The 72,089-nt window shown below is 39.7% G+C and overlaps 6 protein-coding genes and 1 pseudogene across 8 annotated transcripts; 5 read left to right on the forward strand and 2 right to left on the reverse strand.

The window, feature by feature from the left end:
• Positions 1 to 303: 303 nt before the first annotated feature.
• Positions 304 to 1,632, reverse strand: Eef1a1-ps4 (eukaryotic translation elongation factor 1 alpha 1, pseudogene 4; annotated as a pseudogene).
• Positions 1,633 to 6,297: 4,665 nt separating this feature from the next.
• On the forward strand, positions 6,298 to 39,736 carry Or52u1 (olfactory receptor family 52 subfamily U member 1). 3 transcript variants are annotated; one of them, XM_087658775.1, is made up of 5 exons: positions 6,298 to 6,501; positions 11,261 to 11,361; positions 26,001 to 26,060; positions 27,234 to 27,362; positions 37,314 to 39,736. In XM_087658775.1, the coding sequence occupies exons 4-5, from the start codon at positions 27,354 to 27,356 to the stop codon at positions 38,307 to 38,309; spliced, it is 1,005 nt and encodes a 334-aa protein (XP_087514901.1). In that variant the 5' UTR covers positions 6,298 to 6,501; positions 11,261 to 11,361; positions 26,001 to 26,060; positions 27,234 to 27,353; the 3' UTR covers positions 38,310 to 39,736. The 3 variants fall into 3 exon arrangements, with proteins under 3 accessions (XP_087514901.1, XP_087514899.1, NP_001000168.1); XM_087658773.1 differs by lacking the exons at positions 6,298 to 6,501; positions 11,261 to 11,361; positions 26,001 to 26,060 and having other exon boundaries at positions 27,162 to 27,362; positions 37,314 to 38,406; NM_001000168.1 differs by lacking the exons at positions 6,298 to 6,501; positions 11,261 to 11,361; positions 26,001 to 26,060; positions 27,234 to 27,362 and having other exon boundaries at positions 37,338 to 38,309.
• Or52h9 (olfactory receptor family 52 subfamily H member 9) lies at positions 7,419 to 8,360 on the forward strand. The gene has a single exon (NM_001000546.1). It carries the CDS (start codon positions 7,419 to 7,421, stop codon positions 8,358 to 8,360), a length of 942 nt encoding a protein of 313 aa, NP_001000546.1.
• Positions 17,185 to 18,159, forward strand: Or52h7 (olfactory receptor family 52 subfamily H member 7). The gene is given in 1 exon segment (NM_001000167.1): positions 17,185 to 18,159. A coding segment is annotated over 1 exon segment (975 nt).
• Or52d3 (olfactory receptor family 52 subfamily D member 3) lies at positions 29,686 to 30,639 on the forward strand. Its single transcript, NM_001000547.1, has one exon. The coding sequence runs from the start codon at positions 29,686 to 29,688 to the stop codon at positions 30,637 to 30,639; it is 954 nt and encodes a 317-aa protein (NP_001000547.1).
• A 5,236-nt stretch (positions 39,737 to 44,972) lies between the features above and the next one.
• Or52ac1 (olfactory receptor family 52 subfamily AC member 1) lies at positions 44,973 to 45,872 on the reverse strand. Its single transcript, NM_001006595.1, is given in 1 exon segment — positions 44,973 to 45,872. A coding segment is annotated over 1 exon segment (900 nt).
• Positions 45,873 to 63,223: 17,351 nt separating this feature from the next.
• Or52p1 (olfactory receptor family 52 subfamily P member 1) lies at positions 63,224 to 64,213 on the forward strand. The gene is given in 1 exon segment (NM_001000169.1): positions 63,224 to 64,213. A coding segment is annotated over 1 exon segment (990 nt).
• The last annotated feature ends 7,876 nt before the right edge of the window (positions 64,214 to 72,089 follow it).

Raw genomic sequence — 72,089 nt, forward strand, 5'->3', positions numbered from 1 at the left:
TCTCACTGTCATCAACACCTTTTCTCTCATTAAACTTGTTTTAATGGGTCAAAAATTCTGTAACAGATTTTTGGCCAAGTTATTTCCATTAAAAAGTCCTGATTTTGAAAATTAATAACTTAAAGCTGCCACATACCAAAAATGGTTCACAAAACTTTCTTTTCTTTTGTAGGTTTTACTATGCATTGTTATCATTAACCAGTCTTTTACTCTTAAACATAAATGGCCAATTGAGACAAACACGTGTGAGACTATTCTTCCACTGCTGATTAAGACTGGGGTGGCAGGTGTTCGAGATAATATTCATTTAGCTTTCTGAGCTTTCTGGGAAGACTTAGTGATGTTGCCAGCTCCTACAGCCTTCTTGTTCAGAGCTTTGATGACACCCACAGCAACTGTCTGCCTCATGTCACAAACAGCAAAATGACCAAGTGGAGGATAGTCAGAGAAGCTCTCAACACACATGGGCTCGCCAGGGACCATATGAACAATAGCAGCATCGCCAGACTTTAGGAATTTGGGGCCATCTTCCAGCTTCTTACTTGAATGATGATCTATCTACCTTTTCTTTAAGCTTGGCAACCTTGCATGTGATGTGGGCTGCGTGACAATCCAGAACAGGGGCACAGCCAGCACTAATTTGGCCTGGATGGTTCAGGATAATCACCTGAGCAGTGAAGCCAGCTGCTTCCATCGGTGTGTCATTTTAGCTGACACCAGCAACATTTCCACCTCTAACATTGTTGATAGGCACGTTCTTTACACCGAGGCCCACATAGTCCCCAGGAAGAGCTTCAGTCAAAACTTCCCGGTGCATTTTTACAGACTTGACTTCATTGTTACATTGACTGGAGCAAAGGTAACCACCATGCCAGGTTTGAGAATACCAGTTTCCACTCGGCCCATGGGGACAGTGACAATGCCCCCAATTTTATAGACATCCTGGAGGGACTTGTCACTTGGATGAGTTGGCAGCAGGATATAGTCCAATGCTTCCAGCAGCGTGGTGCCACTGGCACTGCCATCTTTGGGGGTGACTTTCCATCCCTTGAACCATATTATCACTTGACTCCAGCATGTTGTCACCATTCCAACCAGAAATGGGCACAAATGCTACTGAGTCAGGGATGCAGCCAATCTTCTTAATGTAGGTGCTGACTTCCTTAACAATTTCCTCATATCTCATCTGACTCAGTGGAATCCATTTTGTTGACACCAACAATTAGCTGTTTAATATCCATGGCGTAAGCCAGAAGAGCACACTCACAGGTCTGCCCGTTCTTGTAGATACCAGCTTCAAATTCATCAACACCGGCAGCGACAACCAGGACAGCGCAGTCATGAGACAAGCCCGTTATCATGTTTTTGACGAAGTCTTTGTGTCCTGGGGCATCAATGATAGTCACATAGTATTTGCTGGTCTCAAACATCCACAGGGAGATGTCAATAGTGATACCACGCTCATGCCCACCTTTCAGTTTGTCCAAGACCTAGGCACACTTGACAGAGCGTTTTCTCACCTTGGCAGCCTTCTTTTCAAACTTTGTAGATCAGGTGGCCGGTTGTGGTGGACTTGCCGGAATCTACGTGTCCAATTACAATGATATGGATGTGAGTCTTTTCCTTTCCCATCTTTGCTTTGAATTAGCCGTGACTTTCACTACACCTGTGCTCTGACAGCAAACCCATGGCGAAAAAGGTCATCAACACTTTTAAATGTGATATAGCGTGTGTTGCTGAGGATATGTTCATTACACTGCATTGTTTCACACTGCAATCTTGATCAGAAGGTAGTCAGGAGAAGACTCCTTTCTTCAGGCAGCTAGGAGGAGGGTCTCCTCTGCAATGAGTTAAGCCTGAGTATAGTAGGATACCTTCAAAGCCAACTCCCACATGTGCCACATTTCCTCCCACAGGCCAAGAGTACTGAAACCACCACAACCTTATAGACAACATTCCTTAACATTCCACCCCTTCCTCCAGCTCTTACTTCCCACCTCCTCTTCTGTCGTGTTTCCTGCTCTTGACATTCTTGACAAGGCTTGAGTTTTCAGTCATGGCAGTTTTGCATTTTAGAAGTGTACATGGATTTTAAATTAAGACTTTTATTTACATAAGGTTGAATTTGTGATAGGAGCCTTAACATGTACATATTGACTATTTTATAGTGTTTTCCTCATGAAAAGTTGTTCAAGATATTTATTTTTCTCTAGCCTACCTTATGTAACTTATATTATTGAATTGAGGATTTCTTTATCGATTTTGCACATGCATCCTCCATCACATACATATTTAAAGAAGAATGTAACTCTATTTTCGTTTTTCTAGCACTTTTAGTAGTCTGAACATCAAATGTAATTAAATAAACCAATTTAATATACTGTAATGGGGGTAACTATTTTGTTTTATCCAAACTTCTTGAATGCAATCACAAGTAAAAAGAAAGGCAGAAGATGAGAATTAAAAGACAATTTGACTTTGATATAAAGACAGGAGTAACATATAAGAGTCACAGTTTCACTATGCCTGCTCCTAAATGTTTTCCCCTAGACATGACAGGGAAAACACAGTCTTTAAATTTCAACAATGCATTTTCTAAACAAATTTGCGCAATGACAACACTAGTTGATGAGCCAATGTGGACAGGGAAATGTGACAGTAATAACATGAACAAAGGAGCGAGAGGGGACATGGGAGGGGTTGAAGGCGAGAGATACAGAAAACACTAATAAAGATGCAGTTATACATATGAAGCTATACACAAAATAATTTTTTAAATGCCAAGAAGAAAGAGCAATGTTTATGATTTTGAGGATACAGTGGGAACACTTGGAACAAACAAGAGAATTATTTTTTTTTTACAGGTTTCACAAAGAAAATTAGCTTGTTCAACATTTTGCCTTTGCACTAAAACTCTGAACTTTTGAATAGCAAAGTCATACAATGCATTCCTGTTGTTTTATACCATGGAGTATGCTGAGGTTTATTTAATTATTTGATTTTATATGTACATATTTATCCTGAATGTGTACACCACATGTTTGTGGAGAAGGCAAATGCCAGAAGACATCAGACCCATTTGAGTTGGAGGAATTGGTGCTTGTGTGTCCCCATGTGTGCACTGTGATTTGAACACAGCTCCTCTGAAAGAGCACCTCTCCAGCCCCATGCTGTGTTTTTAGTAGTGGCTATAGAATACTTATATAATCCTCATGCAATAAAGGGTATTTTTATTTTAAGTACATATAGAGATTATAATCTGTTACTGGGTAAATCAGTAGGAAAAGAATCCCACTGATGATGAAATACATTTTTAATATTTATAGTTTAAGTAATATTCTGTAAGATAAAGTTATCAAACATTTCCTTATTGGTATATTGTTCCCATGCAATCACTATCTCAATTGTATTTGTGATTTGTGTATATTTGAAAACTGAGAAACTGTCAGTAAAAGGGACTGGAAAAAGCAAAAGAAAAACTGAAAACCAAATTAGAAAGTTTCTTCTTCAGTATCAAAACTCTAGAACATGGTAATGTTATTTACATAGGATTGGTACAAGTTCATGTAAACTGACTAAAGGATCCTAAAACTTCAGGAACACTCTTAGATTTTAAGAATTCTGTCTCAACCATCTGCCTGACTTGTCTCTGGATGAACCTTCCAGGGACACAATGTCTATAGGCTATTAAAATAGGCAAGATACATCCCTCCTCAAGGGAAATGACACATAGTTAATCATATCCCTTGTGTGAGAATGGGAAGGGGAGAGATCACTCCACCCTATTTACCTCTTGAGAATTTAGTTGTGCATAAATGTTTTAATTTACCTCCCAGTAGCATCTTTCCCTTCTGAAAGTGTAACCAAATTCTTTCAAATTCTTTCCATCACACCCGTGAACCAAGAGAGTCCAGACTGGTGAGTTAACACTGCGATCAGTTAGTGAGGAGAAATCCTTTCCCCACATCTGTGATATTATTACACAATTTCTAGCTCATTTGGTGTCTAAGGGATTGTGATCAGAACACTTGTCTGTGGGAGACCTAGATCTTTTTGACATCAGTGATTTGACATCTTTCTAAAAAAATTTAAAATCACATTTATTTCATTTATGTGTGTGGTGTGTATGCACACATGTACCTGGGTGTGTGCACATGCATATACTCACATGTTTGCATTTGCATTTGTGCCATAATGTACATTTGGAAGTCAAAGAACAGCTTATGTGAGTCAGTTTTCTTCTTTCATTGTGTGGATTCTAGGGATCTAATTTATATCAAAAGGCGTAGCAACAAGTGCCTTTACCTGCTGAGCCATCTCTCTGGTCCAACACCAATGATTCTATGATAAGATAGTGGGCTCTTTATAGGAAGCTATTGATTCCAAGTTCAGAGAAACTAATGTACTCAGAAAAATGTCCAGGATTTCAGTAGAGGCTTTCTGGTGAAAGAAATAAGTTTAGAATAAGTTTTGACTAAAGCAAGAACCCATGGTTCTGATTCTTTGAACCCCCACCCCTACCCTCCTTCATAGTTTCAGTGATGAGTAGTTATTTTGCTTCCTCTCAGATGTATTCCCTGCGACTCTTCTTTTGGACTGTGGTGGAGTTAACAGCAAATCTGTGCTATAATAGACTGAACTTAAACTTCATCATTAATGAGATATTTTGACATCACGGGTCTTCCAGGTCTTGCTTGCTCATCAGTCAAAGACATAGATGTCATTTTAGGGAGGACATCATGGACATCTGCTGCCATGCATTATTTATAAAAGTTCTGTGCTTTTGGTAGTTTATTCTGTACCAGACTATGTGATGGGACTCAGAACACACATTCACAAGAACACACATCTGCTGATGGCCATTTGCATTTTTCTCAGGTGGATGTGATGTGCTCGCTTTGACTGGTTAAGGCAAGTACTAGTGACAAATTAAGAAAGAGCAGTTCACTCATGTAAATCCCTGACTGGTGGCTTAGAAGACGTGTCACAAAGCCTAGGTGGCCCTAGGTTTTGTTTTATTTTTTCCCTGGGCATGCAACAACAGATACCCATCACAGGTCCTAGTGTAGAACTGTTATGAACTGCATGTTAACTCACTTTCCTGCCTTTTGAACGACTTTGTAACTTTATTATGGTTAATTGTTTTTGGATGAGCACCAACTCTAACATTTACCTATGGATGGCTCTTAATCTGTGGTACTAACAACAGGGAACTTCCTGGCCTCAATGTCCTAATTATCTTTCCCTCCCTGAAAAGAACTGTCTAAAATAGATCACAAAAACTGAGTTAGAATACAAAGGGTGTTTTCCAATGTCAGTGTCATCCCTAAATGTGGGCCCTATTTAGTACAAAGCTAGAGATTCTCAAAGGTAGGGTCTAGTCACCAGCAGACCAGAAAAGAAAACTTGGAGGCAAAAGTTCCTTGATTCTTTAATTTTGCACTAGGAGGCACTCAGCAGGCACTTTACCTGTAGAAACTTCTCTGACTGGCTGTTTTTTGTTTATGGAAACTTCCTCCATACTAGAAGTCAGAATGTCTCCTCTGCTAACAATGAAGAGGAGAGAGCATTTAATGTTTAGGACAATGGCCTTGAGGCCCCAAACTTTAGCATTTCCTGAAAAAAGCATTCCTTGGGTTTATGACTTTCTCCTATAGTTGAGTTAATATTGCTTGTCCCCTCCCACGTCTCTCAGGAAAACACACTTTTATGTTTGCAACCTCGAAGCCTATAAACTAAATAAAGCACATTTTCATCCCTGAAGCAGAAGCTCCCACACCGCCCAGAATGAGAACCTGCTATTTCATCGTTCTTCTTCCATCATCTTTCCCCTGTGGGCACTCAAGTGCTTCAGCTTACTTTATCAAATGTATTGTCTTGAACACAGAATTTACCTTAAGCAAGTGACTTCTCTTTCCTTCGTCCAGTTCAGCTCAGCTTCATTCAGTACAGCACAAAGCAAGCAAGGAAACAAAACAAAACAAAACTCCTGAACTTAAGGTTTATTTTCAATTCTGAGTTTATGTGCGGGGTCTGAATGTGGGTGCATACACATAAGTGCGGGTGCCTGTGGAGGCCAGGAGGAGTCAGAGTCCCTGGAAGTGGAGTTACAGGCTGTAGTGATCCATGCCTCAAGGGTACTGAGAAAAGAATTCAGGTCATCTGGAAGAGCAGTACTCTGTCTTAACAGCATAGTATTTTTTTTTTCGACTTTAACCGTTTCATTGCCACGCGATAGGCTCTGCCAAAATTTCCTGTGGGCTGGTGGGCGGGGGCACTGGGTTCCCGGAGCCAAGCCGGGGAAGGATCTCTTAATTTAAGGATGGGGGAAGCGTCCCCGATGACTTTCGCAATGTTCAACGAAAGGGGATGCCGGCCCGGCCTCCTGTCTCCAGAGTTGTAACTCCTCACTCGAGGTCTCCAGAACTCCTGGATGCCCGGAGCGGGGGTCCCAAAGTCCCCTCCTCAGGGGCCTGAGTCATATACAAGGAAAGCCGCGAGGTATGAGTCATCCTGGCAGAGCAGGGGAATGAGGCCGAGTGCGGTCTGGGGACCCCAGGGCTGGCCTGAGTCACGCACGCCCTGGCCCTACTGACCCCCCAGCCCTGCGGTACCGAGAACAGGAGTGGGAAGCACGTGGTCGGCAGGAGGAAGGGCAGTGCGGGAGGGAGGAAGCAAGCGCCTGCCGAGCCAGGAAGCCGTTTCCATGGCAACGGGGGGGGGTCTCAGCTCATTAGAGGAAGATCTTCCCAGCAGGGACTGCCCCGCCCAGAGAACTGGGGAAGCCCCCCGTTCGTTCGGTCCTGGGGCCCGGAGTTTCGGGTCGGGCAGGAAGGGGTTAACGGCAGTCCCCCTTCGAATTTCACCTGCGCTCCAAAGTCTTTGGTTCCGCAGTGCTACCCCCCCCCCCGCACCCCTCCACCCCTCCAGCGGCTGCTCACGTACGCTTACAGCCACCCCACCCCCAGCTTGTACTCGCATGCACGACCGCGTCGGACTCCACGCACGCAGCGAATTCCTTCCCAGCATAGTATTTTTAATACTTGTATTTTTAGCTTTTCCCTTTCATTTCTCTCTCCATTTCTATTCCCTCTTACATTTGGCACTTTCTCCCCTTTAAAAATGTGCTCCTTTTAGGGTCTTAATCATATGCAGTTCCTGACTTATACAAATTATTTTTTAATATTGATTATTAATCAATATGAATACAGAGAAATGAAGAGAAGCCAGTGGAATGTAGAAGGGGCAATGGGAAAGCAATCTATGGTATTTATTCATCTTGGAAATAGGGGGTGCTTCTAAGCAGGAACGCTGACTTGTCACTAGTCCTCTACCAGAGTCGAACATTTACCTTTCATATATGATTTTGAAAGAATCTCTACCCACAGGCTCCAGAACCAGCAGTTACCACAGAGGCCATGTATAACCTAAGCTGCTACAACCCATATTCCTTCATTCTTGTTGGCATACCTGGCTTGGAAAAGTTCCACATCTGGATCGGGATTCCCTTTTGTGTCATCTATGTTGTGGCTATTGTAGGCAACTGCATTCTCCTCTACCTGATCGCAGTGGAGCAGAGCCTCCACGAGCCCATGTTTATATTCCTGTCCATGCTGGCCAGCACAGACATCATCTTGTCCACTGCCACAGTGCCCAAACTGCTCAGTAACCTTTGGTTTGGGTCCCAAGAAATAACTTTCTCTGGTTGTCTCAGTCAGATGTTTTTCCTCCATTTCAGCTTTGTGGTGGACTCGGCTATCCTGTTAGCCATGGCGTTTGATCGCTACGTGGCTATCTGCTTGCCCTTGAGGTACAGCACCATTCTGACTCCGCAGGTGATTGTCAAGATTATGGTGAGCATCATTGTGAGGAGCTTCTCAGTCATCCTGCCAGATGTTTTCCTGCTCAGACGGTTGCCATTTTGCAAGACTCGTGTCATTCCTCACACATACTGTGAGCATATAGGTGTTGCAAGGCTTTCCTCTGCAGACATCTCTATCAACATCTGGTATGGGTTTTCTGTTCCCCTCATGACTGTAATCTCAGATGTCATCCTGATTGCAGTATCCTACATCTTCATCCTCCGGGCAGTTTTTCTTCTCTCTTCCCAGGGTGCCCGCCAGAAGGCCTTGAGCACATGTGGCTCCCATGTCTGTGTCATCCTCATGTTCTACACACCTGCCTTCTTCTCCATCCTCGCCCATCGTTTTGGGCACAGTGTTCCTCGTAATGTTCTCATCTTATTTGCTAACTTCTATGTGGCTATCCCTCCTGCTCTAAATCCAGTTGTATATGGAGTAAAGACCAAGCAGATCCAGGACAAATTCCTTCTTTTCTTCTCTTTGAGAAAGACACAATGAGTATGCACTGAAAGCTAAAGTCAGGCAACGTCTATTTGGTGAAACTTTTAATTTCCGTTTATTTGAAACATGGTCATTCTACCCATGCATAAAGTACAGATGAAGAGAAAAGTGGGAGAGACCTCCAAAACCTCTGGGAAAATCAAGGCTTCTTCTGCTAAACTGTCATATACTTTGGTGACTAGAGCTGGTCAGTCTCAGTGCTGGTGAGCAACACCACAACTGAGGCTCGCATCACTTCCTGATAGCTATTTGAATAATGGCATTTCCCAACATCCTGTGTTTCACAGCTTCTTTATTAGAAGTAATGTACTGTACTTTTCCTTGCTAAGTACTGACCAATCCTAATGCTTTCTGCTGTAATTACTAAAATTTTTGCTTACACTTCTTCAAACCATGGTTCTTCCTTTACTTGTTTAAAGAAAATGAGTAAAAAAAAAAAAAAACCAACCCAAACATCTCTCTTTATTCCCCCCTTACCCTGCACTTGCTGGATTAAGTAGAGCTATCCCTTTTTTCTTTCTGTCTTTCTTAATTACATGCTCAAAGAAAAAGTAAATTTCTATGGCCTAATTTGTTTTATTTTGGAGTACCATATTTAATTAAAAATGATTTTTGAAAGAGTAATAACAGTTAATTTAGTTACAGATGAGAAGAAAGAGTTGTAAGGATTACAGCATGTATTAATAGACATAGTATGCATACAGGGGTCTGTGAAATTCTGAACTCTGAAAACTTTGTCTAATATAATTATGGAATCACATACACAAATGAAGCATAAATCCCTCAAATTAAGTTTTTCAAAAACCAGTTTAGAAACTCAGAACCAGCCTTTATGTAATTACTACACACTAAACAGTTCAAGCCACCAGAGATCTAGAACCTCCTTTTATAGCAAGAGTACCCGCAATGTTTTCCTTTATGGTAAATGGCATCACCAAGAATATGGATCTAAAAGCAGAAACTGATCAGATGTATTCTGTTCTCTGAGGCTATTCTATAGCAAAATTAGCACAGCATTTTAATTGAATATTTGAGTTTGAAAATCTTGTGAGCCATTCTGGTAGAGTGTGTGTGTGTGTGTGTGTGTGTGTGTGTGTGTGTGTGTGTGTGTGTGTTGCACTTTCACCTTTGATTTGACATCAAGTTTGACTATGCTCCAACCTCCTGTCTGTCTATAAGTGACTGTTAGTTAATGAGAAAAATCTGTATTTTTCAAGAAATAGTTTGCTTGGGCTCATTAGTCAGTCTGCACAGTCAGAAAACTTGGAAACTGATATGGAAAGTATTTTCTACCAGAGATTGGTGATAATTGTTACCACACATAATCCTTGGAACTTCTCCTTATTTATTTGCTTATTTATATGTGCATTCTTCGAGACAGAGTCTGGTTATGTAGCACAGACTATCCTTGAACTATTTAAGTGGTTCAGGCTAGTCTTGCACTCACAATCTTCCTGTCTCAGGTTCTTCTGCTGGGATTACAGGTGTGTGCCACCATGTTTGACTCTGGAACTTGTCTTTAAATATTTCCAAATTACCTTTATGCGTTCACGTGTATGAAAACTTATTACTGTAGCACTTACACCTTGCCATGCAGCACTAAGGGCAGGTAGAACAGAGCAAGAACTGACTTCCAGCTCTGGACGTCAAATGTAGATTTCCTTGTTGGATTGCTGAGAGGTTATGTTAAAGATTTTCCTGCTGGGAGGGCTAAACTGAACACTGTCTCTGGGCACCTATAGCTTTCGAGCCTGAATTATCTGTGCTAGAGATTTACTCCACAGAAATAGGTTACTACCCTATTATCTGACAAATAGGCTCAACCAAAGTTAGTGTTGATTTACCACAGAGGGGGAAGATGGGAGAGCCATCTGGTGCTGAAGTTTGGAAACACAGACTGTTTTGAACTTGCAAAGATGGCAGGTAATGCCAGAAATGCCCCCGAGATTTTGTTTCCTAAATGTCCAAAAAGGTTTATTTCAGTTCAGTGGTACTAATTGATCATGCATGATAAAGTTGCTTACATCCATGGATACAGAAGATAACAAAAACAAGAAGTTGAAGGAATTTTGTATGGGGATGGGGGATTACTAGTCCTTGCTCTATGGACCTTCTAGATCAATGGCTCAGCAATGCCTCTCTTGGTGTTTGGGCATGTTCCCCAAAGTGCAGCTCCTTAGCCTGGAGCTTCTTTGAACAAATGAAGTAAGAAAGGCTTCAGGGAGCAAAATGTTTCTTTAGAGTTCTTCCCTTTCTCTTTTGTCGCCCATATATCCCCCAGGAGCATGTTGTGAGAGACAGAATTTTTCTTTAAAGAAGATTTTGGAATTCTAGAATTCTATCCTAAGGCAAGAAATAAAACTTAGAGAGGTCCTGCTGTACCTTGCCTGTAAGTATATTAGAAGAGCCACATTTTAGAAGTGGGGTATCTCTTATCTGAGGAAAAATAATACTATACAGAGAAAACAAGAGTCTGCATCCAGCAGGTTTGTTAAGACACCTAATTTAGTACCAGTAATGGCTGACAATATCGCAAACAAACAAACAAACAAACAAACAAACAAACAAACCAAAAAATGAAACAAAACAAAAAACCCAACCTTAAAAACACACAATTCCTGGCTCTTTGAGTCTTGCTTTTTGAATTTTCCTTCATCATGTAAACATTAAAAATGTATATTTTGATTTTCTTTGTTTAATTCAACTCTTATAGGAGTGCTATCCATGGAAAGGAAAAAGAAGATCTATTCTATCTTTTCACTGCACACTCCCTTCCCTTCTAAGATCCCCAAACTTCCATGAAGGAGATAGGCTCTTAGGGAATCAAGGCATTAATTCGACTTGATGTTTGCTCATGTCCTAGGCTAACTTAAAAGTTTGGTATCCAATTCTCCCAGGCTTCAAGGTTCTCCGTTCCAACTGGTTTAGGATCCCTGGAGAAGACTAGGATGTTTATCAACACTCCACCTTCTAGGCTCTGCATTGGCTCCTCCTTGCTGTGAGTATATGCCCTGTATGCTAATTTTGTTCTTTTGTCTGTCTGTCTTGGCATTGAAACTGCTTTTCCCTTTCTTTCATCAGCCTTTTTCTTGCTGCATTTTTGCGCTCTTCAGTCTTAACTCTGCTTTCTCAAAAGAACCAGACCTCCAAGGTATAAACTGGTGGGAAGCAGGATAGACCTCCTAGAGGAAGTCAAACTGCTAGATCTGGAGAGAAATAGAGCTGGTGGAGTGAAGGGGAGCTGTGGCGAAGGTGGGCTTTATGAAATAGAATAAGAACCCTGCCTATATTTCTATAGCATATCATCACATAAAACAATGGTGTAAAAGAAAAGTGTCTATCAATTCAAATCTTAGTGCATCCCAATACTCCCCTCAAAGCATTTCCATGATTTTGGGGAAGGCAAAAGTTCTAACCCTAAGAACATGAGAACCTTTAATGAAAGTGTGTATTCATAATAGGTTTTTTGTTTTGTTTTGTTTTGTTTTGTTTTGTTTTGTTTTTGGTGTGGATATACCAAACTGCAGCCATCCATCTTAAGATTGGAGACTGGAAGATAACCATGGAGACTTACATGTTATTTCCTATAAGCAAGCAGAGGTTTGTACTTGTGAACACATTCTTTTGGTGGTGATGGGGGCAAGTACCAGGGTAGAGCTTTCTCTGCACACCATGGGGTAACATACATGCTTAATACAAATTGAATTTCTGGAATGGGCCTTAGGACCTTAGGACTTTAAAGGTAATTGGAGGTACTAATTTCCCATATCTAGGTGAGTCTCTTCAGAGAGTATCCTTTCATGAAAAGGACTGGCGCTGGTGGATTCCATGGTGGGACCCTTTCTCCTGTCCAGGAGTATGTAAATGTGTGGAGCTAATGTTCATGCCCCTTCAGACCTTACAATTCTCTGAGGTAAAAATTCAGGAGCCTGTCTTTTCTATTATGGTGGGATGCTGTGATAGAAGGTTGACAGGGAGAGATGGCTGGGAACAATAATAAACTTTATGCATAACATAATTGATAGTTATTGACTGATCAAATTAGTTGCCAACCAGACCCTACCAGAGCTCCCAGGAACTAAACCACCAATCAATGAGTACACATGGATGGACCCATGACACATGTGTAGCAGAGTATGGCATTGTCCAGTATCAATAGGAGGAAAAGCCCTTGGTCCTGTTAAGACTCATTTTCCCAATGTAGGGTAATGCCAGGACATTGAAGTTGGAGTGGGTGGGTGGGAATGGGAGTATCCTCATAGAAGCAGGGGGAGGGGGAGGGAACACGGGATTGGGGGAAAGGGGATAACATTTGAAATGTAAATACATAAAATATCGAAGAAAAAATCTACTTCTTACAGATTATAATTATGGTCTAGCTCATATAGAGACATATTGATTCAAGAAAATTAAAAAAAAAGCCCTAGGCATTAAACTCAGCAACTTGTGTGTATTAGGCAAGCAAGCATTCTACCACCAAGCTATGTCCCCAGCCAACAGAAAATCCTTCTTTGAGTGACTGAGTGAATGTCTAGGTTCTTACACAATGCTTATAATAGCTTTCCTTTTTCTTTTCTTTTTTCTTGGACAGTTTATGTACTTACATTTCAAATGTTATCCCCTTTCCTGGTTCCCCCCCTCTCATCCCTTCTCTTCCTGCTTCTATGAGGATGCACCCCCTCCCACCTATCCACTCCCACCTCAACACACTGGTGTTTCCCTACACTGGGGAAAAGAGCCTTCACAGGACCAAGGGCCTCTCCTTCTATTGATGCCAGACAATGCCATCCTCTACTACATATGGGGTTGGAGCCATAGGTCCCCCACGTGTACTCTTTGGTTGGTGGTTTAGTCCCTGGGAGCTCTGGGGTGTCTGGTTAGTTGATACTTTTGTTCTTCCTATGGGGTTGCAAACCCCTTCAGCTCCTTCAGTCCTTTCTATAACTCCTCCATTGGGGTTCCCCATACTCAGTCTGATGGTTAGCTGCAAGCATCTTAATCTGTATCAGTAAGGCTCTGGCAGAGCCTCTCAGGAGACATCCTTATCAGGCTCCTGTCAACTTTTAAGGTAAGCATGGACTACTTTTAAGCTTCTGTAGGCCTATTAATTACTTGGAAATTCTTTGACTTGTTTCTTCTTTAAGCATAAGAAGATAGACTTGGGAATATAATTAGATAAGGTGCTTGCAGATTACAAGTGAAGCCCTGGGTTCAGTTCCTAGCACCATGAAAACCAAACCAACAGAACAAAAATAGTCTTAAACTGTCTAAATAAGGCCTTACTTAGAAAAAGATAACTTTTGAGAATCTTTTTTACTTATTTTACATAAGTTAACCTATTCCCACTTCTGAGAACTCATGAATAATATTTGTCAACATTTTTTTCTGAGTTTCATCTGTTTGGCTTCAGTTGTCAAAACATTTGGTTCTATTACATATTATTTAGTATAAAATTTTTCATTCCTCCATTTTTAATATTTTTATTTGTGATTTTCTTCACATTATGTCGTGTGTGTGTGTGTGTGTGTGTGTGTGTGTGTGTACATGTGACATAGGACATGCATAGGAGTGAGAAGACAATGTGCAGAGTCAGTTCTCTCTGATAACTAAGTGGGTCCTGGGAATGGAATTCAGGGAGTCAGGCTTGGTAGCAAGCAAGCGAGCACATCACAACCATTCCAGTGGGTCTTAATTTTCATTCTGACTTAAGTGTATCATTTTCATCATCATTCATACAGAAAATTTCTTTTGCTTATTATGTAGACTAGCCTGACCTGGAATTCATATGCCTGTCCTTCCTTCCCAGGGGCTGGGATTAAAAGCATGGGACACCATGCCCAGAAAAAAGTTTCATTTTAAAACAAAGTATATGACACTAGATATATTCATACATATATGTAATAAAAGCTAAAAATTAAAAATATCTTCTCCACTTAATTTTCAAAAATAATGTACCCATTAATATACCCTTTTGACAGCTGACTTATATTGATGCAAATGCTGAGACTTTCAATCAGTGCTAACATATAGTAGCTGTGTGTTCCAGTTGGTCTTCATTTAACAAAAGTACTCCTATGATTTTTGACTTTCATGTGCATAGCTTTACCTCATTCTTCTTAAAGCCTGCATACTCTTCTCTTACACTGTGTACGGACACACTATATTTCTCAGTGGAAGTGTAGATGTGCGTCACTCTGACAATGTTCATTTTCTACATTATAATTTTATTTGCATTCAAAATGTAATTGAATTATTGCCACCATATATAACCTTATGTATTTCTATAACCTCTTCTTCAGGAATATTTCTGTATTTGAAGCCACTAGGGGAATGTGTATGATCCTTTTATTTTTTTATTTTCTGGATACATACAGCTAAATTAATCTGTAGAGATGCTTGACAGTAAATTCTTTACAAAACTAGCTGTGCTACCTCCTTATTTCACCAGATATTTCACAGAACTGGGTATCATCAGCCGTTTGAAGTCCTTGTTAAGATGCTAAACTTATGCCATTCAACTCTTTTAAAGAAAATTTAATGAAAGGATAGAATTTTATTTTCATATTTCATATGACTTAATTATTTATATCCATCACCAAGTTTCTTTAGATCAATGGGCTTTAGCTTTGCAATCTTTATGAATACTAATATATTCTTAGTATTCTTATATTCTGAATATTAATAGAATCATATGGATTTATTAGAAGTCATCTTTAGTCATCATGAAATTTGTTATCTCCTTTTTTTCTTTTCTTTCCTCTCTGTGTAGCAAGGCTGTGTAGCAAGGAGCCTTCTGTTCCAGTCTCCCAAAGACTGGGATTGAAGGAATGGACTGCTACATCTAGGTTTTTAAGCCTTCTACTTTTTTCTACAGATAATCATCTAGGCGTATGTTTATAGATATGTGACATGTGGGGAAGGTAGTTTATATACAACTTTCGAATATCCAACAGAAATTCTTGTACCATTGACTGAACTCATGTTAAAGCATCTTTATACATCCAAATCTCCTGCAGTAGGATCTTCTTATAATGGAGATGTTGCTTAGCATTGAGCATAAGTGAGAACCCTTATTGACACCAGCCTTGTCAATAAGGGAGTGATTGGATTCCAACCTTATTTATTCTGTGGTTGGGACAGATAGATCTCAGCTCTCATCTATTCTCCAGGAACAATGAGGCCCAACTTCCAAGGTCAGCCTTGATAACGGGTAAACTACAAGAAGTTAATTGGGACATACTTTTAAAATATGTCTTGCATTTTTACATTTTCTGAAAATCCTTTCTGGATCTTTTCTAAACTTATAACTGCAAGTGAAAAACAGATGCATTTATGTTAGGAACAAGAGCAGATAGTATGTAGGTTAGAGCAATCTGTATAAGTTACATACATATTCAGAGTGAGCACTTGCATATGATAATCATTTAGAGATGAGGAGGCTTCCTTTGTGTGAGGTAGATATGACTAACACGATTTGAAGACACAGAAAAACTGATTGTGTTGAGCAATCTTTGACTTGGAAAATATAAAAGAAATGAGATTGAGACAGTAGAAAAACCAATACAGTAATCTTGATGAAGAACACAGGCAGAGGATACATAATTCCAAAGCCAAGGAATTTAACATCAGAACTGTAACATCATCTGTATTTAACATCAGAAACTTAAGAATGTTCACCACAGGGGCCCAGTTAATGTTACATTATTCATATAGAGCACTACTTAGTACAATTTGCATAGTAAGAAAACAATAAAGACATAGCACTGTAGAATTCCAATATTCACAAGAGAAAAAATAGAAATAATAAAATGAGGGGTATTGGCATTGGACTAAAAGAGCTGTATATCAGATCACAAAATTTGAGAGTTTTAAAAAGATAAACTGTCTGTTTCAGTGAAGTCAGACAAGCACGAATCATTAAAGAGACGGGGACAAGAATGACATTGTGTAGTGTTGCCAGGAGTCCGAGTGTCTATTTCTGGGATTTGCTTTCATCGTGGGTAGTAGGTAGCCTTTATTTTCCTGAGAAAAATCTGATATAGTCACTTATCAGGCCCTGTCTCCTCTTGAATAGATTTCAGCTTAGGAATGTGCGAAGAGTGGAATAAGTCGCTGACACCGGAAGTTTGATGAAAGAAGCTTAGCACATGACTCTGAGCTATACCTGAAACTTCTGCAGCCATGATGAGAACCAGGGCAGACACATGGGGTATTGTACAGTTGAGTGTGGAGAATCAGGGAAGAACAAGACACTGGATAGTCTGCTTAGGTGTCAGACACCCAGTCTGTCTTTGTGAAGCCCCACATAGCAACTAGATAATTACATGGATTTGACTAATATTTAACAGTTTAAAATATATATTTTTGCATTCGTGGGTATTGAGCATGCGACCATGTACATGCTAGACAAATGCTCCAGCTCTGAGCAACCCACCTAACTCATTCTTTGTGCAGTATTATTCAATGCACAAAATTTCCGAGGAAACGTCATTGGGTTGCTGTCAGAACTGATTCAGTCATATGACTTAAGTCTCTGGGAAAACACTTCAATGATGCATATGACTGAAAGTTTGGCAAACATTTATTCATAAAACGAAGAGAAGAGGGGTTGGGGATTTAGCTCAGTGGTAGAGCACTTGCCTACCAAGTGCAAGGCCCTGGGTTCGGTCCCCAGCTCCGAAAAAAAGAAAAAAAAAGAAGAGAAGAGGGACAGAATGATGATTTCTGAGAGGGAAAGGTATCAGGAAATTTTGCCTGTATCACTGTAACTATCATGATATTTTACTTTCAGTTTAGGTGAGTCCTTTAACGCATGCCCATAATGGAGATATTCAACCTTAGCAGCTTCAATCCAGGCTTTTTCATCCTCCTGGGAATCCCAGGGCTGGAGCAGCTCCACCTATGGATTGGTATCTCCTTCTTTATTATTTACCTCGTGGCGTTTGCAGGCAACAGCATCCTTCTCTACCTCATTCTTACGGAGCGCAGTCTGCATGAGCCCATGTTCTTTTTCCTCTCCATGTTGGCTGGTACAGATCTCATCCTGTGTAATACATGTGTTCCCAAAACCGTCAGCATCTTCTGGCTGGGTCCTCAGCACATCACGTTCCCTGGATGTCTTACTCAGATGTTTTTCCTCCATTTCAGCTTTGCCATGGATTCTGCTATCCTGCTGGCCATGGCCTTTGATCGCTATGTTGCTATCTGCTTCCCCCTAAGATACACTACCATCCTCACCCATCAGATTGTTATTAAGATTGTGGTGGTGATTATCAGCAGGAGCTTTTGTATCATATTCCCGTGTGTGTTCTTGCTAAAACGACTGCCTTTCTGCCGAGAGCTCGTCATTCCCCACACATACTGTGAGCACATAGGCATTGCTCGTCTGGCCTGTGCTGACATCTCCATCAATATCTGGTATGGCTTTGCAGTACCTATAATGACTGTCATGTCAGATCTGATCTTGATTGGCATCTCCTACACTGTTATTCTCCGTACTGTGTTTAACCTTCCCTCCCGGGATGCCCGCCAGAAAGCCCTCAGCACATGTGGTTCCCATGTCTGTGTCATTCTTATATTCTACACACCAGCGATATTCTCTGTCCTTGCCCATCGTTTTGGTCACAATATCCCCCACTCCTTCCATATACTATTTGCAAACCTCTATGTAGCCATTCCTCCTGCCATCAACCCAATCATCTATGGGGTAAAGACCAAGCAGATTCGGGACAAAATCAACCTCCTATTCTTCCCCAAGTCAACCATTGACATGACGCAAAGAGCTTGGGAAAGATAACAGTCAATGATATCAACTTAGGAGTATTTCATATTTCGTAAAGGTGGAATACCCAAAATACTGATTTAATTTCTGTAAAGTTGTAGAAAGTCTACTCTGGATGATAGATAATGTGGAAGATGAACCCATGATTATGAAGCCAAATAAGAACCGAAGAAGATACCTTGCATGACAAGATGGGTGGGGGCTTTAACTCTCATTTGTAAATAAGATATTTAATCACCTCTTGGTATTTGGGCTGACATCAAGTATAATATCAAATAATACTTTCAAGATCTATGAGACAGCATATTGAATACATAGCACGCAGACAGGTTATAACTATAAATAAGTTAGAGTAGATTAATAAAACTTCACAACATGGCATATTTCTGTAGGATACTTTTCAGATGAGAGCTAGAATCAACAACTGATTACTCTTTTAAAAGAGTATTCTGTGTAAATGAATCCTTTAGGACAGTGGTTTTCTGGATTATTCTGGATATTAGGAGTTGATAGAATTTAAACTTCAGATTTACTCTTATTTTAATGAACCTTTGTAATCTGTAATGATTTCATAGAAGATTCCTATACCCAACAAATCTCTGCCCCTTCCAGATCACAAAGACCCAGCTTTTAACAAATTCCAAAAAGTCAGTTCTTGTGATTTTCTGGGTTAAAGGTAGCAATGTTCTTTATTTCCCACATAACTGTTACTTGATTAACATTAACCATGTATCCAAAATTCTAACCCTTAAGCCTCATATTCAAATATATTATTAGTTACCTCTACTTACTTTAGCTTTCTCTTCGGTCTGAGACTTTTTCCCTTGAAGATTTTTTCTACTTTTTGTATGATATTATTTTCTACAAAATAAAGCAAGAACAACCATAAAATTAGACTGCTGTCATGATTATTGGAAATTTTAGTATCTGTATAAATGACCGTGTAATTATTCAGTGTGGGAGATTTTATTTTCCAATGAAGCTACCACAATACCTTAGAATGTCCATACTTACTTGTACTATGAACTTGTAACTTCCATAGCAATATTTGCAGTCTAATCACCTTGAATTGTCAGGAGCTATCTAGAAAAGGCTAAAGGCTACGTGATTTTCTGGAGATAACTCATCATTTTGAATGACTGCAATGGATAACTCTGAATTTCAAGACTTTCAGAAATCTCACCTCAGGGTTGATTCCTATTGCCGATATGTCTTTCCTGTCACTATTATAAAATGTTAAGATCCATGGGCATTAGTCCACCCTATTGGTCAGATTTTCCGCAGATCAACAAAGATGTTCTCTTTTGTGATGCTGTGTAGATTGATGATTTCATAATTCCTAATAATGATACTATGGAATTCCTAAATTTATACTAGTAATTTTGAACCCCCTACAGAAAAGGCTGCAATTAGGGATCTGTAAACCTTCATGTGTGACAGACTAATTGCACTAAAATAGAAGTCAGATTTGAAATAAAATAAGGATCAGGGCAAACATCCCTTCTAGGCTGGTCATGAAACCATTATCTGAGGTCTTAAACTAGGGATAGACAATTGTTGGTGCAAGGACAGAAGATAAAATATTGACTGGATTTATCTATATAAAACTTTAAAATTAATGAGACACAAGGAAGATGCTTTGCCTCTTGACAAAACTGAGCTAACTTATGACACAAAAAATTATTGTTTTAAACTCTCAATGACTGTGGAGCTAGTAGCCAATAATGGATGTTTAATTCTATAACTAGTCTTAATGAAAACATATGTAACCATTTCTGCTGTAACTTCTTCAATCTATGATTTAAACTTATTGGTGAACTTTTGAAAAAAGATGCTTGGAATACCATGTGATTATGTATCCTGAAAAAGTCTAAGAACTAAGAATGATAACAGTGAGCAGAGCAGAGCAGAGCAGAGAGAGCAGAGCAGAGCAGAGCAGAGCAGAGCAGAGAGAGCAGGCAGGCTTTTTATCCCTCAACAATAGGCTTCTTCTTTCTGAGAAGGACAGGACTGTTTTCTTATAGACTTAGGTTTCTTTCATTCAGCAATAAAGAGGTAGAAGCTTTTTCTTCCTCTGAGTAATAAAGGTTGGAGCTTACTTTTCATCCAGAATGAGTGAGTTCTTTCAGTGCAGGTACTTCTCAATGAAACCTACTCACAGGGGCTTTTGCTCCATCCACTGTGTGTGTGTGTGTGTGTGTGTGTGTGTGTGTGTGTGTGTGTGTGTGTAAATACTTGTGGAGTGGATGATTGGGCCGGGCATGATATGAGTATGTGTATGAATGTGTGTGTCTATGCATATTTGCTTATGTGAAAGATTTTCCTGAGAGACACAGCCAGAATATGGCAAATACATAGGCAAATGCCAGCAGCAAACCACTGAACTGAGAATGGGACTCCCATTGAAGGAATCAGAGAAAGAACTGGAAGAGCTTGAAGGGGCTTGAGACACCATATGAACAGAAATGCCAACCAACCAGAGCTTCCAGGGACTAAGCCACTACCCAAAGACTATACATAGCCTAGTAAGGGACCAGTGGAAGGGGAAGCCCTTGGTTTTGCCAAGGCTGGACACCCAGTGAACGTGATTGTTGCGGGGAGGGTGGTAATGGGGGGACGATGGGAGGGGAACACCCATATAGAAGGGGAGTGGTAGGGGTTAGGGGGATGTTGGCCTGGAAACTGGGGAAGGGAATAACATTTGAAATGTAAATAAGAAATACCCAACTTAATAAGGATGGAAAAAGAATATATTATATAAAACAATTTAAATTAAAATAATTACCTTAAAAAAGTTTTTGAGCATGAGTTTCTTTTCCTGGTTCACTAAGAGTTAATTGTTTCAGCCCTCCCTCACACTAGGAACAGAAAGAAAATCTAACAATTAATCCCTACTTAATTTCCTGCTGCTGCCAGCAGAAATGAATTACTAAATGTACATTTGTCTTTATATGCGCATGTACACTTAAGAGTTAAAAGAGTTCAGAGTTTCTCGCTGGGCATTCTTGCCAACCCCAGATAATTAAGTTTTGTTTTATCAGTAGCTTTCACCCCATAAATGGCCCATCACTGTCACCAGCTGTCTGATATCAGCATGACTCCTATCACAAATGCTTCCCCTCAGCTGCTGCTTGAGAAGAAGGGAGGGAGGAAGGGAGGGAGGGAGGAAGGGAGGGAGGGCGGGACTAAGGGGAAGGAAGGAGAGAGAGAGAGGAGGAAGGGAATTGGGCAGGCTCTTGGCATTGAATACAGGATGAAATGTGGCATTCGTTGACAATGTTCAGTAGAAATGACCTTTGAGGGCTTATATGATTATATTGTTAAAAGAAATCTTTGCAGTTTCCATTTCGGTCTCTTAATGAGCTTAATTTCACTAGATTCCATTTGGGCACTCAACTACTATGACATGTGCATCACAAGCAACGTATGAAGCCATTTCTAAATGTTCTAGTGAATGGCGTTAATGCTGAATCTGATAGCCAATAACAGCTACAATCTGTATTAGAGACTCGACTTGGACATCAGTCCAACTGAGACTCTAGATAGGTATAGTAGAAGTATGGAAGACAGAAATGTACTCAATTCACTGGTGCATTTGTCTAAAGAATATTGTTGTACCGAATGTATAATATTATTTTACCACATGTGATAAGATTAGGAGATAAGATAAAATGAAATTATTTGTTTCAAGCAGAATAAATGCAAAAATACCAGGGATGACTAGGTTCCAAGTATGGTCCCATCCCCAGTATTTCCAAATAATGAAAGACTCTACAAGCAAAATATGGCAGCAGGGTATAGCATCACATATAGCAAATGGCTCTAAGAATATTCTTTGTTAAAAACATAAATATTAAGAGTACAAGTAGTAAACCTTTACGTCAGGATACAGAGGTACTAAGAATCTTAAAAGATATTACCCTATAATGTTATAACTTTTTTGCCCAGATTACACCGTAGACAATGGATAAAGTGTTTAAGTATGATGTTTGTTTAATGAAGACAAACCCACAACAGAGAGAACTCAGTCTCTAGGAAAAGTGCTTATAACATCATCAGCAACTGCTTAAAGGAGAATAGATAGGCACTTTTCAATGAACAGAAACCTTTGAGCCTACAACATTCTCCAGCAGAGAACAGGCTCAAAAATAATTTCAGGTATAATTATAGGTCATTTATCATTTTAATAACATATATAACTATGCATCAGATAAATATAGTTATATACTTATTCGTATTACCCTCTTGAACCAAATTAATGCTGTCCATGTGTACATGAGTATGGATGGGGTCATCCACTGGAGCATAGACAACCTCCAAAGAAGCTACTCCAAAGAAGAATGACTCTTCTTCCCCCAGCGTCTGTCAACCACCTATACTCAGCCAATGGTAGCGTCTGGGTACCCTCTCATCCAACCGGAAGTTTTAGCTGCCTTGATCTTTGCAGGTTTTGTGAGTTCACATGTGCATCAGACATGGCAGATCAAGAAGATAGAAATATGATGTTTGATTTATTATTCTTAACTGTATTTGCTCCAGTAAACCGCAGAACCATGAACCTATTCTTCTGATAATGTACCCTTTTCCAACTACTCTCCCATCCCCTTCTCTTTGTGTTCCAGTCTCTGCAACTAGTCTACTTTCAACTTCGAGGAGTTCTGGGTTTTAACTAGTGCTATAGTGGAAATGGTTATAGGAGAAGATAGGTATAGTTGCAACTAGAAAATGAATTCATTTGTGCCTTGTGCCTTGTGCTTGTGGAGTCAGGGGTCCCTTCTCTAGGCATTTATGTTTGGCCTTAATGTCAGGGAATCTCTGGGATAAGTAGACCATGAAAAATTGTTTTCCATCAGAGTCTCAGAATCCACACAGTTCTATTGTAAGAGGACCTTTGTAAGGTAGCCTAGAAATTGACAGGAGTTTTTGTTTTTTGTTTTTTCCTGAATGACCCCTTGAATTACTTCATAATTTACCACTTTCAGGGCAGCCTTACAGAGAGTGGCCAAAGGCAAGTTGCAAATGAATCTCTAGTGAAAATGTCCCCTCCCCAGATATTGTAGTTTCATTTCAGTTCCTGATCAGATCCACATCAGCCCTGAATGAATGGTGGCATTAGTTTGGTGGATTTTATCTGCATGCATCCTAGCCTGTTCCCAAACTTCCCTGTGCTCCTTGGGGAGAAGGTTGTTGGTGAGAATAGTATAAATGTCATCGGAAGTGAGTTTGTAAGATAGGGTGACATACTGAAATTCTTCACAAAAGGTGGAGGAATTAGCAGCAGGGGACCCCAATCTTTTTTTCTATCTGAGAGAGTTCACTTAGTGAGGAGGGGGGCGTGAATTCTGACCAAGCCATCTACCCTGGAAACTTCCCACAGAGGGAGACTATGGCTGGGTTAGGTAGGGGAGGGAGAAGTAATGGGGGAGGGATTCCATGCTGGAGTAGGAATGAGTACCTAGAGGACTATGGGCTACTACTAGGCTGGAAGTGGGTACCAGAGAAGTTTGATTAGGTTGCTTTATTTCTGGGTAGGGAAAAGGAGAGACCAGAGGGTATAAAAGAGGACAAGGAGCTGCGGGTTGAGGCTATAGAGTGGGGGTCTCATTGGCTGGTTGGAAAGTTGTTGGAAGGAATCATCTGGGTTTGAGCTTCATGCTAGAAAGAGTTGATCAGGAAAACAGGAAGGATGGAGAGAGGACTCAGAGCAGAGATAAGAGAAAGCCTGGACATGCAGAATCTGTTTCCAATTCCTTGATCTCTCACAGTAGTTGAAAAGGTTCCAAGTAATATTGGTATCTAGGGTACCATTAGGCAGTCATTCTGATTGGTCATCTAAGGGATATTGAGGCCAAATTTGATTATAAAAGTGGATAAGTTTGGGGTCCTTCAAATAGGATTCTGGGTGTAGAGGCTGGCCATTTTCTGAGAGGCATCCCAAGTACAACTGAAAAGGTGTGGATGCCACTCTTTCTGTAGATGGGGAGGGGGAGGAAAAAGATTGCATTGACCTGAGGTTGAGGGCATTCCCAGGACTCAGAAAGGACAAAATGAAGGCCAAGCCATTTAGTGGGTTATCATTGCCCTCAGCAGTGGTCATGGCTAACTTTCTGAGGAGACTTGGTACCTGGTACCAGGGCTTTCAACACAGCCAGAAGGCAATGAAAAACCAAGATCAGGAATAAAGTCTCATCCTAGGGAGAAAGTCACATCACGTCATAAAAGCTACAAGGACATAGAGAATGGGGTTACAAGCAGCTCCTAAGGGGAGACAGAAAAGGGAAGGGGGAAGAAAGGGCTGCAATAGCTAAGTTGGGCCTAAGGAAGCTTCAGAATTGTAGCTCCAAGGATTTGTGGGGGTGAGGAATGGTGTGGGTAACTCTAAAGACCATGGCTGGAGTACCTCCACCTCCAAGAGTATCAGAGGGATGCCAGATGCTCCATGGTCACTTCCTCAGACTCAGGGAAGCTTTTCTACAAACCACAGGGGACACTTAGAGAATTATTGCTGGTAGATGGGATGCTGAGCAGTCTATGAGTCAGAAGGTCAATCTGTTGTGGGTGGATGGAGATGAGGGCCCCAGGTCATCTCAGACCACAAGGGGAAGTACAGGCATCAGGAAAGCCTATCCAAATCATGATGGCAGTATAAGGGTTTTACTGGTGCAAGGCCATCTTGACAATTGGTAGCCAAGGAATACCACAAAGTCACATGCAGTGGATCTCACACAAGAGATTTACTGGGGGAGAAATACAGAGAGAACGCAGAGCTCTGAGTAGCGGGATGAGTTTATAGGGTGTTTGGAGCATACACAGTGAGCTAATGGAAAAGCACAGCAAGACCTGAAGTGTTGCTTGGCCTTCAACTCTGAAAAATTGTTTGACTGTTAATGCTGATTCAGGGGTGTGGGGCTCTGGGGGATGGGGATTTCAATGTCTCAAAACTCAGAGTCAAGCCAGGGACAGAATGTTTTTCCCTTCTCCCTGGTCTCAGGCTTGGGGTAAAGTCATGAGTAGGGTGTCTTTTCCTTGGCCCCTTTTACCTACACTGAACCATAACAAGCAGTAACTAAATAGCTTATTTCCTTGTGTACTTAGGTGAGGAATATAAGAAAAAATTACCATGAAAATATACCAAAAGGAAGTGATCAACCTCAACATCAACCAGGAGGAATTCAGATTAGATATATCTCTTCCTGAAAATAGATGATAAAATGTTAGACAATACAACAAAACTGCACATTCAACTCATCTTCTATCTATCTATCTATCTATCTATCTATCTATCTATCTATCTATCTATCTATCTATCTATCACTTTGGGTGCTTCCTTTACTCATTGATTCCTTCCTTTCTCCAAAATTACTTTCACCAACAGCCTGACACACTTGGATTATATTATTTTTCCAAAGTCTGGGAGTCTATTATCCCATTAGTGTAAGGCTATGGTACCTCCTTCCGTTGAATTAGGAACAAATGTTCACACTTGAAAAGCAGATTTTGCCGTGGCTGGTATATGTCCCCTGAGATCATATATGAACATTTAACTCTATTTTTAGCATCTGGGACCATTAGTGTTTTGAGGAAACCTCATCCTCTCTGGACCAAGAGTACCATCACAAGTTAAGGGTAAAAAGGATCAGACCTTACATGCCAGGAACTATGTTGTATGTGCTGAGTAGAGGTTTCTGTTGACCACTGAGACTGCGGTGAGTATTTGATGACAATAATGGATTGTAAATGAAGTAAAAAAATAGATCTGTGAAGGCAAGAAGAGAGGTAGGGGAGGGCAGGAGAGATGACAGCCATGCAGAAGTACTGATTGCTTTTTTTGTTTGTTTGTTCTCACTTCTTTCTAGGTCACCTCAAACAGATCCCTATTCTACAGAGCTAGTTCCTTGAATATCTCAGGTATCTGGGTAGGTACAATGTATACTGCATACATAACAACATTTCATAAGCAAGCTCCTTCTCTCTCTCTCTCTCTCTCTCTCTCTCTCTCTCTCTCTCTCTGTGTGTGTGTGTGTGTGTGTGTGTGTGCATGAATCCTTTCTGTGGCAGGTTTTCCTGTGGCTGTTTTCCTTGGGGTCTCAAGATAGGGTACATGGATTTCTAGATACAATCATCCTAACAACTACAAGGTAAGCACATCCGGAGTCATAAAAAAATAGTCATTGTATATTTAAGGTACAAAACATGATATTATGAGGAACTATAGACAGTAAAATATTAATTACACCTTGTTCTCACATCAAACCAACTGAGTGTATGCAACAGCTTTTATATTTGTTAATGTGTAACATTGTTCTTGCCTTTGTAAGAAGCTGCACTGTATCACCAGAAACTCCAATTTGTCTACACAGTATGATACCTTTTAAATTTAATTTACCCCATGTAGATAGCCTTGGAATTTCATGTGTATAAATTTTAGAGATCCACAAGCAAATATATCCTAATTGTAACATTTTCTTGGTGAAAATTGGTGACTGATTTCCTAATAAAGATAACGTTTAGTTACATTACACAATAAAGGAAGTGTAATCATTCTTACATCTCTGCTAGCTATAGCACAAAATGCTACAATAGTTCCTTGACCTCCAAGCAGTGAATGAGAGGAATTCTACAATGCTGGAAGGTTGGTAGGATTGGGATTGTAAGGGAGTTATTCCATTTTATACATTGCGGGTACTTAGCTAGCTAAATGAGGACCTGCCTTGAATATTTTCAAAGTGATATCGATTTGAGGAATGTTCAAATCATAGTACACTTACGCTGAAGTGCACAACTCGAGAAAGGCTGTTACAGCTTTCGAATTGACTTTTTCAAATAAAGTTTTGCTTTTTAGATTTTGAAATCATGAGAGATATCGGGGAATGTTTTAATGAATGTGCATTAGCTATCTGGGTGACACCACAGATTTCACATGCCTTCTGATTTAGTAATTAGCACTGTTATCTGTGTTTTATTAAAACTCTAAGGACAGAAGGGAATATTTTTTTAAAAAGCACTCAATACAATTAGCAAGTAATTGCAGCAAAGACATATTTTGAACCTAGGCAATCTGAATCTAGGTTCTAGCTCTCATGTTTCAGACTGGACTACAGAACAAGATCTGTAACAGGGTGATAATACTGGAAGCCAAGCCGCCTGAAAGATGTTTGAAGAATTTGAAGAAGATTCAGATTTGGAGAATAGCTATCATTTTCTGCAGGATGACGTCTGTGAGTAGAAACTGGCTTATGTGACATTTCTTCACAGTATGTGCTAATGCAGTGTTTTATTTTTATAGTGACATTTCTTAGTTTAGTATGTCTACTTACTGCACCTATGACTTTAATGTAGCATCGAGCCGTGAAGTGTCTGAGACAGGCTTTCTCAAACCAGCATACCTTTCACATGGCATGCTTCCCACACGAGTCTGTTTTCCTTTGTTGCCTGTCCCAGAGCTACCCCATTTATCTGGGTGATATCGGGACTGAAAGGCTTTAACATCTTGTAATCTAAACCTCCAAAGTAGAATATTCTGGAGACAATCTCTCAGCAAGCCCATCCATATACTATTTCTAGAAACAGACAGGTGTGTATTATATAAATTCAATTTCAATTAATTTATGAATTATTAATCTTAATAGTTAACCAATATTATCCATACTATAGTATATTAAATAAGATGTGATAGGAGCTTTTCCTGGAATATATACAGTGTAGAAATTATACATTTAGAGAGGGAAGATCTTATTTTGTTCTTAAAAAAGGTTCTCAGGAAGAATTTCCCATTTTTTTCATTTCTTTTTCTTTTATTGGATTTTAAAATTTACATTTTAAATGTTATCCCCTTTCCAGGTTTCCCCTCCAGAAACCCACTATCCCCTCTGCCCCCTGCTTCTATGAGGGTGATCCAACATGCACCTACCCACCTCTTTCTACCTCCGTGCCCTGACATTCTCCTATACTGGGGCATCGAGCCTTGATAGGACCAAGGGCCTCTCCTCCCATTGATGCCCCACAAGGCCGTCTTCTGCTACATTTGTGGATGGAGCCATAGGTCCATCCCTGTGTTCTCTTTGGATGGTGGTTTAATCCCTGGGAGCTCTTCTGGGGGTCTGGTTAGTTGATATTGTTGTTCTTCTTATGGGGTTGTAAACGCTTTCAGCTACTTCAGTCCTTTCTCAAACTCCTCCACTGGGGACTCAGTTTCCAGTTCAATGGTTGGTTGGCTGCAAGCATCTGCCTCTGTATTTGTCAAGCTCTGGCAGAGCCTCTCAGGAGACAGCTATATCAAGCTCCTGTCAGCATGCACTTCTTGGCATCAACAGTCATTTATCCAAGTCATATATCCCAAAGCTTAACTGCTGAGTCCAAGCCTTACTCAAACAATATTTATTATTCTAATGTCTGTAAGGCACACAAGACTCAGAAACTTCATTTTAACAGGGATGAGGTTGGGGAAACACGATTATTAAGGAATTAAAATTTCTACATCTTTTTAATCTCTGTCTCTGTCTCTATCTCTGTCTCTGTCTCTGTCTCTTTGTCTCTCTCTCTCTCTCTGTGTGTGTGTGTGTGTGTGTGTGCGTGTGTGTATGTGTACACACTACTACAGGAGAGCAGGTGTCAGATGAAAATGTATTCAGCTAACACCACACAGACAACAGTGTGTCAGGTGACAAATTTGAAACAGTCTTTTGTATAGAAAGAATGCCATATGAAAAGCACATGGTTTGAGAAAGCATGTGTCAGATATTTCACAGCATCCAACATGATAGAACATGAAGTATTTGGTTAAATATGAGGTGAAATATACTCTGTGGGGAGGTAGAAGCAAGCATAGGGGGAGCCTTGCATATCTTGTGTTAGCATCCCCAAAGGAAAGGGATCACACTTTTTATTTAGATACTTTAGGAAATTGTTAATGAGAAACCATTTACAAAGTGGTGGATATGTGTAAGGCCATCACAGATGCTGTGGGGTTCCATAGGTGACAACATTTAGTCTGAAGGAATGAGGGGAAGATACGGTCACCAGAATAAGCCAGACCCAAAATGACAGTTCAGTTATAAAAAAGCCTTTAACAACAGTTCTTCAAAAAATAAATGCCTACCCTTCATCTCTTTCCTCTGTAGAAGACCGCTACTTTCTGTGATGAGATACTTCTATTAGTAAGAATGTGAGGATTATAATTCATGCTAGTGACCAGAACACAACACAAGATGGTAGAGGACAAGCTGGAGAAGTTGAATACAAAATATTTTACACAATATGTGCGCACTAAGAAAGGTTAAGTTGACTGCATTTATGTCAAAATATTTGGGACCTAGTGTAGAAGCCGTCTTAGAAGAAGGCGATGCTGGAAGTGAAATGAATACTGTCACTTAAAGAATTTTAATAATGCATACTAGAAACAAAGAAGGCATGAATTTGCACAGCATTGGCATGAATGAATAACAAGAATTTGAATGGACGTTTAGTAGGCACTGACGGTATTTAAGATACCATCCTTTCATTTTCTAACCACTTTTAGGAAGAAGGTCTTCACCTCGCATCATGATGCTTTCTGCCTCTATCCCCAATGGAACTGCCTTCCACCCTTCCACATTTGTTTTGCTCGGGATCCCTGGGATGCAGGACCAGCATGTTTGGATTGCTATTCCCTTCTGCTCCATGTACATCCTTGCTCTGGTCGGAAATGGTACCATCCTCTACATCATTATAACAGACAGAGCTCTCCATGAGCCCATGTACCTCTTCTTGTGCCTGCTTTCTATTACTGATCTGGTCCTCTGTTCAACAACATTGCCTAAAATGCTGGCTATCTTCTGGCTCAGATCCCATATTATTTCCTACCATGGCTGCCTCACCCAGATGTTTTTTGTTCATGCAGTTTTTGCCACTGAGTCAGCTGTTCTGCTGGCCATGGCTTTTGATCGCTATGTGGCTATCTGCAGACCACTTCACTATACATCCATCCTCAATGCTGTAGTAATTGGGAAGATTGGTCTGGCATGTGTGACTCGTGGCCTTCTCTTTGTCTTTCCTTTTGTCATTCTCATTGAACGTTTACCCTTCTGTGGCCATCATATCATCCCTCACACTTATTGTGAGCACATGGGCATAGCCAAGCTGGCCTGTGCCAGCATTAAGCCTAACACCATCTATGGTCTTACTGTAGCACTTTCAGTCACTGGCATGGATGTGGTCCTCATTGCTACTTCCTATATCCTGATTCTGCAGGCCGTGCTGCGACTGCCCTCAAAGGATGCCCAGTTCCGAGCATTCAGCACGTGTGGAGCCCACATTTGTGTAATTCTTGTCTTCTACATCCCTGCATTCTTTTCATTTTTCACTCACCGCTTTGGTCACCATGTACCCCCTCAGGTACACATCATACTTGCAAATCTCTACCTCCTTGTGCCTCCTGTTCTCAACCCCCTAGTCTATGGCATCAATACCAAACAAATCCGCCTGAGAATACTTGACTTTTTTGTAAAGAGAAGGTGACAATAATCTCCACACATACAAAAAACTAATGAGTTCCTGGCTTGAGTTTGCTGCTTCTGCTAATCTCAGTAAGTCAGTATCAGGTAACATTTAAGATTTTGCAGATCTCAGAGAAATTCCTTCATACCTATAAAGTTAGGTATAGGCTATAGATGGATATTTAGTCTTGAAAGAAAAAGAAATAGGTAAGGATGGAATGTAGAACTCTTTACAGAAGAGCCATGAAGGTTTTCTGTGCCTCTCTACACAAACTCATGTGCTGGAACTAGAGGGAAAGTGGGATTAAAGATCTATTTCATGCAATCGAGAATGCACATAGATATTGATTACTCATTCAGTGTCAGGCCTTTCTTAGAACTAGTGTCATCAATGAGAGTCTCAACCATGGTCATAGAAGGCTAGAAGAGACTAAGGCCCTTCGGATCTGGGTTGGGTTTTAAAAAGATAAAGATGACAGCTGAGTCACTGTGAGGCGCCTGGAAGCCTGTGCTTGCAGAGGGAAGGCAGAGCAAAAGTTTCTCAAGGAATTACTTCAAAGGATGCCACTCTGTGAAGAATATACTTACCTCATGACTTCTGCTTCTTGGTGTTCTAAGCACAATAGAGTTCAACATACAAAAACTTTCTAAAGGCCACTGTGGATTTGGTGTGATCTTTTGTTTACTTCGGTAGATAGATTCCTGGGTATACAAGCATCCCTAGGATAGTTCCTTGCTAGCTGAATCCAGTCAGAGTGACAAGAATCCTCAAGCATCTGGCCTTCACGCACGTTTCCTTTGAGTTCTGGAACTGGTTATGAGCTGCTACATGAGAGGTGGAAATCAAGCCCAGGACCTCTGGAAGAGCAGTCAGTACTCTTAACCACTGAGCCATCTCTGTAGTCCCATTTCCAGATGTTCATCAAGGACATTCATCCTACTTTGTCTCTTTCTTATTCAATGATGTAACATTCAGCCTATCCACACTTGGTTTAATTTATTATGTGGTGTTTGATGAGTAAGAGTCATATGAGCAAAGAACATAAACTTTTATTGCGGAATCATAAAACTGTACATACTGTGAACTTTGTCATCTTAGCCTTTTTAGCCATACAATTCAGTGATCTTAGTATGCTTACGGTGTTGGGAAACCTTCAATTTTTGTTTACAAACCTCTACATCACTACAAGTAGAAATTCTGCAAACCATTAGAAGTAACTATCCACTCCTCAGTCTGCCCAGCCAAGGAATTTCACCAAGAACAAGTCTGTTGTGTTTAAGAGAGCATGGCTTACTTATTGTAATTGAGCTTCCTTCCATTAAAAACACTGTATCGAGGAGCCACTATACTGTGTATACAGGAGAGTTTAACAGGTAAATAAGCTTAAGAACCTCACAACGTGGGTGGATGAAGAGAAGATGATGTGGTTTCACCAAAGCATGCCATTTGCAGTGACTCGATATAAAAGGCATGGGAGTCTTCTGTACTGCCAGTGACGTGGTGAATTCAGATAAGGAATTCCATTAATTATGGGTCAAGATCCAGCCTTGAAAACACTGAGGGTCAAGTTTAGCAATGGAAAGAAAACATAACCAAAATCAAATGATTAAAAGAGCTACTAAATATGATAAGTGAGATTGCATGGGGTCAATAAATCTAAAAATCCTTTGGGTTAAGAGAAGTAGTAGCCTCTCTCTCTCTCTCTCTCTCTCTCTCTCTCTCTCCCTCCCTCCCTCCCCTTCCCCCCTTTCCTCCCCTCCCCCCTCTCTCTCTCTTTCTGTCTCTGTCTCTGTCTCTCATTTACACACACGTGCACTTTCAAAAGTTGCATTTTATATTAGATAAAAGAGAAACACTTTATGAAATTAGGCTGTGATTATAGCAAAAGTGTTTCAGTGAAATGAAAACCCCTTAGACTCTCATGAAGATGCACTGAATTAAGGTTATAAACAATATTAGTAATGAAACAAAGGAAAACTGACATAAATCTTAGTTTTGTTCTCCTGTCTTACCCAGAGGCTGTGCATGTTGAGTCACTGGTATGCAGGAGGATGGATTTGCTGTGTCTGTCTCATGCTCTCTCAGGAGCCCCTGCTTATGAGGAGCTTAAGAATGCCCAGCTTAAGTTGCCTCTGGGTGGTGATTTAGTAATGACACACACTGGAAATAGGACAAAGGCACTGTCACAAGTGTACAGTAAGGAACTTAAGAGAACATGGCTGGTTGTTATCTGCACCTGACAAATTTGTTCCAATGAGGATCAAGAGCAATCTTTTTGTTTCTTGATTTCTAAAATATCCAATACCCCTTTAAAAGATTATTTAATAGAAGGTAAGCAGGAACTTGGTGAAGGGAGGTGGCCATTACCTGTTGGAGATAATTTAAAACAGCATTGATTAGTTTGTCATATCAACCAGCATTATCCAAACAGCACAAAATAGATCATCCAGTTGACACATAAGGTTCATTTAAACTTTAAAAACTACCAATGTGTGATTATTCTGATAACAAAAATTTGTTATAGACACTGAAAACTTTAATATATCATCGAGGCTTCTTATTTATTTGATTGTATATTTTAAAAGTAGTTTCTGAGCCCAAATTTACAATTAAAGTGAAAACGAATGTTTCATTATATTCCAAAAGCAAACACTCACCAAAATATGTTTCTCCTATACTGTATAAAGAGAAAACTCCCATAACAGCATTGAACACCTAAGTAGTTCTACTATCATTTTTAAAAAGTATGAGTTTAAATTAAGGTTTTGAGAATTTCATAGATCACATAATATATTTTGATCATATTCAGCCCATTGGTTCCCCTTTTTAAGCACACAAACAAATGTTTATGATACATAGTCTTCATGTTGAGATCCTAAAGTTTCAGTGTAAAAGACATCCTGTGGTTTTTATTATTTTTAAAATAGGGCCTTAATGAAACCAAGAATAAACAAAACAGTAGATATAAATGCAAAATACAGTTATATCAAGACAAAACATAGTTGCAAATAATATTTTAGAACACAAAATCATAAAAATTTGCTTATGAAAAATTTATTTTTGTAAAGAAGAGTTTTTGATATGATTCAATATGGCAAAACCCAAGATAATATTTAAAGATCCATATTTTGAACTCCTAAATTACTTTCTATGATAATTTAATATTCTTAAATTAAGTGTGCATTTAAAGAAATAGAAATATAAAGTTGGAAATGCAATAAAATCAGACTATGTAGAAGAAGTTGTAAATTCAGAAGCATCAACATTAGTTTTAAAATATGACCAGTTATATCAGTATATTATTAAAACAGCATGTATAGTACTTTGAATTTGTAACTCCAGCAAATTGTAACAGTTTTTATAATAAATGTAAGATTTTATAGTAAATCTTTAGTTTAACTTTTTCTTACATCAATTTTAATGTGTTTATATGCACATGTATGTTTGTGGACACAAATGAATTGTGGCATATATGTTGAGATCAAAGGACAACTTTCAGGAATACTTCTATCCTTTTACCATGTGGGTTACAGGAATCTAACTCTGATCGTAATGTGTCTGAATCATATCACTGGCCCCTAAATTCCTATATTATTACTACTATTATACTATTTGTATATATGTGTTTTTATATATGTGTGCATGATATGTGGATGTGTGTGTGAAGATCAGTGGACAACTCTGTGGGGTTAGCTCTTTCCTGCCTTTATGTGTCCTCCAAGAATTGGGCCCAGGTCACCAGGCTTGTGCTTCTACAATAATTCTAATAGCAAAACAACAAGAACAAAAAAGAGTCAATGAGGAGTGATTTTGTGGCCTACCATGTAGTGAGTAATACACAATCAATCATGATTCATTTAGTGTAGAGTAGATGGGGACAAGCCGAAGGAGATAGGTAACCTTCCCCCATGTGGCATGTATGTTTTTCTTGCAATAGCATGTTCCCTCCCCAATGGATGGCAAAGACATCTTAAGTTGAGGTGAGGGTGGAGCAACCTTGGGGGTAATTCCACAGTGGCTGTCTTCTCATGTCTTCTTGACAAATGGGGTTCACCTTGTGGGTCTCAGGACGTATTTAAAATGGCTGACTGATGGACTGTGTATTGAAGTCTTTGAAAGTAGTACATTTAGGACAAGATCATAGGCAGGCTGTAGTAGCTGATATTTAGTCTTTGTTGTGGATCATAAGACATAATACTGAGGTTTAGTTCTCTTCCCCTGAACATGCCTGAGTAAGAGAGGTAGCATACTGAGAAAATCATGCAAACGTAAACCTCTCTGCTAGCTTCTGATGTGGGAGGAACATGAGAAAATAGGTGGAGGAGATGGAGGTGTAGTCATGCTGTGACTTACAGCAGGCAGTGGATAAGAGAAAGGGAGTACAAGTCAGATTTGTGCTAAAGAGCCCTTCCTGAGACCACAGCCTTGGAACACATCAGAATGCTCATATAGAGAGGATTACCATGGATGTGATGCTTTGACATACATTGACATTCTTAGGCTTTACACTGAGTGTAGGAAATTCATTTAAGAAGGACTAGCTTTTGTACTAGTTGTGTTTGATGCTTCTAGATATCTAATATGAAGAAGAACTCATGAGATAGGATTCACTCAGTTTATTTCTAAATGAGTTTCCATGGCTGTTTGTCATCTTATTGATTTATTGGATGTTTATTATAGGCCATTATGTGCGACGCATTACACAAATGTTTGCAATGCAAGATGTAAGGAGAATGCAAGCTTGGATTGTTATCCTTGGTGCAGTTATCCAAGGAACTAGGTCAAGTTGTTTTTTCTCTAAAAAGCCTAGAGCCCCCTGGCTCTAGATTGTATATCCAAGGAGCTGCATTCAGGGATGTAAATTTGAGGAAGCAGAACAAGGAGAAAGGATTCATTCAATTAAAAGCTACTTGTCACTGGCACCTGCTTGCCACGGTTACTTATCAGGAGCACCTGTAACAGGAGATAAATAGCAGAAGCCAGGATTTTTGAATGTTATTAAAACCACAACTTTCTGCTGATGAAACTATAGCTCCTATTGTATATGATGAAGTTACGTGTTTATAGCCAAGGGCACCTGTCCTGCTCTATTTATGAATGTCACAGGACATTCAATTTTAGTCCCCTTTTTATGCTCTTGCTTCTGTCTTGCTGACAATCATCTCTAATTGCCATCTTTCTATAAGATCTGTCTGCAAGAAGAATTTTATCAGAATTTGGCTGAATCCAGCTTTTGTTGAGTTTTCCTGATTTTATGATTTTTATTTTTGACCAATAGTATAAGGAAAAATTAAGCCATCTAATCATCTTCATCAGTCTTTGCTCCTTGACAGTTAATTAATTAATTAACTTTGCATCCTGACTGGAGCTTCCCCTTTCCTCTCCTCCCAGGTCCTCCTTCCTTCCTCTCCCCTTGTGCCCCCTTCCTTTCTTCTCAGAGAAGGAGAGACCTTCCATAGATATCAACCTGCCTTGACATATCAAGTTGTAATAGGACTGAGTGCATCTTCTTCTATTGAGCATACACTTGAACACAGTGCACTGTGCACAGTGCACTCTCCCTGGAGTTCTTGTTTGATGTATCTGCTACTTTATATAAATCTGGCTTTGTTGTGGCAAAAGCAAGGATTTTCTTCCTTGAGACTAACAATGTTCAGACATAAACACACTGTATAATCTCTTCCACTATTTCTTCATCGACTCACCATTAACTTTGATCTCTCTCTCTCTCTCTCTGTTCAGTCAAGATGGAGTCTTTCCAGAATCCCTAAGATTAACCAACCTTATCTTCTGGGAGTTCAGTCAATCTCCAGGGTCAGTTTTAGAAACAACAGCTATGGTGCCTTGTGGTTTTGTATTGCAGGGGGATTGTGAAGGAGATAATTCTGGACACCTTGGGGCTTTTTCCCTAGGTGTCTTAAAGAAGCACATCATGACTTCTGCGTGCCTGAGAGGAGAGTAGAGAGATGCAAGGCTGTGAGCATAGGTACTTGTTAAAATACATGCACATACACATGTATACATGCATTTCAAAATGTTTGCTGAAGACAGCTGAGACTAGCTGCCCAGGTTATCACTCCCTCATGTTCAGGTAAGAGCCTGTAGGTGACAGTAGTGCACGGCATGCACCCTGAGCATCAGCCTCCCAGTCACCTGATGCCCACTTCCACATTAACCACCATTGCCAAATTCTCTTTCTCGTACACACAGAAAAAAATTTCAGATCCCACTTCTGCTAGAAGTGAATATTTGAGTTGAATTTCATATAAACTTGAAGTGTTAGTTTTTTTCTTGAAGGTTAATTTTTTCGGATTGTTTCTGAGATAAAATGTGTCTATTTCATTTTGCGTTTTTGTTCATTTTTCTGAAATGCTTTAAGCTATACATCTTAATGACAATGAATATATTTCACTGTACACTCACCTACATTTAATAATGTATTTTAACAATGAGTCATCAATCGTTCTTCCTCATTAACAGCATTTCTCCTGTATACATTTTCAGACATGGATGCTGTCATGCTAGCACTACATTGTTACTGCACACCGTGGCACAATGCTAGGCTACATAATATATGCTATCATTAGTTCAAATTGTTTTGTGTGTTTAATATTCTGTTATTTTCCCCCAATTTTAAGCACTTGACACTTTTCTTATAGTTTAAACCCAGGTAGATTCTCTGTTGCTCCCTTCAGGTACTTCCCCAGGGTGCCACGGTGATGCCTTGCAACAGCACCAGCCACCCTTCTTTCTTCATTCTCCAAGGCATTCCTGGGATGGAAGACAAACACAGATGGATCTCCATCCCCTTCTCCTCCATGTACTTAATCACCGTGATGGGGAACTGCACCATTCTTCTCACCATCTCCATGGAGCGCTCCCTGCACAAGCCCATGTTCCTGCTTCTCTTCCTCCTGGCTCTCACAGACTTGGGTATGTCGACGACCACCATTCCTAAGGTGCTCTGCATATTCTGGTTTGGACAGAGTCAGATAAGCTATGAAGGCTGCTTGGCTCAGCTCTTCTTCATCCATTCCATCTCCGCCATGCAGTCATCTGTCCTGATGACCATGGCTTTTGACCGTTATGTGGCTATCTGTAAGCCCTTGCGCTACTCCACCATTCTTTCCAATAGTCGCATTGGGCTCATTGGCTTAGCGGGTCTGGTACGAGCAATCCTCTTTATTCTCCCCATGCCTATCCTCCTCCAGCATATGCCTTTTCATGCCAATCGAGTCATCCCCACAACCTACTGTGAGCACATGGCTGTGGTGAAGATGGTATGTGTCGATACCACAGTCAATAGGATATATGGTTTGGTCGTGGCCATGCTGGTGGTTGGGGTGGACATCTCAGCTATTGCCTCATCTTATGTGCTAATCCTACGAGCTATCATGCATCTGTCTTCCAAGGAAGCCCACCACAAAGCAGTCAACACCTGCACCACACACATCTGCGTCATGCTCGTCTCCTATACCCCCAGTCTTTTCTCTTTTCTGACTCATCGCTTTGGAAGAGGCATTCCACCTCATATCCACACTATTCTTGGCAACCTCTACTTCCTTGTACCACCCATGCTCAATCCTATCATTTATGGTGTAAAAACCAAGGAATTTCGGGACAAAGTTACCAAATATTTATACAGGAGGAAGGAGCCTATAATTTTTTCTCACAATCAGAAACTTGCTTGATAATGTAGCAGTTGTATTAGGAATCGATTATAAGTGTCTAAGGGATATGGTTAATGGTAGAAATGCATTGAAATATCAGATAGCAGCCATATTTATTCTTGCATATTTATTCTTGATTTCAGTAACTCAAAGGCAATACAATTATTCCCCGTGGAATAAAAGAATGATATCTGCTCTTAATATTTAACAGTATTGAGCAAACTACTTGTTATAAGGTATATTAAAGCACTTTGAATGCCACTATCCACTCTTTTCATGTGAGAGAATGTGGAACATTTTCAAACAGAGTATCATAGATAAAACTAACGTTCTTATTCTCAATAAGTGGTCAAATATTTTAGTATGTACTTTGCTAAGGCATGCACAGTCAAGTCTGATGCAGGGTTGTGTGTGTGTGTGTGTGTGTGTGTGTGTGTGTGTGTGTGTTTTGGAAAGGAGGTTGGGAGATAGAAAATGTTGTTTTAGGAGTGAAAGGGGTCAAGAAAGCTTGAAAATGAATTTAGAGTCAATGTTTTATCATCCCCAGCAGAAGCCTGACACTTGGACCACAGAACTTTCTACTTCCTTTGGAACAAGGGAGTACATATTGGATATAAACTTAGGTTTCTAGAAAAACTTTGGAGGAGAAGGAAAAATATTTGGAAACTCTAGTTAGAATAAAAAGGTTGATGTGGGTTTTAATTAATTTTATACTTGCAAAAACTGCTGGCGCCAGCATTTCCACTTCTCACAAACAAATCCAGTGTGTGAGAAGACCTTTCCCTCCTTTTGCAGAGCTCTTTTAAATTTATTTATTTATTTTTATTTCATTCACATTGGTGTTTTGCCTGCATGTATGTCTGTGTGAGGACATCAGATTCCCTGGAACTGGAGTTGAAGACAGTCGTGTATTGCCATTTTGATGCTGGGAACTGAACCCAGGACAGTTGGAAGAGTAGCCAATGCTCTTAACCACTGAGCCGTCATCTCTCTAGCCCAAAGAAGATTCTCTTCTGATGAAACAACTCTTGAGAATGTCTTAATAGGGAAAGCTGTGAATGTTCACTTTACACTCTGAAAATCATTATGACACCATGCACAAGGATTGTCTGGCATAAAAATCTGTGGACTGAGTACAGAGCCAAGATTTACTCTTAGTAGCTAGTTCATCCATGGGCTTGCCCCATAGATTTTGGTTTTCCTTTGCATTGAGATAATCTCACTATGTTTTTGACTGGTGTGGAGCTTGCTACACCAAAGTGGCCTCAAACTCAGAGATCCACCTGCTGCTGACTTCCTGGACCTGAGATTAAAGGGTTGTACATTCACAACCAGCTCCCCAGATTATAAAAATTTTAATTTTAGTTAAAAAATAATTTATCTTTGTTAAGGTAAATCAGAAAGCACAACTCTAGTTAATTTAGGATGCTTTAGAAAATGTTCATAGGAAACAAATAAAATAAATAAAACAACTCTAGAAGGAGCTTCTACAAGTCTCATAGTTATCAATGTTTACGTCTTTCTGGGTTTTACTTCTCAGACAAAGGGTAATAAAATGTTATCATTATTATTGTTCTCCATTACATTGTAATTAAAGAAATATGTGCATTTGATAAGGCAGTCAAGTGTGCTAGACTATTCAATATACGAGTTTTCTTCTAGGGGTTGGGGATTTAGCTCAGTGGTAGAGCGCTTGCCTAGGAAGCGCAAGGCCCTGGGTTTGGTCCCCAGCTCCGAAAAAAAAGAACCAAAAAAAAAAAAGAGTTTTCTTCTAGCTAGAAACATGAATATATACTATATATGTATGTCTATATAATAGTTCTGTGAGAAAAACTGAAAATTTTAACTAATAGACATAAATTAAATATATTTGTGATTAAAGAATATTTTCACTGATTTGGTAGATAAAGAATTAAAAAATGTTAATACTGTATATGTTTTTCTTTTTTAAAGGGAGGGACCACATTTATCCCTTTTTTTTAACAAAATAAAATATAATAAGATAAAACAAAACCCATCATATTTAAAAATAAAAACCAACAGGAAAATTATAAAAATCTCTATGAGAAGGTACAAGGATGTTTACACATTTGGGAGTCCCATAAAAGTGCTAAGTTCAAAGCTAGAGTTTGTATGCAGAGGACCTGATGCAAACCTGCATCAGTCCTGTGCTTGCTGCGGTGTCTCTGAGTTCATGTGAGCTTCACTCAGGTGTTTCAGAGTTCCTTCTTCTCCCGATGTTCTCCAGCCCCACTGTCCATCTGCTTCGAGGTTCCCTGAACTCTGAGGGGAGGGATTTGATGGAGACGTCTCACTTCGAAGACATACATTGAATATTTTCAAATTAAATGAAGTAAATAATATACAAAGAATGAGGAGTATACCACTACACATTTTCTAGGACCAAATACAAAATCTTCACCAGTGTATAGAAGATTTTTATATTAATTGTGGACTATTGATTTTACTTATAATGCAATGGAGCTGTGTCAAAAAGCAAAATTGTTTCCAGGCAACCCCAATTTGATGTTTATTCAAACACCCTAGAATTCAATCAGATAAAGCGTAAATAATGGTCAGGCAAGTCATAAGCCAAGAGATTTTAATTTGTATGTAGTCTTCATCCTATTCAATTTTATATGAATTTTCTGCCACTTCCTCAAATATAGTTTTAATGGTAAAATTATTCAGTCTTGGTCTTGCATATTTTTAAAAGATTATATTTAAACTTTTGAAATACAAAGTGTCACAATGACACTTCTGCCCACTTTAATGTGAGCAGAACTATTTCCTAGATAACCTTAAAAATGTAGTAACTACAAGCGGATCAGTGATGTCTGGGTAGATGGAACAGCTTGGGGATCACAGTTTTTGTTGGAAGAATATTTTAAGTGTTACTAAACGACTAAACAAGAATTTAAGAAAAGCATACCCTTGACAAGAGATAGTCATCTTAAATGTCTTCTATTAAAAAAAAAGATTTGTGATGAAGCCAATATCATCTGTGGACAGGACTGAATTGCAATTTACAGGTTTTACAAATTGGGAGTATATCAAAGTTTGTGTTTATTTGATTACTTGTCTTTGTAATCCACACCAGGACAGATGTATCTATTTAGTTATTTCAAAGCTTCATGGCAGTGGTTTTCAACCTACCTAATGTTGCAAGCATTTAATACAGTTCTTCCTTGTCAACACCTAGTGTATTGGGTCCCTGGCTAGGGTCACAGCAATCAGGACACAGGGGATGCAGAGTAAAGTGAACCACTGCATACTTTATTGAGTTCTCCAGCATCTTTTTTTTTCTGGGGCAAGCAGAATAAAGATTTTGCACATCTAATTCTCAACAGCTTCTATTTCTAAAACAGTAGTTTATGTGGGTTCGAGGTGAACAAAACCTCCTTGCAGACTAAGAAATCTGTCTGTAGTCCAACTCTTTTAAGCGTTTCTTAGTTTAATTAAAATAAAAGACTTTCCTCATGAGAAGATGTTCATGAAGGCCACTTTCTCAGGCATCAGGATTCTCTAAAGAGAAAGGATGTGTTCTCTTTGCCCCAGTGCTCTGGGATTCTCTGATATCCTTAAGTTACCTCACACCTAGCAGGCTGGGAGCAGTCACCTTATGCCATCTCTCTACACTCATGTTGTGATGACCCCCAGCCATAAAATCATATTCATTGCTACTTCATAACTGTAATTTTATTACTGTTATAAGTTGCAATATAAATAAGGTGCCAAAGGGTCACAACCCATGGGTTGGAAACGTCTAGTCTAGAGAATTTTGTTGTAAGTCTGTGAACATAATTTAGACAGTCACCTACTGATAGATATTTATTTGCAGGGTTTCGTTGCTTTTAGAAGAGTGACATGAGGATTCTGTTATATAAATCATATATTCACTGTTTGTACAAACAAGTATTACTGAAGAATGAATATGTAGAAATAACACTATGGGAGAAAATAGTCTATACAGCTTTCTTAATACAGCAGTTCTTGACAGATCACTAAAAAAATCAAACACAACATAAAATAATAACTATAAAAAATGTTGAATCTGAATGTGCCCCAGATGATGACTGGAGATACTATAACATGTGTTAGCATTTCAGAGCAGGCCTAAAAATTGTCAAATACTGAGTATCTTGTGTAGGTCTTGTACCAGTGGTCACAGTCTCTTTGAGTTCCTATGTGTAGCTGCAATCTTCAACCAACCCAATATTAATAAGCATATAAACTGACCCTAATCATTCTTATTTTGCATTTGAAAATTATATTTAATTAATTATTTCAGTTAGTATATAAAATGGCAATTTTGATTATAACATTTTTGCCTGTTCTCTTGCTCATTTCACAATCTCCCTCTATCTCGTCACTCCAGATAGAGCCCATTCTGCTTTTATGCTCTATGTACACAAAATATATTTAAACATAGATTCTGCACAAGAGAAAATATGTAATACTTCCTTTTCTTTCCCCACATTACCACTTCATATACCCTTAAGCTTTTTTCCCCATCTTACTGTTCCCCTTATATTTTTCATGACCTGTGCATATACATTTAAGCCCACAAGAGAACACAAGATGCAAGCAATGACAAGTCTCAGCAGAAGTGTCCCAGTGAAGATTTATGGGAATGCAGGGTTGGGCTATGCCATCTCTAGCATTGGCCTTTGGGCAGGATCTCCTGTTAGAGATAAAACATTTGGACATAGACATGGCTGTAAGCAGACACTAGGCTAATCCATCATTCCTAGAAGTCAAGCTTTACTTTCAATCCTGCAGCACACGATATCAAGGCTAGTCTGTATAAAGAACAGAATGTGGCAGAGATGGTGATGTACCATTTCTAATTCTAGATCATCTTTCGTTCAGTCCATTCACTCTTGGGGAAACCAGATTTCCTGCCATGGGTTGCATAGTAACTTTATGAAGAGATGTTTGTGACAAAAACTGAGGTCCTCAGTCAATGATATTGGAATTTGATTTTGGAATCGAATCCTTCAGTTCCACTCAAATCTTAAGACTTTTGTTTCAGTTGACATCAATTCTAAACCTTTTGAAAAAAGCCTGGCTGATCAGCACCCACCAAGTTGTCATCAGACTCCCAATTCTCATGCTTCATGAGAAAAAGTTGCGTGTTGCAAGTTGCTTATTCTAGGATGAATATTTTTTATCTTATTGAAAACGCTTAGAGCAAGACATGTACAGAATGCTACATATCATATGAACAACGGTCAAATGTACCTTTTCTTGGCTTGCAACACAGAAAAGTAAGTATGGACATTTCAGATCCAAGTTTCTTCTTTGCAACTACCCAGCCCTTGACTTTTGGATAATTAAATGGCCATCCTACCTTAATTCGCTATAATGATCTGGATCTTATTTTTAGACCTGCTAATTTATATTGTCAGAACCATGAAGTTACAAATCCAAGAGTTCATCATGGAGCATGGAAACTGAGCCAGAGCAGGCCCACAGGGTACAGTAAACTGCGTGAGCACAGAATGGGTATCAGAACAACAGAAATTGGAAGGAGGTGTGTCAAGGTTTTTAAAAGGCAGGGTAAGCCTAACAGAAAAGAAAGGTATTGTGCATCTTTAAGTGGTTTGCAATGTTTATACTTCAATCATGGCAGAGTTTAAATTAAATTGAATTTAAGAATCTCACTGGCTAGTCACTTTAGCATAATAGATGACCTATGAGAGGGCTTGCAGGGAGGAAAGGGAGGGAAAAGTAATAATGCTATATTATAATCTCAAAAAACGAATGAAAGGTTTTTGTTTTGTTTTTAAATTTCAAACATAATGTCATAGTTGAAATTGGGGCTCAGAAATGCAAGGCCTTTTCTGCTGACTTTCAGTTCAATGACCACATCTATTTTATTTGCCTTAATACTAAGATGATGATTGAAAGTTTACATTTCATGCTTTTATTTTGTGCAAGTTGTTTTAGACAAGACATTTTATAATTGCATTTTTACAATGATTTATTATTGTAAATTTTACTCATACAATGATTTAAAACACAATAACAGAGCAATAATTCACTGCATAATGTAAGTTGATCTTTATGCAGAAGCTGAATCATTCTGGGTAAATTCATTCATGTGAGGCTAATGTTGATTTAGAAGCAAGTAGTTTCCAACTCACATCTATTTTTTTTAAGTAGAATTTCCTCTCACAGAAGTATCTTGAATTATGACAAGCTTGACTTAGTTTACAATGAAACAGTTCAAATTATGTATTTCAATAGTCCATAAATTCTGATTAGACATTACACACACACACACACACACACACACACACACACACATACACACACACAATCACAATCATTTGAGTAGTCTTGGAAAATTCCACATTACTAACATATTAAAAAGTCACAATAAGCTGAGTAATTACTCTTCAGTTTCCCACGCATTATCGTAAAGAAGGATTCAGTGAGAAGCAGAGCAGAAAGAATCCTTTCAGCAAGAAGATAGTAATTAGAAATAAGCCAAATTTGAGAATGAGAACATAGAAAGAAATGGCGTGAAACCACTCTTTTGTGGTCTATTCTTTCCATAATATCCACAGTTTATTAGGAGATATTACTAGGTCTTGTACGGTTGTCAAAAGTCTTCTCATATATCCTCATCATTTATCTAGTTGAAGGATTATTACTGGGATCCATATCCTATGAAGTTCATCTGCACAAGCATTTGACCACCCTGTCCCGTATCTCTTTCATTTTTATACCATAGATAATTGGGTTGAACACAGAAGGTATGAGAAGGTAGAGATTGGCAAGGATAATGTGAGCATGAGGAGGAATGTTGCGACCAATGCGGTGGGTGATGGATGAAAACAGTCCAGGTACATACGTGATGAGAATGACAAAGAAGTGGGCTGAGCAGGTGTTGAGGGCTTTGAAGGTGGCATCTCGAGAGTTGAGGCGTACCACAGTCTGCAGGATGAAGACATATGACAAGCCAATTAGAAGCAGATCGAGTCCCACCACGAGCAAGACCACAAAGAGCCCATAAATCCGATTGGGTCTGGTATTACTGCAGGCCATTTTTACCACAGCCATGTGGTCACAGTATGTGTGAGGAATGATCCTGTGACAGAAAGTCAGTCTTTGAAGTAGAAGAGGCATGGGCAGGATAAGGATGACACCCTTGGCAAGTGCCACCAGTCCTAGGCGTCCAACTAGAGAATGGCTCAGAATTGTGTTGTAGCGTAGTGGCTCACACACAGCCACAAAGCGGTCAAAGGCCATTGCAACAAGTAGAGCTGATCGTACTACTGAAGCTCCATGAATGAAAAACATCTGTGTGAAACAGGCATAGACAGCTATGACTCGATCATCAAACCAGAAGAGGCACAGGACCTTGGGCAGCAGAGCTAGAGTAGAGATGAGGTCAGCCACCATCAGCAGGGCCAGGAGCAGGTACATTGGTGTGTGAAGTGTGGGCTCTGTGATAACCAAGAAGAGGATAGCACCATTGCCAATGAGGATGGCCAAGAGCATGGAAGTGAATGGAAGAGAGAGCCATATGTGTTGTGACTCTAAGCCGGGCACTCCCATAAGCGTGAATGTCATGGAGCTGGAGTGGTTGAAGAGTACCATACCAGAAACCAGTAGTAGTTGTTAAAGAAGACTGAAATACCTGCCAAGGAGATACGGTTGTTGTTGGATTTTACTGGTTTTGGTTCCAATGGTTTGCTAAGCTGTGATCCAGAGAAAAATGTCATAATGTCTTCTTACAGTTATGTAATACACAGCCCAGTTTCAGTCCCATCTCCAAGACCTTTTATTATTTTCATAATCAATTTTTATGGGTCTTAGCCTTCAATATAAAAGATGTATAGAAAGTCTTTATTTTCACCTTTCACAGTTCAGCAATCCTATGCTTTAAAAAACCCATCCCCTACCATGACAGAAAGATCACTTAGCAGGTAACATGCTTACTGTGCAAAAGCAATGACCTATTTTAGATTCTTTGAACCCATATAATGGTGGAATGAGGGAAACAATTCTGCAAAGTTGTTCTTTGACCTCTACATACACATCCACACATTCAGTAAAAATAAAGTCTTAAAATTTTCTGAAGTTCTGAGTAATTAGAGGTGAAACATTTTTATCCTTGAACAAAGGCTGAGAGAAACTGATAGAATCTTGTGATGTTTTCACTTGAATGTATATACAGAGAAATGGAAAGGTACACTTCTTCATTCCTTGTTCCCAGATGACTGAACAGTTAGGAGAACTTTTTCCTTGGTGCTGTGTTTCTTCCTGGACTATCTCTGCTTGGAGCATTCTTTCTTTCCCTGCAACTTCTATTTTGTGGACAAAATGTGGAAGACAAGAATCTATACATGGACACTATGAAGTCACTGCTTCTCCTCATCTCTTGAACTGTACATATGTACCTTTGTTGAGGTATCATTATCTTTTCCACTATTACTGTCCTTCATATATAGAATGTGGACTGTTTTATATTTAATTATGAATATTTACTTCAAATTGGTCTACTGGACCTTCTACTAGTATTCTCTCATTCCTGGGTTCTTATCATGAATCAGCAGGTGTTTTCTCTCCAAGGATTTTTGAACAATCAATGCAGTAATCAAATCAATACCACACTCCACTAATAATAACTTCGGGGTTAATAGAATACATGTGATATGAAAGCAAAAGGGAACTCTTTGTAAAGACAAGAGGACCAGCAATGGGGAGTGTAGGAGAAAGTCGTTGGGGGCAAATAAAATAAAAATGTATGAGAATGTGAAGAAAAAACCCATTTTATGTACACTTACTAAAAAATGAAAGAAAAAGAAGTTTACATAAGATAGTATATTCAAATAAGTTTCTTATATTTTGGTGCCCTTTCCTTGAAAAGATAAAAGGCAACTTCTATATTACTCTTGTTTTTTATCTCCCACTTTGTCCCTCCCTCCCTCCCTCCCTCCCTCTCTCCCTCCCTCCCTCTCTCCCTCCCTCCTTCTCTCCCTTCCTCCCTTCCTTCCTTCTATTCCTCCCTCCCTGCTTTACTCCCTCCCTTCCCTTCCTTCCTTCCTTCCTTCCTTCCTTTCTTTTTTTCAAGACAGAGTTTCTTGTTGCATAGACCTGGCAGTACTAGAACTAGCTCTGTAGACAAGGCTCACTTCAAAGTCACAGAGATTTCCTTGCTTATATCTTTTGAGTGCTGGGACTAAGGGCATACCTCAACACTGCACAGCTCCATCTGTTTTTTTTCAAGAGCACAGACATTCAGTGTGAACCTATAATCTTTGCTTATGTGTCTATATGTTGGGAAATTTAATATTATGGTGTAAAGTGATATTCATAAATTTTCTGAGCTGTTGAAGCCATGAGGATGATTAATGGTTCTTACAAGAAGTAGTATCACTTTGTATGAAGAAGGAATCTGTACTTCCTTTGGATTTCTATTAAGAAGCTAATCTTTACGGAGGAGTATGTAATAAAGAAGGAAGGAGAGGACCAAATTCAGGAAAATCCTTGCTAGAAGAAAAACCACTACCACCTCATTTCAAACATGTTAGACCATCATGTGACATTCACTTTGAAGGGACGTTGCCTGCGTGATAAGTAGGTGTTGAAAATAGTTCTTTCTGATGTAGGCCACAAACATTCCAGATGAGGCTTGCCTAGGAGAATCTACAGATCCTATGCAACTCAAGAAAATGCAATGGCGGCATTTTTCTGACCGTATGGCTTTGAACTGCTTTGTTATACTAGAAGCTCACTGATGAAACATGACATCCTGGTTAGACTTTGCAACTCTGTGAATTTGCTGACAGTCTCATGGGAACAAACTGTGCAGCTGCCAGGACATTTACAACTTCCTTCATGGAGTAGAAACATAAATATTGGTTTATTAAAAATATTTTCTGCATAGTCCTTTTCATATATAAAGCCATAGATATAATGTCCTTTGAGTAATATTATAGAATATGAGTTAATGTACTATGATTTTACCTTTTCCTTTATTGTTGCTATGGTTGCTCTTATAGAATTATCAAAGATCTTATTTTTCTTATAGTTATCTGAACCCAACTGACATTTACAACTAAAGTAATCTGGCAGCCTCTCCCTTGTTTCCTATGCTCATTCTCTTACCTACTCATAACATCAATGCCTTTGTTGAAACTGAAGGGTTACACAGAATTGAAGAAAATAATAAAGAAAATAATAATTTGCCAGATTTTTGAATTCTCAAAAGAACACGGACACAGACTGGGAATAACATTCTGTTTTATCTTAAATTTCTTCTGGGTAAAACAATGTGCTCAGGCCATAGACTGCTTGTGCACAGTTGAATGGAGGATGATGTTAAGGATTTTATTGCTTGTAGACTGCAGATTGTAAAAGTGGTGTGTTCATAAGGTCTTGTTCTCTATTATGCTATGTCTATCTCTTCCCTTTCTAAACCCAGCCCCACAAACTCATCAGCCATCAGATCATTTATATGTCATGGAACCACAAAGTAACTCACAGCATTGGCATGAATTATGAATACCAAGAGGTGTAACAATTCTCATACCTAGACCCAGACAAGTGCATCCAAATAAACATCCAGCATTGGACCCTAGCAGCTACGGTCTCTAGAGCACATGCAGTAATTCCCTACGCTGCCATGTTGAGAAAGACCAGCCTAAGATATTGTGGTTCATGGTACATGAAGCTGGGTCCTCCCTTTTTTCTTTATTATTTTTCCTCACTCCACTTTTTTTCTTTATCAGTTAGGTAAATTTACATATAGTGACTACAAAGTTCAGTAAATGTTATAACTGAGGTGGACAAGAGGTTGTGTGCTTTAAGGGGAATTTTCTTGTATAGGGACAGAAAAATTGTAAAAAAAAACATTTGCCAGACTCTTAGGGAATCAGAGAGAATTCCTGTTCTTTCTAAGAACCATTTTTTAAAGGCACTTTATCTCCAGCATATAATTCGAGGATCTTTGTCAAATAATTTGTGGCTAAAGTTATATATGTTTATGCTTCAGTTTTGGGACAGGTGTATGTATGTGTGTGTGTGTGTGTGTGTGTGTGTGTGTGTGTGTGTGTGTGTGTGTATGTGTGTGTGCATGTGCATGTATAAACATTACAATATCTAAAAACTTTGATTTGTTTAGGAAATAGAAATGAAGTGTGATTTTCCTTCCAACTGCATAGATTCCTGGAAGCAGCCTCATTATCTGTGATTGATAGCATGATTTCTATATCCCTTTATTAATAAAGCCATATCCTCCTTCATTTTCACCCTTTCTCTCTGCACACTTTGGTTATTTTTTTGTAAGCATCAACTATGCCAACCTTTCTTTCTTTTACAAGTTCTTTCCATTTAGCTCATGCTTATTAAGTACTCACTACAAAGTTGGGTTTCTAAAATAATTATCTTGTCACAGTTCACATTTCTTTGTCATTAAAATAGTTTCTGGGTTCTTGGATCTTTACTCTTTCACCCCTTAAATCTTCTGCGAACTCTCTCACCTTTCGGAAGGGAGGTAGTGCTTTCAAGTGCTTGGTGTAAAGGTTGGTGGGTGACTAGAAAATAAATGCTTGTTAAACAGGATCAATGGGGTGCAGGGGCTATTGGTAGACATTGAGAGAAAGCAATCAAATCAAAAGAAAGGTAATTATTTAAATTTTAAAATTAAAACTTACCTGGAAATATCCTATTGCCTTCTTACCACCTTCCTTGGTTCTAATAGGCAGAGCCTTCACATCTGATGGTCATAACTTGAATGTGGTTTTTGTTTTCTACTGAGCTGGATAGAAAAGCACTCACTCCCTGTATTTTTTTTTCTGCAAGATGACATATAAGTTTCCTTGTTGCTGTGGGCCAAGCCTCTCACCATATAAAGGAAGTTTTGCAGAATATGATTTTATCTTGGGAGAAATCTGAGTGTAATGACAGGTCTTCAGAGACCAAAGAGAAAGGCACAGAATAGCTCATCAGAGAATGCTACTGGGTCTTTTATTAGAAGACTAGTATGTCTTGAAAAGCAATCCCCAAAGGAAAAGAAATTGTTGTGACCATTCTCAGTTTCCATGTAATGTTAAAATTTCAACGGGAACAGCTTTTCAGTGTTGTTTTCACTCTAGGAAAACAAAGGTTCATTTAACAATTTGGATTTTTCAGTTCAACTTCCTTCTTTTGATTTCTACTAAGTGATGTCACTCTCCCTTTTCAGATGGCAGGGAGTTGGCTGCAGTTCTTTTTGTAAATCTAGGTAGTATTGAGAGAATTTTGCCTTTTTGCATTACTGTGTATTTTACCACTTGTCAATAATTCCTCTGTAAGAGAAGTTTCATGCCATAGGTACTGTCTAAATCCACTACTGGGGAAAGGCAGCTAGGTCTGAGGGGCATTTAAGGGGTGGCATGGAAACCTAGTACAGTGGAAACTTTCTAAAATACATGAAGACAATTTTAATGAAGTCACCAAATAGTGGGGGAGATGGAATCTCAACTGGCCATCTTGTTAAAAATGAAGTTAGCAGTACCAGGACTGGGTTACATCTAATTGAATTTTTGGCCAAAAGGAACCCATGGAAATCCCCAAACAACTCATGTTGTTGACAAGACAATAGGTTGCTCTCAACAAACTGACAGAAAGACCCCATTGCTGAAGATACACCAAACAACTAATTGAACACGGAGAAGTCAAGCTGGTGCCTACATAGAAAATTTACACCCACTTTCTACTGTCCTTGGTATGATAGAGTACTCTGCAGGTTATCCAAACAACAACAGCCACAAACCCTTTTACCTTTGTCCCGCCTCCAAAATATATTAGGACAATGCTGGCACAAAGCTTGTAGGGTTAAAGAACCAATGTCCGATTTGAGTTAAAGCCCATTCCATGAGATGGAATCCATACCCAACACTGCTTAAGTGGACAAGAACCAGAGTCTAGGTAGCCCAGAGACCTAGGGTAAAATGAAATACTACTTATTTTGAAAAAAAGTGATATAAAATGATCCTTAAGTGGTGGATGCCATGCAGGAGGAACTGTGGTGGGCAAGTGAGCTTTCTGTCCACCATTTTGCACAATTGTGATGGCTGTACTTTGGAGAGGCACAGCCCCAGGGGATTCATCTCTAGATTGCTTCTTGCTGCTGCGGTGCACTCTCATGTTTGTCGTTGCTATATTCCTCCTCTATATAGCATGGTGTGAATGGGCGTGGGGAGACCCTCACTACCTATAGTCTGGTGTAATTGCTTCTTGGGAGACTTCCCATTCTAATGGGCAATTGTCCTGTAGATCAGTGACGATGAACGTTTATAAGATAACATTGTTTGGATGAATTAATGGTACAGAATTCCTGGTTTGATTTAAAGTTTTAGGAAGTTGGGGTTGTTGATGAGAAAGATTAGGGGATAGATTAGGTTGTTTTACCTTGAAAATATCAGACGGAACTAAAAGTAAAATGTACCTTATCCTTATAGAGTAGTGAGGGCTGTATAGCGTAGAAAAGGAGTACTTTGAGCTTTCATTCATTACAAGCATTTAATTGTACTTGAAAAAGAAAGTAGGTTTGGGACAATGTAAGGTTCAAATAAAACATTCATTTAAAGAGTTGGGTCAGAGTTCTTTGATCTTATGATCTAGGGATATGGTCACAGGTTTTGGTGTGCACCACAAAAAGACAGGGCTATCAGGACCAATACGGTGCATTTGTAATAGTGCCATTCCTGATTCCAGTGTACATGGCTCCTATGCCATTCTTTGAGTAGCAAAGAGTAGAGAAAAGTATTCCTCTGTAACAATTACCACAGTCATATTAAAAAGCTACCTGAGATAGGAATTACTAAAACCTTTAATAGGGCTTTAAAATAGGTCAAGTCAGTGGCCCTTCTTCCTTTCCACATCTCTGGTGGTTTTGAAAAGTTTAAGGGTGTTGAGAGCGATGCCCTTGAAACCCTCCATTATTGATGTTAATATTGCGGTTAGAGTTAAGTATGACTGGAAAATTCCCAGTCAGCTGCAGAAGACTAATATAAATCTGGTAGTCAGGATGAGTAATGATGTGATAAAGTTCTGACCTTGCTAAGAAATACATCTTACGTCAAGATACCCAATGTGATGACCTGTAACCTTTCTGAAAAACCAACATTCTGCTGACTAATAATATGACAAACCTGTAACCTTTCTGAAAAAAACAACACCCTGTTGACATCAGCTGATCACACAAATACTGTGTCCTTGGTCTGAGTAAATGTTTCTCACTTGCCCCCTCTCTCTGTTACCCCTGTTATGGTATAAATTCAGCCTTGGGAAAAAATAAAATTGTCACCTTGAACAGAAAAAAAAAGACAGGGCTATGAACAAAGAGTAAATCTATTATTAGTATGAGTATAGAGATGGGATGGTTAGCCAGTTTAACTGAATAAGACTTTAAAAATAGGACATGAGATAGATGATGATCTGTTTCTTGGTAAATACAAATTGTCAACTCAGCATAGGGAAACACTTGATACTACAGATTTGACTTGCTTAAACTTTGTTAATCAAGGACAAAAGAATTATTTCTTTGGGGTTATGATGAATTGGTGGAGAGAAAGAGAGATGGTAAGTGTTCAGTTAGGTATGAGTTTCAGAAGAAGAATATATAATAAATAATTCTGTTGCAATTTACTTTTGTGTAAGGATTTTAATTTGTTTTTGAAGAATATGTTTTTGTGGTGATTGTTTTTGGAGAATATGTAACTTGTAGCTATGAGGTGATGTTTTTTTCTAATAGTGAGAATTTTGGTTTTGGTGCTGTAAAAGGGCTAAGAGAAAAAATTAAAGTTGTTGGAGATGGTTGGAGCCTCGCTTCATCCAACAAGTGTGTGTGTGTGTGTGTGTGTGTGTGTGTGTGTGTGTGTGTGTGTGTGTTTCCCCCTTTCTCACCAGTCCCAGAAAGTTAAGTTTTGGTTCCTCAGAGAACAAGACTACTGAGTCCATGCCTTTCCACAAGGCAAGCTGGCATTCGGCACCAAATGATATTCTGCTATACTCATATACCTAGTGCCTTCTTAGCTATCACACAGCTAGGCATGAGTGTGGGGAGAGAGGGAACACACAGGTCTAAATGGGGTATCTTTATAGAATTACCTTGCCTCAGGTTTCAGGGAATCCTGTGGAAGAGGATGTGAAAGAATGTAAGAACCAGAAGGGATTGAAGGACACCCAAGAAAACAAGGCCCTCTAAATCCAGCAGAGCAAAGTTTATATGAACTCACAGAGACTGAAGCAGCAAGCGCAGGGCCTGCATGGGTCTACACCATGTCCTCTGCACATGTTCTGTCTTCCAGTTTAGCGCTATTATGGGACTCTGAAATGTTTAAATGAGTGGGTCTCTGAATCTGGTACCTTATCTTGGGCCCTTTTCCTGTAGTTGATTTGCCTTGTCTAACTTTACTATAAATGGTTTTTGTTTTATCTTTTTTTGTCATGTTTAGTTGTTAACTTTTAGAAGCCTGTTCTTTAACAAGAGACAAAAAATGAGTGGATCCAGAGGAAAGGAGAGATGGGGAGAGGGGCTGGGAGTATTAGAGGGAGGAGAAATTGTAATCAAGACATATTGTATGAGAAAATTATCTGTTTTCAACCACCACCACCACCAACAGCAACAACAACAACAGCAACAACAACAACAACAACAACAACAACAACAACAACAACAACAACAACAACAACACTACTAGAGTGCTTTCTGCTCTTCAATGGACCTTTGAATTCCAGAACCACACCTGCCAGTGACTCTCCATGTGATCTGCTGCCATCTTCTGGCCACAACTGGAACTGCAAGCCTGAGGTGCACACTCATAGACTGGCAAAACAATACACTTAATTCATTAAATTATATTACTTATTATATTGTTATAACATATATTAATTTAATAATAGAATATTATTAGTCACATAATAAATAAACTAAAATAAAAATAATAAATTTTTAATCTCGGCTGAAGATCTCTCTGTATTTCTTATGTATGTGTTTTTACATCATGATGTGGAGTTGGGTGGGTGGAGAGATGGGACAGATCTTAGAGGAGGAAATCCTAATCAAAATATGTAGAGAGAATATCTTTTACATTGTATGGATGCATCATCTGTCAATTACAAAGCCTACTATACCCTGTGGTTTAGACAGGAAATAGAGGTAGGACATCCAGAAAAGAGAAAAGATTCTGGGATAGAGCCAGGAGGGAGATTCACTGGGAAGATGTAGCAAGATGGGCACATGATATTTGAGCACAGGTGACCAGCCTCGTGACAGAAGATAGGCTAGAATAAATAAGATATTAAAAATTAATAATCATTTTATTCATTTACATTTCAAATGCTATTCTCCTTCTTGGTTACGCCTCCACAACCCTATCCACCTCCCCTTTGCCTCTATGAGAGTGATCCTCTACCCACTCACCTACTTCTGCCTCACTGCTCTAGCATCCCTCTATGCTGAGGCATCAAGCCTCCATAAGGGCCTCCCCTCTCACTGATGTCAGATAAGATCTGGGCATATATTTAAAAGATGGTCCAACATATAATAAGGACACGTGTTCCACTGTGTTTATAGCAGCCTTAGTCAGAAGCTAGAAACAAACCAGATGTCCTTCAACAGAGGAATGGATATAGTAAATGTGGAACATTTACACAATGGAGTACTACTCAGCTATTATAAACAATGACTTCATGGAATTCGCAGGCAAGTGGATGGAAATAGAAAATAACACGAATGAGGTAACCCAGACACAAAAGAACACCCATGGTATGCACTCTCTGATAAGTGTATATTAAGTCAAAAGCTAAGTATACCCATGATACAGCCCACAGAAAAAGGAAGACCAAAGTGTAGATGCTTCAGTCCTACATAGAAAGAGAAACAAAATAATCATAGGAGGTAGAGGGAGAAAGGGATTTGGGAGGGAGAGGGACGGGGAGGGAAAAAGTAGGGGCAGGATCAGGTATTGGAAAGGACAGGAAATTGAATAGAAATATGTAGCAGTGGGGAACTGAGGGTAGTCAATAGAAAGTCCCAGAAGCCAGGGAAGCAAAAGACTCCGAGCACCAACTGGGATGACTTTAGCTGAAATACCCAGCAAAGGGGAGATAGAACCTGCAGAGACCACCTCCAGTAGAGAGGCAGAGTCCCCAGTTGAGGGATGGGGCCACCCACCCATCTCAAAAATTTTAACCCAGAATTGTTCCTGCCTAAAGGAAATGCAGGGATAAAGAGTGGAGCAGAGACAGAAAGAAAGGTCATTCAGAGCTTGCCCCATCTGGGGATCTGTCGCATCTGCAGACACCAAACCCTTCTGGTATGGCTGTTCCCTAAAGGTTCTACCAGCACCTGACCAATACAGATGATGATAGTCACAGCCAACCACTGGGGCCCCAGTGGAGGAGCTAGGGGAAGGACTGAAGGAGCTGAAGGGGTTGCAACCCCATAGGAAGAACAAGATCCACTAACCAGAGCCCCAAGAGCTCCCAGGGACTAAACCATCAACCAAAGAGGATAGGTGGAGGGATTAATGGCTCCAAATAAATAAATGGAATATTTTAAGTTACATCTAGTCAGAGAAGAGCCTAACTATACAGTCAAGGTTTTTCTAAATATATTTTGAGTCTGAGGCATATTTGGGTAGCGTGGGGCTGGGAGAAAGAACCAAGGACTAACTTCTACAAAAATATATTATCTGAAAGAAACCTTTCTTGTTTGTTTTCTGATTTTTAATTAAAAATCCAAAACAAGAAACAAAGAAAGAGCACTTCCTAGTCTCCAGGGGACACAAGAGGGTTCTCGGCTCCCCTTCAGGAGGCTCGCAACGGTCTGTAACTACAGTTCCACTCATTTTTATGTTCTCCTCTGGTTTCCACAGTCACCCCTGCTTCTACCCATATGAGGAAGACACTCTGTCGTGGTTTAAACAAAAACGGCTCCCACAAGTTCACGTATTTTAATGCTTGGTCCTCAGTTGCTAGAGGGAAACATTGGGAAAAGTTGCTTTGTTGGAAGAGGTGCATCACTGATGGGCTTTGAGGTTTCAAAAGGAATTGAAATTATAGGATAGTTTGGTAATTTTCACTCTATCTGAAGATAGAGGAGTACCTATATATTATTTAACTGACTTGAAGCACCTTAATTCTGTCAGTCACCTCCTTTTAAATTTGAAACAGGTTTTTAGTCTATTTGCTAATGTTCATTCAATAGAGTTTAGAAAGGAAAATATCACTACTGCCTATATAGAATTTAGTGGTTGAAGACCTTATTCTATAGTATAATTTTGTTAGAACATGACATTGTCCTTGTCTTGTCAAATAAAGCAATTTAATCTTACGGATTGAAAAAAAGAAACTTAGCTATTAGCTTTATTTTTTTCATACAACTTACTGAAATCATTTCAGCTTTATAAATGTACGAGGTAAGATTATATATGTTTTCATGGTATTATCTTTGTGAGACAGACTCTTACTGTGTAGTCCAAGATGCCCTTGAACCCTTGGTGATTTTACTGTCTCAGCCTTATGAATGCTGGGATTACATGTGTACATACCACATCTAGTTCTTATATTCCTTGTTTTTGCTTCCTCCGTATCTGACCACGTATGCCTCTCATTATATGTTCTCTAAAACTATATAATGACTGATGATTTCTACCAATTCTCACTACATTTTGGTTCACATCATGTAGTCATTTCATATTTTCTGGATCTGACATGGCTTCCCCTCCATCTCCTTTCCTTCTTTTTAAACTTTCCTCTCTCCCTGATACAATGAAAAAAATTAAGACTATTTTTTTTTTTGGTTGCTGTACTCAAACTTTCCCCCCTCTCTTTCTGCCTTTGTTTGTCTGTCTGTCTCTCACACACACACAGACACAGACACACATATACATGCATACATACATATGTACACACACAGAGAGAGACACACACACAGACATAGTGGATTAATTTACACCGTTCTGAGGGCTGGCTGGACAAGCATTGAGATACGAAGAACAGGCAGTCAAAAGTAATGACTACAAGAAGTTTGGGATTTCCAGGTATGGGATGAAGCTAATTTTTATAGGAATGGGTTTCTTTCCCCAAGGGAAGCCTTAACGTTTTTTCAAGCTCTTTCCTTTGATTATTCAGGACTAAACGGCCAGTCCCTAATTTAAATTCATCTAATTAGGATGCTCTAGTCTATTTATGGAGTCTCATTTGCATCAGCACCGAGGTTAGTATTTGAACGAATGGAACTCGTGTGCATCTTCTGTTACAGGAGGCTACTTCTACTAGCCCTCTTACATGAAATCACACCAGAAAGCAGACTCTAAGAAACTCAATCCATCCTTGTGAAGTTGACCTGCCACAGAGATGTTATTTCCATTTTGGAATATGCTACCCAGGACTTTCCCCAGAACTTGATGAGTAGACTCACTCATGGAGGACAAGAGAAAGAGTTTCAAAGTCCATTTCTAAGCAGAGCTTGTAATATCAGGACTTGAAAAGATGAGGCCGAATAATCTAGAGTCCAATGCCGACTTAGCTATGTAGCTAACACCAGACCAGCCTGGGTAGTGTAGTGAGATCTTACCTCAACCAAACAGCAAAACCCCTAAATCACATTCTCTTTCTTCCCTCTTTTGTTTCTATTACTGCTATAATTATTAGCAATGAAGTAGATTAAACTACTTAGCTCTAGCTAGATAAGCAAATTTGGGGTTAAGTTCTGGAAAATGAGAGTTTCTCAGGACGACTCTACTCTAAATTTTTAAGATATCTCACTAAATCAGATTGTTACTCTGCTCTCTCAAGCACACCCAGAATGGATCGAGCAAGCAACTTCTTAGAAGAGGAAATTGGGAGGTCTTGCTCATTATTATACAGAATCAACAACTCCTAAAGTATAGTATAACAATTTGTGTTTAACAACAGCCACAGGTAGGATGGATATACAATAAAATTTGTATACGGCTGGCTTAGAGAGTCTCAGAAACTGTGATCAAGCATATGAAGGTAATCAGAACTTGTCCCTAGTACAGCTGTAGTTAAATCTCATGATGGCTCCATTAGTTTGGTAAATAACAAGAGAGGCATTTGGACAGGTGAAGAGGGCACCTCCTGCAGTGCTTAGCAGAAGTAACTGGAAAGCTACACTGACCATCCTAGGGAGCCTCTCTACGTAATGCCGACACCTAGATATGCAGGAGCTGCTTCTTTGGGATTAGGACTTTAAGATTCTTGTTTGGGTTGTGAAGGAGGTTTGAGATATACAGCAGAGTCAATTATATTTATGGTAAGGCTTATTTCGACTATTATTTTTATGAGATAGTGCTGGTGGCAAAAGCGATTGAGTCCTGTGGAAAAAATGGGGTTAGAGGCTTAAAGCAAAGGATCCATTAGGCACAGTACTTTTTGAAAGATGAGTGATGATGCTGTAGGTATACAGAGAAGAGGTAGGTACAGCACCAGAGGGTGTACAGAGGTACAGGTTTAGTGATGTCTAACGTGTAAGCCCTTCTCAGTTCCTAAGGTAGTCCCATGTGGTGAAAACACCATTAAGAGGTCCCATCGCCAGTTTTACAAGTGAGTGTCACTTCCTTGAGTTCCATCACTATCTCCGTTATGTCTTTCAGAGGTGATATGAAGAGGGAAGCAAATGGAGAGGCATCTCACAAAGCAAGAAACACTGAGCAACAAAGGTCAGTCTGGAGACATTATAAACAGTAAACAGAATCCGCAGCAGAATGGGACAGGGATAACCACAAGAGAATGGAGCTGCTGCACCAGAAATGGAAAGAGATCAGTGTCACATGGCCAAAGCACTGAAAGCCTCTGTGGCTCTAAATGGTCAGATGCTCTCTGGTAAATAGGCCCTGAGATCTGGGAAATTAAAAAGAAAAACAAATCATAAGTACATAAAATTGCCTAGGGGATAGACTACAATTTTGTCTTCCCTGCCTTAAGATTCATCTATACATTTTGACCTGGTCAACCAGGATTGAAAACATGGAGCTTAATTTCCAAGGAAACAGAGGCTCCCTGGATGGCTTTAAACTTTGTGCCACCACCAAACTCCCCTGGGCCATGAAGCTCATTCTTCAGTATAACAGCCTCTGAGCCCTTCGTTCAGATGATCGCTGTGGAGGTGTAGAAAGAAGACAGACTCTTTGATTTCTCTGAGGCTCTTCCAGGATGCAGCAGCTTCCCATTTATGCTCTCCCAGAGTTCTGTGAGTTCTGGTGGGAAGAAACTCTAGAAAAAGGGATTATCTAACCTTTGAAAGAAGTCTCTTCACTTAATTGATTATGAGAAATTTGATTCAAAACAGAGGGAATGAGGAATTTCTTGAAAAATCATTTTTGTGTTGCCTCATTTGGATTTTAATCTGCAGCTCCCTTTCAGAGTTCTACTTTGCCATTAGGCTGAGTCTTTGGAACCAGCAAAACAGGGTCTCTGAAAAATATGCTAACCAGATCTGTAATAAGAGAGACTGTGAAGACAGATTAAAGAATTTATTCGTGGTAATATTTCAGGTATTACTAAATAAAAAACACATTAATTCTTAAAGGAAATTTGTGTGAGGCAGATATTGCAAAGATCAACAGCAAGAAATTGGGTAGAGGGAGTTAGCCAGGCTCTGGTGACTAATGACCTTGATTCTTTCTCTTAGCACACAGAGAGAAAGAGAGAGGGAGAGGGAGAGGGAGAGGGAGAGGGAGAGGGAGAAGGAGAGGGAGAGGGAGAGAGAGAAGGAGGAGGAAGAAGAGGAGGAGGAGGAGGAAGAAGAGGAGGAGGAGGAGAAGGGAGGGAGGGAGAGAGAGAGAGAAAGAGAGAGAGAAGGAGGAGGAAGAAGAGGAGGAGGAGGAGGAGGAGGAGAAGGGAGGGAGGGAGAGAGAGACCACAGGCAGACAGATACACACACATGTACATGCACGCACACACACACACACACACACACACACACACACACACAAACACATACACTTTGATTCTTACAATTGACAGAGGAAGGCCAAGTTTAGATGTGCTTTCATACAGACACGCTGACAGTGTTCAATGTACGTCACAGTTTTGAGGCTTCAACCCCCCCCCCCAATTTAAGCTATAAGAACCTTGATAGCTTTAGAGCCATTGGCTACAGTGGCATAGTAAGACTTGGAATAGTAATTGGGTCAAAGGGACAGTTTCTTTAAACTGAGAAACTGAGAATGAGCACAAAAGTTCAGCAGCTTCACAAAGTGTTTTGTGCAGGCTATGTGTAAAGCAGCAGACTTGGAAGGTAGCAGAGTGATGATCTTGGGACCGAGCAGAAGAGACTGCCTGGCCCTGGGATGGACTAGTTTGGGGTTCCTTAGAAAGAAAGAGCTGCAGGGTCTGTAAAAACTTCAGTTATGTTGAGTTAGGACATCTAGTTCAATGACACATAATACTTTCTCCAGCTTCTCCAGGAAATCAAATGATAAAGCATAGAGTCAGAGAGTTACTGGGAGGAAGGATGTGCTAAGAATTTCCCAGTCAGGCATACCGAATGTGGGTGTGTGTCTTTGAGAAAGGATTGAAAGCCAAGCGTGTGCATGGTAGAGGCTTAGCAGTGTGCAGGAATGGTGGGCTTCTGCAGTCTGATTCTAAGTCTGTGATCTACGCTGAGCTGAGAGCCACATTAGCTCAGGAAGCATTTATAGGCCACATACACTACAGATGGATGCATCCAGTTTGTTCAAAGGCACTTAGGAAGTCTGTTTTCCAGTTTCCCAATCAGATGCTAAAAGACTTGCAGAAAAATCTGAAAACGGTAATTTTTTTCACAAACGTTTCCCTGACAGTAGGACAAATTACATTGAGTATAGTAAATAGCGTTTATTAAACAACTTATATGGCCCGTAGAGTTTGGTAAGTGCTTTTATTTAAATTCTTTATATTCTTGTAACATATGATTATTTCTATGTTATAGATCAGGAAATTATAAGGTTCCAAAGAAAAAACTATAGATCCTGCTAAAGAGAGATAAACACAAAGAATTATCTCCAATAGTCTCTAATACATAGCACTGCATGAGCTGTGATATATAATTTTGCTTGACTATAACCAAGTAGATGTCTAGAAGATGCATCAATAAGGGCCATCTATTTGATTAACCCCCCAAACTTCTTCTTGATGTGCATCTCCTAGAGAAGACAAATACCTGGATCAAAGGGATTGGGCACATAGATCCTTGCTCACTTTGCCTGCAAGGCATAACCTGTTTACAATCCTTTCAAGCTCTGCTATAAGCCACTATTGGCTCTCTCTTCTCTGAGTTCATAGGCTTTGTTGACAATGATCAGTGATTTGAATAGCTTTATCACCAAGCTCCATGTCTTTTGGTAATCCCCGTGTCTTCATGAACAATTAAAATATATCAATACTTGATCTTCTTTACCCACATGATTGGGCCTCTTGACCTAGTTTAGCTTTTCTTATAGCTCTTTATAGTGTAGCAAAGGAACAGCTGTGGATTAGGGAAATCTTTTCTGAGAATTTTGCTTTTCCAGTGACTATAACCAAGGAGCTAGTTGGTCCATTAAAGATCAGGAAAGTTAATGCATCCCTTTTAATGGGAACACAGAGTTAGAGTTGTTGCAGAGAAGTGATTCCTTCCTGACAAATTGTCTTCAGTTACCCACATATCCTGCTTCTTTTGTAATGATTTCTATGTCATCTCCGATGGCTAGGGCCAGTCATATACAGTATTGTACATTCAGTTATATACAATATTGTATATACAGTTATATACAGTATTGTATATACATTTGTATACAGTATTGTATATACAGTTGTATACAGTATTGTATATATATAGTTATACACAGTATTGTATATACAGTTATACACAGTATTGTATATACAGTTATATACAGTATTGTATATACATTTGTATACAGTATTGTATATACATTTGTACACAGTATTGTATATACAGTTATACACAGTATTGTATATACAGTTATACACAGTATTGTATATACAGTTATATACAATATTGCTCACTGCGATTGAATAAGAGCACTTAGACTTGTAGGCATCGAACCTCTTGTTCTTCTTTGAAAACTGTCAGGCAGAATGATTTTCACAAAGGTGAGTCATCATTATCCAGGTACAAATTAAGGTAACTTTAGAAAATCACTTCTTGCCATTATGGAATAATAAGAATGGTAGGATTGATGATACTTTTTCTTTCAAACAACCATGTACTGCAGCTAGAGTAACAGTAGAGGATTGAGGAAGGAAGGGTAAAGGCGAAATTTTTCCTTCAAAAATATAAAAGAGGGTTAACTGTACTATAAACAGGAGAAGGCATTTCATTGGAAATTAAAAAACTAAGTAGACAATGTAAGTATGTGTGCAAACAAAAACACATTTGCACTCACACACACACATATTCATGGATTAGTGAAAAGAGAGGCAACCACTGGTGCAACTTGAAAACTAATTAGTAAGAACCAGATCCAAAGTCGGAAACCGTTTTAATTTAACTATGAAAAATGTTGTCCCTCTTGACTAGTGAGCTGTGTTTTCAGGACTGATGGCCCCAAATTAACATTTTCCTATACTGCATGAGCACTTAGCTACATCCCTCGAGTAGGGGTTGCATTTCTTTCCTTGAAAATAAGAACTATTAGCTAGACTGAAATTGTAGTTCACTTAATACTTACTCAAATCCATCATGGTAGTGACTTATTTTGTTACACAGACAAATGTCATAATTATGCAAATATTTCACATAAAATTCCCTAATTCTAGGAAATAAATATAATTACGATTATTATGACTGTCATTTTAAGAATAATAGTTTCCCAAACATTCTATAGCTAGGGAAAATTATTGTAATCTCATTTATTTATCTATCCCATACTGTCTTTCCAGGCAATATGATATGGTGTGGGGTTTTCTGACCAGAGACGATGTCCATCACCACAGGCCAGACCATGGACGCTCCTAATCACACGGATCTGGATCCTTCTATCTTCTTTCTCTTGGGCATCCCGGGTCTAGAGCAGTTCCATATGTGGCTCTCACTTCCCGTGTGCTGTCTGGGCACTGCCACAATCGTGGGCAATATAACCATCCTGGTTGTTGTTGCCACGGAGCCAACCTTGCACAAACCCGTCTATCTCTTCCTATGCATGCTATCAACCATTGATTTGGCCGCCTCTTTCTCCACAGTACCAAAACTGCTGGCTATTCTCTGGTGTGGAGCTGGCCATATCTCTGCCTCTGCCTGCCTGGCACAGATGTTCTTCATTCATGCCTTTTGCATGATGGAGTCCACCGTGCTGTTGGCCATGGCCTTTGATCGCTATGTGGCCATCTGCCACCCACTCCGCTATTCTACCATCCTCACTGACACCATCATTGCTCGCATTGGGGTAGTAGCTATGATGAGAGGCTCCCTGCTCATGCTTCCATGTCCCTTCCTCATTGGTCGCCTGAGCTTCTGCCAAAGCCATGTGATCCCACACACATACTGTGAGCATATGGCTGTGGTGAAGCTGGCCTGTGGAGACACCAGGCCTAATCGTGTGTATGGGCTGACAGCTGCACTGTTGGTCATTGGGGTTGATTTATTCTGCATCGGTCTTTCCTATGCCCTCATTGCGCAAGCTGTTTTTCACCTCTCATCCCAGGAAGCCCGGTCCAAAGCCTTAGGTACCTGTGGCTCCCATGTCTGCATCATCCTCATCTCTTACACACCAGCTCTCTTTTCCTTTTTCACACACCGCTTTGGCCACCACGTCCCACTCCACATTCATATTCTTTTGGCTAATGTCTATCTGCTTTTCCCACCGGCTCTTAACCCTGTGGTATATGGAGTCAAGACCAGGGAGATTCGTGAGAGGGTTGCCAAGGTGTTTCAGTGGGGACAGGGAACTAGGCTGAAGATATCTAAGTAATTATGGAGGATAGTATAGAGTGCAGAAAATTAAAAAAAAACACATAGTTTTTCAAGATTAAAAAATTCTCAGTATTTGAACCTGAAAACATATTTTAATGCTAGGATAAGATCCTCTGGAAAACTTCTGTTCATTTATAATAACCATAAATCACAGAGGAGGGAAAAGATTTCTGTGCTTCTTCTCTTTGGTCTGGAGGAGTGTAACATAACAGTCTTCCAACTGGATAGCAACTAGACACAGAAAAAAAAAAAAAAAAAACGCTGCCTGTGCTGGAAGGGATTACAAAGTTCAGAAGACCTCTGCAGAGCCATGGGGTTCCCACACTTCCTGGACCTCTTCCAGCACCCCAGGCATAAATTTCAAATTCACAGCATTTGGAAGGATCCAGAAGACAGGACAAGAGAGTCACAGGTAAAGAACAGCAAGGAAATGCTTATGTTTCTCCGCACATCCAGCCTTTGCCGGTTAATTCCTCAAGTGAGGAAGAGAGGTGCGAATTGCCAATAACCACATCTGGGTGAGCAGCTGTACAGAACTCGAGCTGAGAATACTTTAGCAGAAAATCTTCAGAAACTCTGTGGATGAGGGTACTGGAGAGGTCAGGACATACTTTCATTTCTAACTTCAAGTTGCCTGTCTCACACACACCTCCAGCTCTCCAGCTTCTAGGGAATGAATACAAAACCAAATGCCCTTATATATTATCCACAATAATATGGGCTTATATTTCAGATTACTTCTATAAGATCACTAAGAGTAGCTTTGCAAAATTATCGATTTTATCTTCTGAACTTGGAAAAAAATAATTACTTACCCAAACACTATTTTTTATTCACCCAATCAATTTCTCTTTTATAAGGAAAATTGTACAATTTCAATCTTAGCTAACTGCATGTGCTAAGAGGTTCTTCTCAAAAATTTCTGTTGTGTTATTTTTATGTGTATGGGTGTTGAATCTGCATGTATTTCTGTGTGACCCCTCCATGCATTTTCTGTGGACGCCAAAAGCAGGCGTTGGATTCTGTGGGTCTGGAGGTAGAGAGGGCTCTGAGCACACTATATGGGTGTTAGGGACTGGACCCGGGTTCTGTGTAAGAGCAGGAAGCTCTTGACCACCAAACCACCCCTCCAGACCCTGGTAAAGAGTTCTTAACTGCATCAGTGAAACTAGGATTAGAAACTGGACACACAAACACTTTGGGTTTTCCAGAGGAGTAACTTCGAGTAGTTGGTGTATTACATGCTACTAAGAATAAGCAGCTTTAAACCGAGTCCACTGACGAAAGGCATTCCCTGCTTGTCATCCTGTTGTTCTGTGTAGATGTCACACGAGACCCCTAGACATTTACAGATTCCCCTGCACTCAGACTGCATTCAGCATGAGTCCTGAAAGAGAAAAACAAGACCTATCTATTGAAAGTTTGCATGTTTGAGAAAATAATTATTGGTATTTTGCTTCTGCAGACCAGCAGAGAAAATGGTTGGCACATATTTTAATTTAATAGCCATTTTTAAGGGAAAAAGAAACATTATACTAGTCAATGGTAAGATCAAGCAATACACGGACTGTCATGGATTTTCATTTTTGTGTTTAGTCCTCAAATTGAGATAACCTTAACATTCTTTTAAGAATTGTGTCCTTTTCCAGCTGGTTATGGTCACATAGGCTTCTAATCCCAGCATTTGAGAAATGGAGGCATTAAAATCACAAGTTTAAGACCAGCTTGTGCTATATAGCAATACTGTGTCTCAATATCTACAAATATATAATTCAAAATATGGCATTTTTTCAACTGAGTAAGCTTCTTATTATCCAGATTGGTATTTTTTTCTGGCACTGAAGTTCCCAATCCTATTTCTGCAACCCTGTGCTCTGTGTCTTTGGTTCTGGTCCTGGGCTTGCAATGTTTCTGATAAATTGCTACAAGTGCACAGGTCAGCAGTCCTACATGCTCATGACTTCGCATCATAATGGGATTCTCAAAGCTCGGTGTTTGTGGTTTTACTCCTTGTATGTTTTGCAGTGATGCATTTTTATACATTGAGCTGCCTTCTACAATACTCTTCTCCATTCTTAAGATCTATACCAATTTCTGCCCCAAGAATTAAATAAAATGATTCCAACACTACAGCTACATATGTAGCAGAGGATTGCCTTATCAGGCATCAATGGGAGGGCAGGCCCTTGGTCCTATGGAGACTTGTTGCTGCAATATAGGGAAACATTAGAGGGGTGAGGCAGGAGTGGGTGTGTGGGTGGGGAGTACCCTCTTAAAGGGGCAGGGAAGGGGATGGGATGGTGGGTTTGTGGAGGAGAGGTGGGGAAGGGAGACAACATTTGAAATGTAAATAAATAAAATATCCAATTAATAAAAATTCTGATTTTTATATGAACTTTTGACATCTATAACCTTTACTTCTTCCCCTGTTTCTGTATTCACTTCTTGTCGTATCATTTCAAGAAAGCCTAGAGTGCACTTGTAGAAGCACATCCCATCATCAACTGCTATTCCTTGGGTTAACAATTTGTCTGAATTCACTGGCACATTTTCTTTCTTTCTTTCTTTCTTTCTTTCTTTCTTTCTTTCTTTCTTTCTTTCTTTCCTTCTTTCTTTCCTTCTTTCTTTCCTTCTTTCTTTCTTTTTATTTATTTATTTATTTTCCATCTTTATTAAATTTTTCCCCATCTTATTTACATTTCAATTGTTATTCCCTTTCCCGGTTCCAGGTCAACATCCCCCTAACCCCTCCCCCTCCCCTACTCTATTGGTGTTCCCCTTCCCATCCTTCCCCCATTACTGCCCTCCCCACAACAATCTAGTTCACTGGGGGTTCAGTCTTGGCAGGACCAAGGGCTTCCCCTTCCACTGGTGCTCTTACTAGGCTATTCATTGCTACCTATGAGGTTGGAGCCCAGGGTCAGTCCATGTATAGTCTTTAGGTAGTGGCTTAGTCCCTGGAAGCTCCGGTTGGTTGGCATTGTTGTTCATATGGGGTCTCAAGCCCCTTCAGCTCTTTCAGTCCTTTCTCTGATTCCTTCAACAGGGGTCCTGTTCTCAGTTCAGTGGTTTAATGATGGCATTCGCCTATGTATTTGCTATATTCTGGCTATGTCTCTCAGGAGAGATCTACATCCGGCTCCTGTCGGCCTGCACTACTTTGCTTCATCCATCTTATCTAGTTTGGTGGCTGTATATGTATGGGCCACATGTGGGGCAGGCTCTGAATGGGTGTTCCTTCTGCTTCTGTTCTAAATTTTGCCTCCCTATCCCCTCCCAAGGGTATTCTTGTTCCCCTTTTAAAGAAGGAGTAAAGCATCCGCAGTTTGGTCATCCTTCTTGAGTTTCATATGTTCTGACTGGCACATTTTCTTTATAGCTCTTTTACCAAATTTCCCATTGCGTTAATCAATGTGTGTGTGTGTGTGTGTGTGTGTGTGTGTGTGTGTGTGTGTGTGTTGATAGAGATCAAGCTTTGTCTTATACCTTTCATTCACTAAGCATGTGTTTTGCCACTGAGTTATAGTCTTCGCCTGTAATCAGCCTTTTTACAATTGAAAATGGACTCCTCTCGTATATTACAACCAGTTTCCCTGCCCTCCACTCCTCAGGGCCAACCCTGTTCCAATCCCCCTCCATTTCCTTTTTAGAAAAGAACAGACCTCTGAGGAGATAGGAAGGGGAGATGGGGAAAGGGGTGCTAAGAGGGAGGGACTGAGTGACGAGGAGGGAGGGAGGTTGCACTAAGGATGTAAGGTAAATTAATTAATTAAAAAAATCCAATCGTTGTTCAAAACCAGAAAAGACAAAAGAAACAACAACAACAACAACAACAACAACAATAACAACAACAAAACAGGTCTCCAGGAGACAATAGCCAAACAGGATAAAACAAGATTCAGTAATGACAGGGCAAAAGCCCCCCCCCCCCAACCAAATTGAAGCTGAGCAAGGCAACCCAATAGGAGAGAAAATGTCTCAAGAGCAGGCAAAACAGTGATGCATTCATTCCCTACTCTAGGAGTCCTACAAAAGCACCAAGCTAACAGTCCCACTAAAACCAAGCTAACAGACAGAACATATATCAGAGGCCTGGTGCAGGCCCATGCAGGCCCAATGCTTGCTCCTTTACTCTCTGTGAGCCTACATGAGCCCTGCTTTGTTGATTTGGTGGACCATGTTCTCCTGGTAGCCTACATCTCCCTGACTCCTACAATCTTTTCTTTCCTTTCTCCCAGGGGTTCTGATTTCTAAAGGGAAGGATCTGATGGAGACCTCCAATTTATAGTCTCTCTCTCTCTCTCTCTCTCTCTCTCTCTCTCTCTCTCTCTCTCTCTCTCTGCATAATGTCTGACTGTGAGTCTCTGTACCTGCTCCCATCTGTTGCTAAGGAAGCCTCTCTGATGACTGCTGAACAAAGCACGCATTCATGAGTTTATTATAATAATAAACTATTATTTCTAATCATTTCACTGATTTTTTTTTGGCCAGATGTGCTTTATCCATTCTTTAACAAAAGATTCTTCTTAGCACACACTAATTAGATGTAATAAGGAGCTTTGTTGTAGCAATTTCATACATGTGTATAACGGATTTTGGTCTCGTTGACCCCACCCCATTACCTTTGCATTCCTCCCATGTCTGCTACTCTCCTTCCTCTTTCCAACCATTTCTTCTTCTGCTCCTATATCTGTAACGATGTTCATTTTGGTGAACTCATAGGAATTCCTCATAGGAATGTGAGTGAAAGGTTATTTGTTGGAGTATGGGTAATGCACTAGTGGTTATTCCGCTTAGAGATATCTCCACACTGCTCCAAACAGTCAACTGCTCATAGATTCCGAAAGCAAAGGTGCAGTCAGTTGAACTGCTCACACCTATGGTCATTATTTTCATATATATGTTAATATACATATATGTATGTTTACATATATGCACATAGACACATGCATAAACACACATATGTGTACCTCTGTGTGTGTTTATATATACATATACTCAAAGAAGGGTGGGACCACTTGAGTTTTTCCCCACCCTATGATGAAAGGTTGATGGGCTCAATCTTGGGTAGTTTATCATAGTCAGTAGGAGCTCCAGGTACAGTGGGCATGTCCTGAAGAGAAGACAATGTTCTACAACATCTCACCTTTTCTCCAGCTGTTATATACTTTTGGGACCTCTCTGTTGAGATGTATAAGTTTTGTAAAATATTACATAGTTGCCATGTTCATGGCTGGACACTCAATAGTCACTTATTCTCAGCACCTTAACTTGTTTTGAACCTCCCTAGTAAGGACTGTCCAATTCAAAAGAAAGCCTCTCTAGCCAGAGCCTACATGGGCACTAATCCATGAGCATAAACATAAATATTTAGAAGGCAATTTGACAGCCTTAACATGTCAATTTAGCAAAATACTGGCAGTAGCTCCTCTACCGAGGGTATGTCCTCTTTAGTCCCAGGCTTTTGACCAGTCTATTTTTTTGGGGGAGTTTTTTTTTTTATTAACTTGAGTATTTCTTATATACATTTCTTTTTTTTTTTATTAACTTGAGTATTTCTTATATACATTTCGAGTGTTATTCCCTTTCCCGGTTTCCGGGCAAACATTCCCCTCCCCCCTCCCCTTCCTTATGGGTGTTCCCCTCCCAACCCTCCCCCCATTGCCGCCCTCCCCCCATAGACTAGTTCACTGGGGGTTCAGTCTTAGCAGGACCCAGGGCTTCCCCTTCCACTGGTGCTCTTACTAGGATATTCATTGCTACCTATGGGGTCAGAGTCCAGGGTCAGTCCATGTATAGTCTTTAGGTAGTGGCTTAGTCCCTGGAAGCTCTGGTTGCTTGGCATTGTTGTACTTTTGGGGTCTCGAGCCCCTTCAAGCTCTTCCAGTTCTTTCTCTGATTCCTTCAATAGGGGACCTATTCTCAGTTCAGTGGTTTGCTGCTGGCATTCGCCTCTGTATTTGCTGTATTCTGGCTGTGTCTCTCAGGAGCGATCTACATCCGGCTCCTGTCGGTCTGCACTTCTTTGCTTCATCCATCTTGTCTAATTGGGTGGCTGTATATGTATGGGCCACATGTGGGGCAGGCTCTGAATGGGTGTTCCTTCAGTCTCTGTTTTAATCTTTGCCTCTCCCTTCCCTGCCAAGGGTATTCTTTTTCCTCATTTAAAGAAGGAGTGAAGCATTCACATTTTGATCATCCGTCTTGAGTTTCGTTTGTTCTAGGGATCTAGGGTAATTCAAGCATTTGGGCTAATAGCCACTTATCAATGAGTGCATACCATGTATGTCTTTCTGTGATTGGGTTAGCTCACTCAGGATGATATTTTCCAGTTCCAACCATTTGCCTACGAATTTCATAAACTCGTTGTTTTTGATAGCTGAGTAATATTCCATTGTGTAGATGTACCACATTTTCTGTATCCATTCCTCTGTTGAAGGGCATCTGGGTTCTTTCCAGTTTCTGGCTATTATAAATAAGGCTGCGATGAACATAGTGGAGCATGTGTCTTTTTTATATGTTGAGGCATCTTTTGGGTATATGCCCAAGAGAGGTATAGCTGGATCCTCAGGCAGTTCAATGTCCAATTTTCTGAGGAACCTCCAGACTGATTTCCAGAATGGTTGTACCAGTCTGCAATCCCACCAACAATGGAGGAGTGTTCCTCTTTCTCCACATCCTCGCCAGCATCTGCTGTCACCTGAGTTTTTGATCGTAGCCATTCTCACTGGTGTGAGGTGAAATCTCAGGGTTGTTTTGATTTGCATTTCCCTATGACTAAAGATGTTGAACATTTCTTTAGGTGTTTCTCAGCCATTCGGCATTCCTCAGCTGTGAATTCTTTGTTTAGCTCTGAACCCCATTTTTTAATAGGATTATTTGTTTCCCTGCGGTCTAACTTCTTGAGTTCTTTGTTTATTTTGGATATAAGGCCTCTATCTGTTGTAGGATTGGTAAAGATCTTTTCCCAATCTGTTGGTTGCCGTTTTGTCCTAACCACAGTGTCCTTTGCCTTACAGAAGCTTTGCAGTTTTATGAGATCCCATTTGTCAATTCTTGATCTTAGAGCATAAGCCATTGGTGTTTTGTTCAGGAAATTTTTTCCATTGCCCATGTGTTCCAGATGCTTCCCAAGTTTTTCTTCTATTAGTTTGAGTGTGTCTGGTTTGATGTGGAGGTCCTTGATCCACTTGGACTTAAGCTTTGTACAGGGTGATAAGCATGGATCGATCTGCATTCTTCTACATGTTGACCTCCAGTTGAACCAGCACCATTTGCTGAAAATGCTATCTTTTTTCCATTGGATGGTTTTGGCTCCTTTGTCAAAAATCAAGTGACCATAGGTGTGTGGGTTCATTTCTGGGTCTTCAATTCTATTCCATTGGTCTATCTGTCTGTCTCTGTACAAATACCATGCAGTTTTTATCACTATTGCTCTGTAATACTGCTTGAGTTCAGGGATAGTGATTCCCCCTGAAGTCCTTTTATTGTTGAGGATAGTTTTAGCTATCCTGGGTTTTTTGTTATTCCAGATGAATTTGCAAATTGTTCTGTCTAACTCTTTGAAGAATTGGATTGGTATTTTGATGGGGATTGCATTGAATCTGTAGATTGCTTTTGGTAAAATGGCCATTTTTACTATATTAATCCTGCCAATCCATGAGCATGGGAGATCTTTCCATCTTCTGAGGTCTTCTTCAATTTCTTTCCTCAGTGTCTTGAAGTTCTTATTGTACAGATCTTTTACTTGCTTGGTTAAAGTCACACCGAGGTACTTTATATTATTTGGGTCTATTATGAAGGGTGTCGTTTCCCTAATTTCTTTCTCGGCTTGTTTCTCTTTTGTATAGAGGAAGGCAACTGATTTATTTGAG

This window comes from Rattus norvegicus, chromosome 1, assembly GCF_021556685.1.
Source record: "Rattus norvegicus strain SHRSP/BbbUtx chromosome 1, alternate assembly SHRSP_T2T, whole genome shotgun sequence".
Taxonomy (NCBI): Eukaryota; Metazoa; Chordata; class Mammalia; order Rodentia; family Muridae; genus Rattus; species Rattus norvegicus.

Bases quoted from the DNA above. Each gene is read 5' to 3' on its own strand.
- Or52h9 (NM_001000546.1), top strand. From the start codon at position 7,419: ATGTATAACCTAAGCTGCTACAACCCATATTCCTTCATTCTTGTTGGC.
- Or52u1 (XM_087658773.1), top strand. From the start codon at position 27,225: ATGTTTCAGACTGGACTACAGAACAAGATCTGTAACAGGGTGATAATA. The intron at 27,363-37,313 runs GTGAGTAGAAAC...TGCTCCCTTCAG, and splicing joins TTTTCTGCAGGATGACGTCT to GTACTTCCCCAGGGTGCCAC.
- Or52d3 (NM_001000547.1), top strand. From the start codon at position 29,686: ATGATGCTTTCTGCCTCTATCCCCAATGGAACTGCCTTCCACCCTTCC.